Source organism: Phaseolus vulgaris, chromosome 4 (assembly GCF_000499845.2).
Source record: "Phaseolus vulgaris cultivar G19833 chromosome 4, P. vulgaris v2.0, whole genome shotgun sequence".
Classification (NCBI taxonomy): domain Eukaryota; kingdom Viridiplantae; phylum Streptophyta; class Magnoliopsida; order Fabales; family Fabaceae; genus Phaseolus; species Phaseolus vulgaris.
Genome location: NC_023756.2, coordinates 19,606,092 through 19,656,707, shown reverse-complemented (window position 1 = coordinate 19,656,707; position 50,616 = coordinate 19,606,092). Strand labels below are relative to the sequence as shown.

At 32.3% G+C, this 50,616-nt stretch overlaps 1 long non-coding RNA gene across 2 annotated transcripts; it reads right to left on the bottom strand.

Annotated features, from left to right (window-relative positions):
• Positions 1-6,089: 6,089 nt before the first annotated feature.
• LOC137836457 (uncharacterized) lies at positions 6,090-7,491 on the bottom strand. 2 transcript variants are annotated; one of them, XR_011085285.1, is made up of 3 exons: positions 7,161-7,491; positions 6,935-7,009; positions 6,090-6,592 (listed from the first exon to the last, which is right to left on the bottom strand). It is a non-coding gene; the product is annotated as an uncharacterized lncRNA (long non-coding RNA). The 2 variants fall into 2 exon arrangements; XR_011085284.1 differs by having other exon boundaries at positions 6,586-6,680.
• Between the last annotated feature and the right edge of the window lie 43,125 nt (positions 7,492-50,616).

Here is a 50,616-nt window from a genome sequence, read left to right as displayed (position 1 = left end):
TTTCTGGGGTCTATGGTACTTTGATTTTGCTGTTGTCATAGCTCTGATACACCATACAATGTTGTTGTAGTTCTGATATGGTATCACAGGTTTGTTGTTGCAATGGTGCTGCTACACACATTGGTATTCTGGTTTTTCTTAATTCTGTTTTTACCCCTTCTTTTATTCTATTTGTGAAGACAAATAGGGGGAGAATTATATGGTTTGTATGTTGCTATGTATCTGCTACATATCTGCTTTAAAACTGGGTTTATATGATTTAGTTAGTTGTTGCATAACTATGATTTTGCACCTTGTTTTCACACTGATTTTGCTGGTTTTCCTTATGAGAATCACATAGTGAAAAATGGTTATGTGGTGCTAATGATATATGGATATGATTACTATTGATACATGCACAAATTATGTTTTGCAGGTACTAACAAAATCAAACAGAACATCACAAGTACATCACAAGCAAACCAAGGATTTGTCTTCATCAAATAGGGGGAGATTGTCTTCATCACATTACACCTTTGATAAATATCACATAGAGATCTTGTCCCTATAACAAGAATTTCATCAACTTCAACATCAAAGAGGTGTGGATTTTTCGGAAATTGTTTTCTTACTGCTCATCCGAATTCCATTGTTGATCTTCCATGAACTTTACATCTCTACTAACAAGATTTTTTTTCATTTTATGGTTCGAAAATTTTGTAAGCTTTAGAGATGTTACTATATCCAATAAAAAATTTGGTTTCAACATTTTTGTCAAGTTTGTCCCTTTTAACATATGGAACATAAGAAAAATAAACACATAAAAACAAATCTCAATTTTTGTAAATCTGGTATGTACCCAAACCAGCTTTCAAATGGATTATTTTTGTTCAAAACTATAGCTGATCCTGTTCAGAAAAAAATACAATTGTGTTTGCAGCCTCTACCTACAACTTGTTTGACAAATCCTTCTCATGTAACATACACCTTGTTATCCCGCGATGCTTCTATTTTTCCTCTCACTTACACCATTTTTTTGTGGGGGGTATGACAGTGTAAGTTGGTGTTCAATGCTATCTTCTTCACAGTATTTATAAAAAACGTCAATTGCATGTTGCTTTTGCATTGTTAAACCTTATTATTTTCAAACTGCAACCACTTTGATTCTCTACAAATGTTTAATATTTGTAGAAGATACTAGAAACCTTAGTCATGGATATAAAAATATAAATCGAACAATATCTTATATAATCATCAATAAAAGTAGCATAACATTTATTACCAGTTAAAGACAATACTCTTTGAGGTCCCCCAACATTTGTATGAGGAAATGGTCTTTTGTGGTATGAGGAAATGTTTTTCTGACTGACTTACAGAATTGGCAAGCCACACAATCTACCAACTTGTCTTTAATCACCGAGACACCTTTGACCAAGGCATGTTTCGAAATATATAACAGTTGCATTAGACGAAAATGTTCAAGTCTTTTATGTCATAGATCAATTAGATTTAAAGCATATTGGTTAGATCTCATTTTAACTCTGAACACATCTTTACTTTTAGTTGTTTTAGTCAAACACCAGATAAATTCAAATATGACTTTGAAGCCTATTTTCAACAATCTATGCAACAGTAAGGAAATTTTGATCAATGTTAGATACACATAAAACATCAGAGATATAATTCAAACTTGTTAAGCTTTCAATAGCAATGAATCATTTTCCTTTAACTAAGATGAAATAATCATTTCCAATTTTCCCTTTTAAAACTGATGATTTTGTCATGCTCTCTAAATAGCTTTTCATCGTTGGTCAAATGGTTTCTGCAGCCGCTATCTATTAACCATGAGTTATTAGAAGTGTTGGTTGTAGCTAAACATGTTGAAACAAAGAGTTTCTCATCTTCTTGCTCCTTCACAATTACTTTTACCTCTTTTTATTTAGACTTGCAGATTCGCTTTACATGTCCAAAATCACTATAGTTTTTACACTTGACATCTAGCCTCCACCGACATTAAATTATCATTTTGCAATGTGGATAAGGAGAAAAGTTCTCACATTATTGATTTTTTTTAACCTTCTCTCATCTTTTTCTTCGATTTATTGTTCTTTGTTTTTTCTACCTTTATAAACTTGTTCTTTTACATGAAAAACACATTTTATAGTCTCATTTTTCTTTGTTCTCTAGAAGGCATTTACAAATTCTTCCAAGTTGATAGTTAACATATCTTCCACTCAAAAATTGAGATTTTTTACTCATATTTTTCTAGTATAGTAATCATAATTTTTTAACAATATTATTTCATCAGAAAGAATTTAAGAAGTTGAACTTTATTTGTTATACTCATAAGTTTATCAATATAACTTTTAATTATTTTTGTCTTCTTCATGCAATTACATGTCTTTGATTGTTTTAATGACAATATAGATTATAAGTTTATAGTTATTGTAAAAGTAATTTTTGATATATAAAAAAAATACATCTCTTTGTCTTTTTTTTTTTTTTGTCTTCTTCTTTATGATACTTTATTTGAGTTAGATTTTCAAAACGTTTAGGAACCTCGTCATTTTTTTAGTACTACCTTCCAAAAATCCAATGTTAACTTTTAGTTTATTTAAAACTAATTATTTTGTAAAATATAAACTATATTTATACATATTTAAAACTCTGTATTTATATAATACAAATATTTTTAATTTTTTTTTGTTTATATTAAATTATTTTTGTTGATAAAAATGAATAAAAGTATTACAAGTATTTAATTATATGTCACAATTACTTTTATAATTAAAATTTTATTTTATTGACAATTTATAAATAATATACCTTATTAAAAATGGGGAAATATGTAAGATATTATATATTATCGATCAATTATATCTTTAATCAAATAAAGGGTATTTTATTTTTTGTTGATAAAAAATAATTTATTTAGATATAGTTAAACATATTAAACATCTTTCATAATAAAAATAAATAAATAAATAAAAGTGTGGAAAATGTAATTATTCGTAGAATAAAAGGTCTGGGTTTTTTTTAATAACGAATCCCTACAATGTTATAGCTTAATACCAAATTAATTCTTAATAAATTAATTCCTGTCAAATAAATTGATATAGCGAGGCAGGTACTAAACAGAGGTAGGGTGCACAACAAATATAACAGAAAAACATTAAAACATTTTTCTTTTCTTTTATCATATAGCTTCTTCATTTTATCATACAACTAAAACTTTGGTATTATATTTTAAAAATTGAAAAAAAAATGGAACATAAAATAGATAAAATAATTATCTGCAATTTAAATATATCAATCTCATAAAAAAAAAATATTTATAATATATATATATATATATATTTCAAAAATAAATAAGATAGTTAAATCTAATTGTGGGTTGAGATATTAAAGATAACTATCATTGATTCTGAAATGATCAACTCTTGAAATATGTATTAAAAAGATAAAAGTTTGTAAATAAATATGCAATAAGAGTAGAGTGCAAGAAGTAAGATTAGATTTGAGGAATGTAATAAGGAAAATGAAATCTTAATCTTATCTTGATATATTTAATTAATATATTGAATCATACCATAAAGAAATAATAAGTGTGATTATAAGATAAGATTGCATGAACCAATTATGTTTTGTAAGTTGTGTGTGATTTGGGCTATAAAAGTAGTGTAGTCAGATGGTTGGTGTGGTTGTTTTATTGTTCTTGAAGGGAAGAGAAAGAGAGATCAAAAGAGAAAGAGATATAAGAAGAGAAAGAGATATTGGAAGAGAAAGAGAGACAAAAAGAGAAAGCAACATGACATTTTCTTGCGGTTCTGTAATAACGAGATCAGTGTGGTCTTACAATCTTGAATTGGAGTTCGAGTTGATTCGTTCCATCATTGCCTTGTATCCTTTCATCTCTATGGATACAGAGTTCCCCGGCGTCATCTTCAACTTGTTAAATTCTTCTTTGGATACAGAGTATATGACGTCAAACATCTCATCAGATTTTGTCCCAACCTTCATGGCAGTTTAGACAGAGTTTCTGAGTCCCTAGGTTTGGATAATAATGTCAGAAAAAGTCATCATGCAGGCTCCGATAGCTTAGTCACTCTCCATGTTTTTAATAAAATTAAAACTCTCTATTTTCATACACAGCCTGACTTACTAGAACATGCAGGTGTGTTCTATGGCTTAGAGATGCCTTGATTTTTCTTTTTTACCATCTTTCTACTTGTATTCTCTTTCATTACGATAAAATTTTCAGATTCTACAATAATATATATCACTCCATTTTATTCTAGATATCTCTCTTTCTTTTTTTCCCCTTATATATGTTTCTTCTTTAGTAATACTGTTGGAGATCCCACATCGACTAGAGATTAGAGCATTTCATTGTATATAAGTGGGTGCAAACCTCAACCCTATGAGCCGGTTTTATGGGGTTGAGTTAGGCTTAAAGTCCACTTCGTAATATGGTATCAGAGTCATTTTTGAGCCTATCCTAGCGAGTGTTTGTGTTGGGCCTATCGTGCCACCCGCTATCGGACCACCCAAAATATGTAGTCCCACGCACGAGTTGGCAATCTCGGCGTGAGGGGGTGTGTTGGAGATCCCACATCGACTAGAGATTAGAGCATTTCATTGTATATAAGTGGGTGCAAACGTCAACCCTATGAGCCGGTTTTATGGGGTTGGGTTAGGCTTAAAGTCCACTTCGTAATAAATACATTTATGTTGTAATGGAATCAATCAAGAAATGTATTCCCTTTTGAAAACTCATTGTAAATTGAAATGAGTGTTGGGTTTTCTCCGTGTCTTCTAAATACACTCAACCAACCTATGAAATTGATTGCTTTTAGGTGCATGACCATTCAATATATCATCTTTTATTTTTATTTCTCAATTAATTTTCGTTTATTTAAAACTAATTATTTGACTTCAAATAAGCAGTAGAAACGGTGACGAAAATTCTCATTGTGAAATGTTCACAGTGTTAGCCTTTGAATACGCACCTTTCATGGACTATCTTTTTGCTGTGTGTGGCCCTCACATATTACAGATAGTGGAATTTTGAATAAATAATTTTATTTTTTAGAAATATATGACTACATAAAAAAAAATTTACGGTAATTACGGAAGTGAACAAAAAAAATAGATTTTAAAGATATATAGGTTATCTTACCCCGATCCCGCACTTTATTTTATATTTTGTTTCTAATGTTATTTAACAATTATTTTATTGCTTAACTATATATGTGTAGAGTGTACATGTATTTCTTTATTTTATCATATAACTAAAACTTTGGTTATAGATTTTTTTTTTAAATTGATAAAAAGAAATGGGACATAAAATAGATAAAATAATTACAATACAAAAAGTCTTATTTTTAAAGAGAGGTTTGTTAACAAAGGTTTAAAAGACCTCTCCAATAAGAAAAAGTGTACAAAAGAGGTTTTCTAAACCCCAAGTAAGTATAGGTAGTTTTTAGGAAATCCAACAAATTTTATTAATTTCCCACTTCCGCGTTTTTTAACATTGAGTTGGCACCGCATATTGCTTTTAACAATTTTGGAGGCATAGCATTTCACGCATTCTCAAATAGTTCAAGATGTATGTCTAATATTTGGGAATTTTGATGTGAAGTGTAAAAAATTGTTCTAAATTTGTTTACAAATTTTGTAACTGATTTTCACGATCTTTTTATGATGTAACATAAAAATAAATAAATTCAAGCAATCATAACTGTTGATTAATTAGTGAAACTCTCAACTGTTTAAGTTCCGTACATACTTATTGGCTTAATTAGTTCAATTCTTTATTGTTGTCATTATATGTTCCAACTAATCATCCTATCTAATTTTCATGTACTACAATATCAACCACATTTGAATATGGATTCAACACATTTGAATTTTCAACCCATGTCTATATCATTTCATTGTTTTAATCTTTAGACACAAAGTCTGTTTAATAATTTTTCAATTCAAATTAATATTCCAGTTCTCACAATAATATTTAAGAACAAAATAAAACTAGAAAGAAAATTCAACAAATAAAATAAAACTAAAAATATAAGAAAATTAAACAACTAAAAAAAGTAAATAAAACAAACTAAAAGGAAATAATAACTAGAAAGATAACCGTATTTTGTGCTCAATCATCTCTTCCTAGCAACTCATCCATCTGTACTAAAATCCCCATCTACAGTTGTAGATGGTCTTGTTTCATCTGTTGGATATACTCTAGGAAAAGAATACATGTCCCCAGGTTATACATGTTCTGGGGTCATCAAACTCAATTTCACCACACAACACATAACATTAAACAAAAACTAAACAAAAAACACAAAAACAAAACATAGTAATTAAAATACTAGATTGTCTCTCAGCAACCGCTTGTTTAATGTCATATAGCTTGATGCACTTTTTCCTGGGTCCTCCAATCCCATTGATCCATAGATTACCAACGAATCCAACAGAAAGGATCAGGATAAGTTCAATACAACCCAAGCCGTGCATCTCATATGTCACTGTGTGCATGAACTCCCCCATCAGCTTCTCACCACCTGATATCTTAGTCTATGTGACTTAAATCATCAGTGAAGCTCAGAGATCTCTGTTACCACATAGGCATCAATACTTAATACACAGCAAACATCAGTCCATACATTATCCCAAATGTATGAATTCAATTCCATACCATTCTGTCATACAATATCATTCAAAAAGTTATCCACAATATTCAAAAGTTTATTTGACATAAAAAAAATAACACTTTAATACTAAATCATCAAAACCCAATATTTCCACAAATTTAAATAATATATAAACAAACAACCCAATATAAATAAACACACAACATCCCTACAAGAGAAATTGAATATTGGGACCACGTCCCTTCCGCATTCAGATCTTCTATCCTAGGGTGCTATTAAAAATTAAATTTAGCTTCCCTTACCTCAATTGCTTGCTTTCCAAGCAACTTTTAGAATTTTATTCCCCACCGTTTGGATAAACTTCAAGATTTACGGGCCTAATGAAAATTATCCAAACAGAACAAAATTTCAGTATATAATAGAATAAGTTGAGAGGATTAAACTTCTCAACTGACCCCACCAAGATTGATGACTAAATCCTAAGGAAAAACAGAAAACAAAGGATATTTAGAGTAAAAATAAACTTACTCTGTTTGAAAATCTGATCGGGTAGAAATGTTCCTTAACTCGTCATCTACAACGTGGTCTGATCAGATTCTAAAATAGATGAAGATTGGGAGAGAAAATTAAGAGAGAGGGAAAGAAGAGAATATGGAAAGAGAGAAAAATAGAGATAAGGAAGAAAAAGAAGAAGAAAGAAACTGTGCGCAGGGGGAGGGGTTGTGGTTTTTTTTTAAACGCTGTTACAGTTGGTTTGTTCTAAAAATAGATCGCTCTAAGAAAAATAAAATATATTCAAAACAATGTCTAAAGTTACTTTTATTCTTACAATTTTATTTTATTGGCAATTTATAAATAATATATTTGAATTAAAATTGTAAAATATTTCAGATATTATATATTATTGATCAATAATATCTTTAAGCAAAATCAGGAGAAAAGTTTATTCAGATTAAAAGGCTTGATAACAAATAAATAAATAAAAATAGTTACTTACGTTAGTTTCCTGTCAATTAGAGAATATTTTAATACAAGTGTCACAAATATACATTCTGTTAATCATTTTGATATCATTTTGATATGGTCTCTATTAAAACACATAAATGTTGTTAATTGATGTGATATATATGCATATTTTTTTTTACTAATTCTATAATTTTTATAATATTGTATATAATTAATATGAAATATTGTGGAATTAAAAATATATAGTCAAAATTAAGTTGATAATAAGATGACAGGTTGATAATGATATGATTCTCTAGTACCATATGTAATGTGGATAACAAACTATCTCATTTATGTGTAGGTTTACATTTGTTTCTTTATTTTATTAACCACTTTAATATTATTGAGTTATATTTTAATATAAAAAATTCTTTAATTGGTTAAAGATCGATAATGTATAATATTTTAAATATAAATTTTAGTTTTAGATTTTAAAACTTTTAAAATAGAGAAAAATAATGTAACATAAATAAAAAAATTTATCGACAAATAGCAATAAAATTAAATGGAACCACTTCAAGAATGAACAACCCTTATACAAAATGATGCTCACAAAATACATTTTCGTCTACATATCAACCAAAAGGACTTCTTATTGTCTGTCCCAACTCTATCAATAAGTAACATAAAATAATTATCTGGAATTTAATTCTGTCAGACTTAAGTATTTGCACTTTCAAATCTTAATTTTAATACATCAATTTAGTATTTTTTATACAACTTAACTTTTAGTTTATTTAAAACTAATTATTTTGTAAAATATAAACTATATTTATACATCTTTAAAAATCTGTATTTATATAATACAAATATTTTTAAATTTATACAACTTCAATCATGTAGGTGGCGTTGTGGTGTCGGTCCTATTTCCTGGAGGGGTTGGTGGGGGATTGAGGATCAGCGTTTTTGTGCAGGTTGGTACTGGAGTGGAGCGCTAGGTGTGCCTAGTTCGGTGCAGTCAGCTTTCTTTTTTAGGTCTGGGATTGGTGGTTCAATGCCTTCTGTTCTAGAGCGGTGCAGTGAGCGTGTGGTCACTATAGTTTTGCTTTGATTGCGGGAGCGGTGCCTTCATGAGCGTGGTGGTTGCTGGATTGCAGTGCGTGAGGCGGTTCTTCCAAGCGGTTGCAGATTGTGGTGTGTTGCTTTGTTCCGGGTGCAGTGGATTCTTTTTACTGCAGCTATGTTTGTGGACGTGTGCAGAGACACTTGAGTTTTCAAGCGGCTCAGAGTGTAGAACGTGTTGCTCTTTGTTTTCAATCTTGTTTGGGGAATCTTTGCTATATAGAAAAGTATTCGTTCTCTCTCCTTCGAAGGTTTCGGGGCGGCTAGGTTAGCATGACAAACATTAATAACACCTAATAAAATGATGAGTAGTAAAGTTAAAAAATTAAATTGGAGGAAATAGATTATTGGGTGAGTATGGTACAATGAGTGAGGAATATCAATATTGTTGGTAAAGAAAAAGGATGAGGAATCTAGATTATGTGTAGATTTTCGAAAGATAAATGAGATTGTTGAGTGATGATGGATCAAGTTGCATGAAACATTGTTGATTAAAAAAAAAGTTGCATGAAACATCAATGTTTTCTAAGTAGATATGAGATTCGGGTATCCAAAACAAGAAAATAGTGAAGTTGTGTATAAAACAACCTATAAATCCAAATGATCGATAAGAGTGAGTAACAATGTCGTTACAAGGCTATCATGGAAACGAAAAGTTATGTGGATTTAATAGTTATTAAGGGAGTAAGATTTCAAGTTTATGTGTCATCTGAGGAAGGAAAAATTGGTTGAACTAGCATGAACAAGAAGACAATTCAAGTGTCAAATGTAATGGTTAAAGACTCAAATTAATGAAGTGTTAACAACTAAGTGGTTTGAGAATTTCATTATGGGAGTAAATGGGGAATTATGAGGTTTAGGATAAGTTGTTTGTATTTGTAAACAAGAAGTTAGAGAATATAGTCTAGTATAAAAGTTATAAAAATGATTTAATGTACATCAAGCATAACTAATATAATATTTGAAGAAGTTTTTTTGTATGGTTGAACATGAAGAAAAAATGTCTCCATATGTCTTTGTTTGTCTGACTTATAAAAGACTGAAGTGGAGTATCAAAGACCTAAGATAATGTTACAATCATTGGACATGACTAAGTAGAAATAGAGTTATGTTGTTTATGTGTGGTTCCTTTTCCACAAACAATGAGAGTACATAATTGAATTTGGATTGTGGTAGACTGAGGAATGAAATATGCAAAATTCCTTTTGGAGAAGATGGATGGAGCTCGAAAAGATTATTAATTTTAGTGGAAGTATTATCTTGAAAAAAAAAATGTTGTCGCATATGATTAAAGTCACAAGGAGACGAAAGTATCAACACTTAAGTTTACATGTTTGGAGTACAACAATAATGACTCCATCATCTTTGCCAAGTTTATTTTATGCCTTTGATTTAGTTAATGATAAGCAATCACTATTTTTTTTTTACCAATGACCTACTTCCGAAATTGGTAGTTAAAATAGTGTTATCTACATTTTTCCTATAAAAAAAATTCGTGAGTAAATTTGACATAGATAACATTACTTACGGACAAAAATCTTAATAATAATAATAATAATTATTATTATATTTATAATAATATTTGTAATAATATTAATAATTATATTTATAATATTAATAATATTATTATTAATATTCGCAATTATCTACATATTTAAATTCGTGCATAGTTACCTACGGATAAATATATGGATAATATCTATAGGTAAAAGGTTGTACGTAATATCAGTAGGTAACAATTTCTCATCCTAATCCGTCAAAATTACGTATGAATTTTACTTTCAATTTTTTTCCACCAAACTACTTCACTTTTATGTCTAGAAAAATCCATAAATAACTCAATTTTATATACTAATAATAATTCGTAGGTAAGTTCAAATTTATATACAAATTAAAATTCGTAGGTGTTGGAAAATTTTCTTAGTAAATTTGTTTATGTTATTTTAGTTTGGCCCATTAATATGTCTTGTGTTCACTTTCCCATACTAAATAAGAAATATTGTTTTTCTAGATGTTACCATAAGGTTTGTTTGTTGAACAAGATGTTTTGATGTCTCCAAATCCAAGTGGAAAGCTTGAAGACCTTGCTGTTGTTGTGTGTATGTGTGTCTAGTTGTTTAAAACTTGTTAATTCACTCCTTAAGATGATCCAAGTTCATTTGAATCTTTAACCTTTTGAAAATATGGGTTTTATATGTTGAAATTTCAAAACAACAAGTTGTTTTGCTCTTAGAGGTTTTTGAAAAAGGTTGAAAGTTGTTTGACTTGGTTGACCTTGGTGTCAAACCAAATCAATCGATTGTTTCGACAAAACAACCGATTGTTTTTCTGAAAACCTTAACAGAATTTTCTTAAGTGGTTTTAATATGTTCTAAATGATCCTAACTACCTTGACTCCTTTATTAAATGTTTTTGACCACTTGGTTGGTCTATATAAAGGTGGTTTTACGCTCTTAATCTGGAAGTAAGGAAAAGAGTTTATCAAAAACATTTTTTTCCAAGATTTGAAAGAGCTTTGGATCATTATTAAGTGTGTGGAATAGGATTGGGTTGTATTATAAACTTTAAGCTTTGTAATACCCATGTGTATTCTATTCTCTTCTTCCTTTATTACTGTATTTATGTATTTGTATTGCCAAGGAGTGTTGTGTGTTCTTGAGGTGTTCAAGATCAACACTCTTGGTGTGGTTTGCCAAAGGTAGTGTGTTTCTTGAGGGGTTTAAGGTCACTACTTTGGTGTGTGGTGTTTGTAATCTGGTTTTGATTGCATGGTGGATTACCCAGTGGTTTCTGGGGACTGGATGTAGCTCTTTGTGTAAGAGTGAACCAGTATAAATTTGTTTGTGTGATTCTCTCTTTCCCTGATCTCACATATATCTACTTTAAGTTGTTTTTATTAACTGTTGATAAAATCGGTTGAATCGCAAAAAAATCGGTTGATTTTATGGAAATCAACTAAAACCACTTTGTGTCTTGCTTTCCTTAGTTTCTTTCTCTGTGATTCTTCATTGGCTTTCATTATACCTTCAAAGTTTTCGAAAATCTTTTATAAACAATTTACCCCCCTCTTGTTTAAGGTTATATATTCTAACAATTGGCATCAAGAGCTTGGTTCTTAAAAGATATTCAAGTTTGATCCTAAAAACCTTTTTCTTATGGCTAAAAAATTACCTTTTGGGGAGGGTTCCTCAATAAACAAGTCACCTTTATTTTGTGGTTTGAAATATCAATTTTGGAAGGTTAGAATGAAAATCTTTGTTGAATCACTAGATAGAGGAATTTGGGATGCAATAGAAAAAAGTTCTTTTATTCCTATGTTTGAAAAAAGATACTGTTTTCTTTGAAAAACCTTGGTCCCAATGGACTGAGAGCGAAAGTAAAAGAGCAAAGCTTGATTGCATTGCAAAAAATATTATCACCTTTACCTTAAATTCTAATGAGTTTTTCAGGGTCTCAAAATGTGGATCTGCTAAAGAGATGTGAGATACACTTGAAGTAACTCATGAGAGAACCAATGAAATAAAGAGAGCAAGGAGAAGAAGTCAAGCAAGAAGGAAAAGAAAATAAAATAAAAAAAGAAGCCAATCTATGTTTGATGGCCAAGGAAGAAGATGATGCAAGTAGTGTAAGTTCTTGTACTTCTTTACATGCTGAAAATTATAGTAAACTTTTTCAAGCTTTTAAGGAAACATACGAGGAAGCTAATCGATTGGCAATCTTGAACAACCGGTTAAAAGGGTTGAATAACTAGCTTGAAAACAGAGTCAAGGCACTAGAAGAAGAGTTGGAGAATTCAATAACTGATTTTGAAAATCTAGGAATGCTTTACAAGAACTCTTCTTGCAAGTGTGACTCACTTGTTTGTGAAAATTGTGAATCTCTTGAAAAGAAGGTTCACTACCTTGTGAAAACTGTGGATAGACTTTCAAAGGGTAAATCTAACTTTGAGACTGCTTGCCATCTCAAAATTTTGCTTTTGGAAAAACAAGTTTAGGTTTTAATCCACATAGCAAGAAAACTGAGTTTTCAAAGGGTAAATCCAACTTTGAGACTGTCTTGGCATCTCAAAATTGTATTTTTGGAAAAGTAGGCTTATGTTTTAATCCACATAGTAAGAAAACTGAGTTTTCAAAGTCTTTTCAAAACAACCAGAAAAGCAACCGATTGAAAAATCGAAACAACCGGTTGTTACATGTTTTTATTGCATGAAGAGAGGTCACTCAGTTAGATTCTGCAATATTAGGAATTTTTCTATTCCTAAAGGTATTTTGAAATGGGTTCCTCAGGTTTCTGAGGTTCCTACTAACATCATTGGACCCAAATTCATAAGGGGACGAAATCTTGCTTCTTAATTTTTACTTGTAGGTATCCTTTGTTAGAATTTATGGCCTTAAACGAGAGGGGGGTGAATTGTTTAAGAAAGATTTTAGTAAACTTTTAAGCTTAGAATGAAAAATACTTCAAGAAAACCTTGATTAAGAATTCAGTATTTCAAAACATAAAGCAAAAGCACAATACTGGAAAAACAATCGGTTGTTTTACCGAAACAATCGGTTGTTTATACCAGTTATTAATTGACAAAACTGAATTTAAAGAGATAGGGATAGAGAAATTGTACACAGTTGTTTATACTGGTTCACTCCAAATCCAGAGCTACATCCAGTCTTCTCAGAACCCTGAGGAAATCCACTAAGCAATCACCACTTGATCACTTACACCACAACCAAAAGAATGACCTTGAACACCTCAAAAACACACAACCAATCTCAGCAAACACAGAAACGAAATTGTTCAACAGAGTACAAGGATTACACTTGTTACAGAAGATAATCTGAAATCAATACAAGCAGAATCCTATTCCAACACTTTGATCAATCACAAACTCTTAGCAATCTCAGCACTTTGAAAAAAACTCTTTGGAAAAACTCTGTCAAAGATTCTTAATTGTCAAATTTGTTTTTCTGAATTTATTCAAAGATGTAGTTTGTTATCAAATCTTAACAAACTCTTAAATTGCATTAAAAGATTGGTCAAAGCATTTAATGACTGGAGCGTAAGCAGTTAAAACATTTAAAGCTCAGTCAAAGAGAAAACAGTTTTTCTGTTATGGTCCCAAAACAAACAATCGGTTGTTTCCTCGAATCAATCGATTGTTTTGGTACTTTAACCGTTCAACCATTCAAAACAGTTTTCAATCTTTTTCTCAAAACACCTAAGTATAAACAATCGGTTGTTTCGACAAAACAATCAGTTTTTTTAACTTAGTTTGAAAACATTTTACTTTCACAAAGATTGAGAATGCTAATGCTTTAGATTTAATCACAGGATGGATTACAACATATAAACTACCCCAGAACAAAGCTTAAACCAGCACAGCAACATCAAGCATAGCAGAGGCTTCAACATCCTTCAAAGGATTTGGATTCTTCAAAACATGAACACCACTTGGTTCAACAATCTTCCCCTATTTGATGAAGACAAATCCCTGGTGCTTGTGTTTGATCTGATTAAATCTGAAGCAGTTCCTGCAGAAAAAGCATTTATACTATCCAAAGCTTCTTACAGCAGCAAGTCAGTTTATTACTCTTTTAAAGCATGAAACATAATAAACAATCAGTTGTTTACACGAAACAATCGGTTTTTTCTATCAGCAGCAGCAGAAAATACTTTCATATAAGAGATTTTAACATTTTATGCAGTATCAGACAAAGATATACAAGAACCAATTAATTCTCCCCCTATTTGTGTTCACAAATAGACTTTAGCATGTACCAAAAACAGATTTAAGAGAGATTATTAAGATCAAGAATACCTAACTCATTTCTTAAGAAGAAAAACCTCTCTTTTTGTAAAGGCTTTGTGAAAATGTCAGCTAACTGCAGTTTGGTCTCCACAAACTTCACTTGACAGTTCCCATTTTGTACATGATCCCTGATGAAATGATGTCTTATCTCAATATGTTTGGTCCTTGAGTGCTGAATCTGATTTTTGGTGAGATTGATGGCACTTGTGTTATCACACATCAAGGGAACCTTGCTGATTTGTAAACCAAAATCTGCAAGTTGTTGCTTGAGCTATAGAATCTGTGCACAACAGCTACCAGTAGCTATATATTCAGCCTCAGCAGTAGAGAGAGCAACACATGCTTGCTTCTTGCTATGCCATGAGATTAGACTTGAGCCAAGAAGGTGACAAGTGTCACTTGTGCTCTTTCTATCTAGCTTACAATCTGCAAAGTCAGAATCTCAATAACCAATTAAATGTATGGGAGAGTGAGAAGGATACCATAATCCTACAAATGATGTTCCTTTGAGATATTTCAGAATTCTTTTTGCAGCGTTGAAGTGTGACTCTTTAGGATTTGCTTGATATCTTGCACATAGACACACCGCAAACATAATGTCCGACCTACTAGCTGTTAGATATAGCAAAGATCCAATCAAACCTCTGTATTTTGTTTGATCTACACTCTTTCCAGCAGCATCAGCATCCATGTAACAGCTTGATGGCATTGGAGTGCTTGCTTCTTTGCAATTCTCCATTTCAAATTTCTTGAGAATCTCCTTGCAATACTTTGATTGACTTAAGAAGATCCCATCCTTCGTTTGCTTAACCTGCAATCCAAGAAAGAAAGATAGTTCTCCCATCATAGACATTTCAAACTCACCTTTCATTGCAGCCACAAATTCTTCACACAATCTATCTTGTGTAGCACCAAAGATGATATCATCAACATAGATTTGCACAAGAATTATTTCTGCATTTGACTTCTTGATGAAGAGAGTCTTGTTTACCATTCCTCTTTCATAACCATGAGATAGCAGAAAGTTGCTAAGCCTCTCATACCACTGCCTTGGAGCTTGTTTCAGTCCATACACAGCTTTCTTCAACTTGAAGACATGGTTAGGATACTTGTGATCTTCAAAGCCCGGTGGTTGATCTACATAGACTTCCTCATTGATGTAGCCATTCAAGAAGGCACTCTTTACATCCATTTGGAAGAGTTTAAAACCACTCATACATGCAAAGGCCAGCAGCAGCCTCACAGCCTCCAATCTAGCAACAGGAGCAAAGGTTTCACCATAGTCTATGCCCTCTTCTTGATTGTAGCCTTTGGCAACTAGCGTTGCTTTGTTCCTTGTGATCACACCATCCTCATCTAGCTTGTTCCTGAAAACCCATTTCGAACCAATAATATTCATTTCATTAGTTTTAGGGACAAGAAACCATACCTCATTCCTTTCAAACTGATTTAGCTCTTCATGCATAGCTTCAACCCACTTCTCATCCTTGAGAGCTTCCTCAATTGACTTTGGTTCAATTTGAGAGACAAAAGTTGTGTGCCTGCAGAAGTTTGAGATGGAGCTTCGTGTGGAGACACCTTCCTTTATCTACCCTATGATGTTATCCACTGACAGATCTCTAGGAATCCTCCACTCTTTGGGCAGCTCACTCTGTTGCAGAATTTCAATCGGTTGTTTCTGCGAATCAACCGGTTGTTTTTCTGCACAGATTTCCAGCTTCTCCAAACTGATGCTCTGTTCATCTTCCTCAGCACTGGTCTTTGGGATCTGACTGATTCTGCGATCTACCTCATCAAAGACAACGTGAACTGATTCTTCTACAGTCATCAACCTCTTGTTGTAGACTCTATATGCATGAGTTGTAAGAGAATAACCAATGAATATACCAAGGTCCGCTTTCTCATCAAACTTTCCCAAGCTTTCCTTTCCATTGTTGAGAACGAAACAGCTGCAGCCAAAGACTTTGAGGTGACTGATGTTGGGCTTCCTTCCATTGAAAAGTTCATATGGAGTTTTCTTCAAAATGGGCCTTATAAGCACCCTATTCATCACATAACAAGAGGTGCTCACTGCATCTGCCCAAAAATACTTAGGAAATGATGATTCCCTAAGCATTGTTCTTGCAAGCTCTTCAAGAGACATGTTCTTCCTCTCTACAACTCCATTTTGCTGTGGTGTTCTTGGAGCAGAGAAATTGTGCAGAATTCCCAACTTCTCATAGAATTTGCCAAACTTCTCATTCTGAAATTCTCCTCCATGATCACTCCTTATGGAACCTATGTTGCTGCTCTTTGTGTTTTGTAGTCTTCTTGCTAGCTTTTTGAATGCAGCAAAGGCATCACTCTCTTTGGTGTTGGGTAGACAGATTTCACATGTGTTTGACTTGAACATCACTTGATATCTCTTGTCACAAAGTTGGCTAATGCTCAGCAGATTATGCTTTAGGCCTTCAACAAAGAGCACATCATGGATTACCAAGATGTTCTCATCTCCTATGGATCATCTCCCAAGAATTCTTCCTTTGTTGTTGTCTCCATAGGTGACATGACCCTCTTGCTTAAAGGATATTCTCAGGAATTTTGATTTGTCCCCTGTCATATGCTTGGAGCATCCACTGTCCAAATACCATAATTGCTTGCTCTCCTCCAAGATTTCCTACAAAAGAGATTTTCAAGTACAAAGATTTGGTCCCCTTATGAATGTGGATCCATCTGGTTTATACTTATCAATTAAAGCTTTATTTCCCTTAGGAATCCACTTCATAAGCCCTTTAGGAACAACATGTTTTCTGATTTTACAGAACCTCACAGAATGGCCTCTTTTCATGCAATAGAAGCATGTAACAATCGGTTGTTTCGATGGTCCAATCGATTGTTTTTCTGGCATTTTCGAAAATGATTTTGAAAATCTATCTTGTTTGTTTTGTGGATTAAAACCCAATCCAGATTTTCCAAAAACACAATTTTGAGATGCTCGCACACTCTCAAAGTTGGATTGGCCTTTAGAAAACTTATCCACTATTTTAACAAGATAGTGGACCTTCTTTTCAAGATTTTCGCAATTTTCACAAACTAGAGTATCACACTTGCAAGATGAGTTTTTGTAAATGATTTCCAGATTTTCAAAATCCATTTTTGAATGTTCTAAATCCTCTTCCAGTGTCTTTACTCTGTTTTCTAGTCAACTGTTCTTTTCTTTTAACCGATTGTTCAAGAGAGCCAATCGGTTGGCTTCTTCATGCGTTTCTTGAAAGGCTTGAAGAAATTGACCATAATTTTCAGAGTTTGAAGAGTTTGATGAACTTACACTACTTGAGTCATCCTCCTTTCTGGCCATGAAGCAAAGATTGAGGCTTTTCTTATTTTGCCTTCTCTTCCTTCTTGCTTGACTTTTTGTCATTGCTTCCTTTGGTTCATGAGCAGCCTTGAGTGTCTCCCACATTTCCTTAGCAGTTTTGCACTTTGATATCCTAAAATTAGTATCTAGTGCATAAGCTATAATGTTTTGAGCAGAACGATCAAGCTGGGCCATCTTACATTCATCATTTGTCCATTTGGACAAAGGTTTTGCAATGAAAGAATTATCCTTTTTGAACTTTGGAATGTAAGGACCATTCTCAATTGAATCCCAAATTCCTTGAACAATAGATTCAATAAAGATTTTCATTCTTGCTTCCCAAAACTTATAATTCAATCCACAGAATAAAGGTGGTTTGTAGATTGAAGCACCTTCCTCAAAAGATAGTTTTCCAACCATAAAAAAGATTTTTGATCAACTTGAATAACTTTCAAGAACCAAGCTCTTGATGCCAATTGTTAGAATTTATGGCCTTAAACGAGAGGGCGGCGAAATGTTTAAGAAAGATTTTAGTAAACTTTTAAGCTTAGAATGAAAAATACTTCAAGAAAACCTTGATTAAGAATTCAGTTTTTCAAAACATAAAGCAAAAGCACAATACTGGAAAAAAAATTGGTTGTTTTACCAAAACAATTGGTTGTTTATACCAGTTATTAATTGACAAAACTGAATTTAAAGAGATAGGGATAGAGAAATTGTACACAGTTCTTTATACTGGTTCACTCCAAATCCAGAGCTACATCCAGTCTTCTCAGAACCCTGAGGAAATCCACTAAGCAATCACCACTTGATCACTTACACCACAACCAAGAGAATGACCTTGAACACCTCAAGAAACACACTCTCCTTGGCCAACACTAAGATTGCTGATCTTGAACACCTTAAGAACACACAGCCAATCTCAGCAAACACAGAAATGAAATTGTTCAACAGAGTACAAGGATTACACTTGTTACAGAAGATAATCTGAAATCAATACAAGCAGAATCCTATTCCAACACTTTGATCAATCACAAACTCTTAGCAATCTCAGCACTTTGAAAAAAACTCTTTGGAAAAACTTTGTCAAAGATTCTTAATTGTCAAATTTGTTTTTCTGAATTTATTCAAAGATGTAGTTTGTTATCAAATCTTAACAAACTCTTAAATTGCATTAAAAGATTGGTCAAAGCATTTAATGACTGGAGCGTAAGCAGTTAAAACATTTAAAGCTCAGTCAAAGAGAAAACAGTTTTTCTGTTATGGTCCCAAAACAAACAATCGGTTGTTTCCTCGAATCAATCGGTTGTTTTGGTACTTTAACAGTTCAACCATTCAAAACAGTTTTCAATCTTTTTCTCAAAACACCTAAGTATAAACAATCGGTTGTTTCGACAAAACAATCAGTTGTTTTAACTTAGTTTGAAAACATTTTACTTTCACAAAGATTAAGAATGCTAATGCTTTAGATTTAATCACATGATGGATTACAACATATAAACTACCCCAGAACAAAGCTTAAACCAGCACAGCAACATCAAGCATAGCAGAGGCTTCAACATCCTTCAAAGGATTTGGATTCTTCAAAACATGAACACCACTTGGTTCAACATCCTTGGCAGCCAAGAATCATTTTTGGACTTGAAGAATGACTGCTAAATTGAAGAATATCAAGAGCAAAGACAATCTTTGTACCTACACTTTTCAATTGTATATGTCTTGCAGGGTTCTTTGAATGTCAAGAGGCATCCTTGGCACATGCATAGTGTTGATCAAAAGAAACTTCAAAGAGAGTATGTGTGATTTTTTTCTCAATTTATGTAAGTATGCCTTGTGAACATATGAACATCTCAAAGTCTTCTTTTTGGGCGAATCTATTGGGGTTCTCTGTGCAAAGGTATGAACAAATTGCATACTGCATATTCATCAATTTAAAAGGTAATTTTTGGTTATGAAAAATGTTCTTTTTGCTGTCACAGTAAAACAACCGATTGTTTTTTCGAAACAACCGATTGTTTTTCCTCTGACACCTTTGTATAATGCTGCCAGGTTTGCTTATGCATGATTAAACCATTTCTCTTTTTCAAATCTTGCTTTTGGACAAATATACATTGAATGTGCCTCAGAATCTGATAATAAAAGATTATATCCATTTAGAAAGCTCTATGTCATGTTCTATTCTTGAAATGTCAACATTGTTTGTACTGCTGGACTACTGTATTATCATTCTGATTTCTACTTTGTACAACTCTTCTCATTGTCTATTTGTGAGAACAAATAGGTGATGGAGATCAAGATCAAGAAGAAAAAGAAGCCGAAGATGAAGATGCTCAAGAGGATATTCGCTCATCATCCTTTCCTCAAAGGATTACAAGGACCAAATTTAAAGAATTAGGAAGTAATGGTCAAATGTTTTCTCTTTTTGTAGTTTCTTTTGTATAAATTGAACAATGTTTAAATATATACTTTTTAGAAGGTGCTAAGAGGGAAACCTACAGATACCTCTTATGTAAAGCATCTTTAGATATTAGTTTTAGAACATTCCAATAGTTAACCCTTCATACCTCACTAATAGGTGCTAGAAGTGGGAGAAGTGTAAGGGACTTTTGGAATAGCTTCTTGTGTAAGCTTCTTGACCGGTCCTTCTCCTATATAAGGAGGGCTTGGGTCCTTCTAAATACAGAATTTGATATTGAAACTACCGAAAGTCTCCCAATTCGGTGATTATGTGAGTGAGATTTGTCTTCTCCTCTTCTAGTCTTATCTTGAGTGCATCTTGGAACCTCAAGTGGCGGCATCTACACTCATCTTGAAGCCTTCATCCTTCAAGTGGCGTGTTCACCTCCAAGAACTCCAACCACATAAGTTCTCTTCTCTTTTTCCATCTCTTTCATCCATTTCCATGTCCATCTAAACTCTAGAAACATGTCTTAGGCTTTTCTTGCACTTTTGTTCGGTTCTTTTGGTTCTTATCTTGTTTTGTTCGGTTTATCTCTTTCCTTTACTATTTTAATCGGTTCAATTCCTTTCTTTCATGCTTTTGTTCGGTTCTTTTGATTCCTAGGTAGTTTTAATCGGTTCTTTTGCTTTCTTATGCATTTCAATCGGTTCATTTGGCAAGAAATGGGTTTCTACATGAGTTTTGGTTTGGTGGCTCAAGTTTTGGTGAGTTCTTGAATGAAAGAACATTGATCCAATTCTAGAAAAGTGCCTATTCATATTCCAACTCAAGTTGATTCCATATAATGTCTATGAAACATCTCTATCTTATTATTGGAATCATATCAATAGGGGAAGAAATCTATGCTTGATTTGGTTGTGTAAATAGCTTTAAAACTTTGCATTATGTTGTTGTTTTTTTGCGCTTGAAAGCACTTGAACACTTCACTTTTTCTGGTTTTTCTACAAATGTTGTATATGCAGAAAACCAGTTTGTGTGTGTCTTGTTATCTTGCTGCTATACTTGCTTTGTATATGCATCAATTCTGTGTTGCAAAACCTTTCAAGTACATATGCTATGATGAAGAATAATCAAAGTGATGTTTATAGTTCAAGAACATACACCTTACTCAAATTCTTGACAAGTCAAAATTCATGACCTATGTAAAGTAAGTTGTATATGTTCATCCTATACTTTTGGCTTCATAAGACCAAATGAAATTCTAATCATGCTTGAGGTAATGCAAAGGTATGAATGTATTTCATTATGCATTTCCCATCACTTTGAAAGATGAATTGCTTTGAAAAATAACATTTTCTTGCTGTCTCTGAAAAACAACCGATTGTTTTCATGAAACAATCGATTGTTTTACCTCTGGCACATTTGAATAAAGATGTTATGATTTCTTATGCATGATTAGAGCTGTTTCTTTTCTTTCATAACCCATCATGAGTCAAATATGCATTCTTTGTGCCTCTGAATTAGATCATAAAGAGATATATTCTTTGTTTTCCTTGAAATTCAAAGCTTTTTATGAATGGCAACCACATTGGTGGTCATGGGGTTGCTCTTAACAAAAGAAAGAATATTTCTACCAAATCCACCTCTTGAGCAATCATTTGACCTACTTGAACTGTTGGATGAAGAAAAGATAGGGGAGAAACTGTCGTCTCCTTGCTGAAATTTCTGGGGTCTATGGTACTTTGATTCTGCTGCTGTTATAGCTTTGATACACCATAGAATGTTGCTGCAATTCTGATATGGTATCACAGGTTTGTTGCTGCAATGGTGCTGCTACACACATTGGTATTCTAGTTTTTCTTAATTCTGTTTTTACCCCTTCTTCTATTCTATTTGTGAAGACAAATAGGGGGAGAATTATATGGTTTGTATGTTGTTATGTATCTGCTACATATTTGCTACATATCTGCTTTAAAACTGGGTTTATATGATTTAGTTAGCTGCTGCATAACTCTTATTTTGCACCTTGTTTTCACACTGATTTTGCTAGTTTTCCTTATGAGAATCACCTAGTGAAAATTGGTTTTGTGGTGCTAATGATATATGGATATGATTATTGATGGTACATGCACAAATTACGTTTTGCAGGTACTAACAAATTCAAACAGAACATCACAAGCACATCACAAGAAAACCAAGGATTTGTCTTCATCACATAGGGGGAGATTGTTGAACAAGATGTTTTGATGTCTCCAATGTTGAATCAAGTGTGTTCAAGCTTTGAAGAATCCAAACCCTTTGAAGGTTGATGAAAGGCTGGATGTGCTTGGTGTTACTGAGTTGTCATTAGTTAGGATCTGGGGTAGATTTTATGTGTATATCCACTCTTGATTGAATCCAAAGCATAAGCATTCTCAAACCTTTTAATTGAAAAGCGTTTTTCAAACTAAGTGAAAAACAACCTGTTGTTTTGTCGAAACAACCGATTGTTTTATACTTACGTGTTTTTAGAAAGGTTGAAAACTGTTTTTGATGGTTGACTTGCTGTCAAACCAAAACAACCGATTGATTTGTGGAAACAACCGATTGTTTGTTTTGGGACCATAACAGAAAACTGTTTTGTGCTTTGACTGAGCTTTAAATGATTTTCTAATTGTTTACGCTCCAATTTTAAATGCTTTGACCAATATTTAATTGCAATAAATAGTTTGTTAAGATTATGCAACAAACAACTTTGCTTTAATAATAGAAAAACCGTTTTGAGTTTTTCACTGAATAAGCTTTTGAAAAGTTGAGAATGGCTTAGAGATTGCATTGATAAAAGAGTGTGAGATAGGATTTTCATCTTGTATTGATTTCAGATCTTTTCTGTGACAAGTGTAATCCTTTGTACTTTGAAAGAAACTTTGTGTGTATAGTTGAGAAGTGTTGTGTGTTCTTGAGGGGATCAAGATCAACATTCTTAATGGTGTTGTGTTGGACCAAAGGAAGTGTGTGTCTTGAGGGGATCAAGGTCACTTCTTTGGTTGTGTTGTAAGTAATCTAGGGTTGATTGCTTAGTGGATTCCCCAGTGGTTTCTGGCAAGACTGGATGTAGCTCTGTGTTAAGAGTGAACCAGTATAAATCTCTGTGTGCATTCTCTATATCCTTAATCTCTTTAAATTCAGTTTTTATATTTGTGAACTGGTATAAACAACCAATTGTTTTTCTGGTGTTGTGCTTATTTGCTTTGTGTTTTGGCAAACTCAATTCTAATTCAAGTGTTTCTCGAAGTAATTTCATTCTAGGCTTAAAGTTTGCGAAAACCCTCTTTAAACCATTCACCCCCCTCTAGTTTATAGCCTTACATTCTAACATCCAAATCCAAATGAAAAGCTTGAAGACCTTGCTGCTGTTGTGTGTGTGTCTAGTTGTTTGAAACTTGTTAATTCACTGCTTAAGATTATCCAAGTTCATTTGAATCTTTAACCTTTTGAAAATATGGGTTTTATAAAAAGCTGTTGAAATTTCAACAGGTTGAAATTTTGAAACAACAGGTTGTTTTGCTCTTAGAGGTTTTTGAAAAAGGTTGAAAGTTGTTTGACTTGGTTGACTTTGGTGTCAAACCAAATCAATCGATTGTTTCGACAAAACAACTGATTGTTTTTCTGAAAACCTTAACAAAATTCTATTAAGTGGTTTTAATATGTTTTAAATGATCTGAACTACCTTGGCTCCTTTATTAAATGTTTTTGACCACTTGGTTGGTCTATATAAAGGTGGTTTTACGGTCCTAATCTAGAAGTAAGAAAAAGACTTTATCAAAAATGTTGAACCAAGTGGTGTTCAATGTTTTGAAGAATCCAAATCCTTTGAAGGATGTTGAAGCCTCTGCTTTGCTTGATGTTGCTATGCTGGTTTAAGCTTTGTTCTGGGGTAGTTTATATGTTGTAATCCACCTTTGATTAAATCTCAAGCAATTAGCATCTCAATCTTTATGAAAGTAAAATGTTTTTCAAACTAAGTTAAAACAACCGATTGTTTTGTCGAAACAACCGATTGTTTATACTTAGGTGTTTTGAGAAAGATTGAAAACTGTTTTTGAATGGTTGAAACTGTTAAGTACCAAAACAACCGATTGATTCGAGGAAACAACCGATTGTTTGTTTTGGAATCATAACAGAAAAACTGTTTTGTGTTTGACTGATCTTTAAATGCTTTAACTGTATACGCTCCAGTCATTAAATGCTTTGACCAATCTTTTAATGCAATTTAAGAGTTTGTTAAGATTTGATAACAAACTACATCTTTGAATATATTAAGAAAAACAAATTTGAGAATTAAGTATCTTTTGACAAAGTTTTTCTAAAGAGTTTTTCAAAGAGCTAAGATTGCTAAGAGTTTATGATTGATCAAGGTGCTGGAATAGGATTCTACTTGTATTGATTTCAGATATTCATCTGTAACAAGTGTAATCTTTGTACTCTGTTGAACAATTTGTTTCTGTGCTTGCTAAGATTGGTTGTGTGTTCTTGAGGTGTTCAAGATCAGCAATCTTAGTGTTGGCCAAGGAGAGTGTGTTTCTTGAGGTGTTCAAGGTCATTCTCTTGGTTGTTGTGTAAGTGATCAAGGTGTGGTTGCTTAGTGGATAACCTCAGGGTTTCTGAGCAGACTGGATGTAGCTCTGGTTTGGAGTGAACCAGTATAAACAACTGTGTACAATCTCTCTATCTCTAACTCTAACAAAAACAGTTTTTCCAAGATTTGAAAGAGCTTTGGATCATTATTAAGTGTGTGGAATAGGATTAGGTTGTATTTTGAACTTTAAGCTTTGTAATACCCAGGTGTATTCTATTCTTTTCTTCCTTGATTACTGTATTTCTGTATTTGTGTTGCGAAGGAGTAATGTGTGTTTTTGAGGTGTTCAAGATCAACACTCTTGGTGTGGTTTGCCAAAGGTAGTGTGTTTCTTTAGGGGTTCAAGGTCACTACATTGGTGTATGGTGTTTGTAATCTGGTTTTGATTGCATAGTGGATTACTCGGTGGTTTCTGGGGACTGGATGTAGCTCTTGGTGTAAGAGTGAACCAGTATAAATCTTTTTGTGTGATTCTCTCTTTCCCTGATCTCACATATATCTGTTTTAAGTTGTTTTTATTAACTGCTGATAAAAACAATGTTAGAATTGATGGCTTAAACAAGAGGGGGGTGAATTGTTTATAAAAGGTTTTCACAGTTACTTTACTTTAGAATGAATCTTTAACAATCACTCATATAAGCATTTCAGAAAGTCAATCAAATAGTCTAACAGAAACAAATATAAGAATTTCAATTGGTTAAAATATGATTTAATCGATTGTTTATAGCAACGAAAAATATCAATTAGTCAGAGAGTTGAGAGGGAGAGAGAGATTTTCACACAAGGTTTATACTGGTTCACTCAATCTCTGAGCTACATCCAGTCCTCAGTCAAAACACTGAGTATTCCACTATGTAACCAAACACAAATTAAAAACACCCACAAAGAGGTGATCTTGAAACCACAAGACCTACTCACCCTCTTTGCACACAACACACACCTTAAGCCAGAATCACACTAACTTTACAAGATTTTACAAACATGTTTACATAATGTAATATGAACAATTACAAGAAATTAAGAAATAGTAGAAAACACTTGGAATAACAGTAAATAAGAAGCCCTATGATCAGTTCTTGAATCACAGCAAAGCTCTAAAGCAAGCTTGCTAAACTTTGGACAACTCCTTTAAATAAACATATTGTAATCTCTCTTTTTAATCTCAAATCAGAGTGTAAAACTTCTATATTTCTCATTGTTGAAACATTTGAAAGAAGGCTATATTTATAACCTTTGAAAAGCTATTGTTTAAGGCATATTTGAACAATTGAATCAGTTTAAACAGGTTTTCAAAATACTGTTATGATAACTCACTTTTAATCGGTTGAAACCACGATATAACCGGTTGAATGGTTTCAGCAGTTACACAACTTATTCAAAAAATAGTTTCAAAACTCCTTTGCCAGCTAAGTGTCAAACAATAGATTGTCTCGAAACTTTAATCGGTTTTTTTTCCCTTTGCATGGAAAAAACACTTAGTTCTTTAAAACAGATTGAAACAAGCTTTCTGTAGGAATCAAGACTGATCTTACAAAGATTCTAAACCTATAACTAAACCAAAACCTAAAAAGCAACACAACTTCAGGTTCCATGAGAATTTGATACATCAAAGTTTCCCATTTTCAACAAACAACCGGTTGAATCACAAACGGTTGATTTTCTAGAAATAAAATAAAACAGCTTTGTGCTTTGCTTTCCTTAGTTTCTTTCTCTGTGATTCTTCATTGGCTTTCATTATACCTTTAAAGTTTTTGAAAATATTTTATAAACAATTCAGCCCCCTCTTGTTTAAGGCCATATATTCTAACATTGTTGACTTCCTTATTGGCTTTATAATTTCTTTGAAGTTTTTTCCTAATTTTTTTACTAGCAGAATTACCAAAATTAGCATGAAAAAAATTAAGATCCTTGAGACCATTTACTCATTTGGTTCTTATATAATTAATGAATTGTTGCAAGGGAAAGTCTTTTTTTCTCGTGGGCTTAGATGGTTTCAAAACTCATTCTAGGTTGTTGTCTTATGTTATTAAATGTATATGTGATTTCATTGGCAACCATTAAGGATAAAACATGATCATGCATTATGTGGATCTTGAGTCTGATACGGGGCATCTAAGATAAGCTGAAAGGCACTTAAAACATCAGAAAATACAAGCATAGTCTAAGCTAACTTTGCACTTTCATAAATATCTATATGTTTATTCTATGTTTTAAAAAATATCCACTGCCTTTCGTTTGACCAAAGAGATTCGTTCAAGATAAAAGTACAAGTGTACATCAAGATCTCTTGGAGTACGAGCTAAAGCTACTTTCTTCACCAATCTCTTAAAACAAAAAACTTTTCAATTCTTACCTAGCTATTTGTCTTAACAATGTACATTTCTACACTGAATTTGTGCAAAAGGTCATGCTACCTAGTGAGATGAACATTGTTAGTGAGGAATGATATTGAGAAAGAAGAAGAGCATTTAATGCAATGTTCATATTCAAGCTTCACATATATAGAAAAGACATCATAAGAACTAAAACTGTTCAACATATAGAAATAATCTCTTAACAATTATCTTCTTTCAAAATCTATATATATATAAATCCTACCATTAAGAATATAAAAAGTAGAGTTGTTGTTACACTATGATAAATTGTAGAGAACTCTTCAAAGCTTTCAAGAAGAAAAAGGAGAAGAGAGAAATCCTTGTGCTTAGAGCAAAGGTTGAACTAGGCTAAAATGCTACCCAAATGTTAAGCAATCCTTGAAGCTTCAGAAAAAGATCCCAAAGATGAGAGGAGAGAATTTTCCATATCCATGGATTAAAAGAAGTCACTAGAAAAACATTAGGATTGTTCATTCATCCACCTAGGAGACGTAAATTTTGTATTCATCGGAAGATGTAAGACCTCCTTAGAGTGCAATATGATCTAAACTAATATAGAAAGCTCAAACATTGAAAGACATAAATATTATCAACCAATTAGACTCAATGATCAGATGATCATTCAAATATTCAACCTCATTATGTTAGCTACGGGTGGCTAAAAGGCAAAGAATACTCGTTAAGCAAGGAGTGAGTTGAGTAAAGAATATTCAAGAGATTCAAAATGAGTGATTAGGAAACTAAAGAATACTCCTTGACAGGATCGACTAAGAGTGAATGCTAAATGAAAGAATATATAGTTAGCCAGGAGTGGCTACAAGCCCAAACAAAACTCTAAGTCAGGAGTGACTTATGTCAAGAATATTCAAAGAGTTCACTAAGTACAAGCCCAAAGAATACTCTAGCATACTTTAGAGTAGTAGTCTACCTAGTTGAACTTGACTTCTTGGTCAATAACTGGATGTAGTCTCTTGAGATAAACGAACTAGTATAAATTATTGTATACATTATCTCTTTCTTTTATCTTCTTTACAATTTTTTTCCAATTTCCTAAGTTATATATGAATTCACTAAAGAATTGTATTCAATGAGCAAGGCTAAACCACACACGCTAAAAACAACAGCGACAAATTTCAGAAAAAAAAAAAAACATTACGCTAATGAAGCCCAAGAGAAACATGCTATAAAGTAAAAATATACAATACAACTATTATTTTAAACATGTATATTTAGAGCTTCTTTATTTTATTTTTCCACTTGCAGTAATAAACTTTGACGCTATCAACTGATAAATATAATTAAGGGGTCACAACCATACTCGTCTATGAGGCAACAACGACACAGAACTGCAAGACATCCTACAATAAATCCAACTTGTCTTCTAATTGGTGGAGAAACATAATACACAGACCTTGATAGTACCCTTGTCCTTGATGAGAGTAGGGATATGCATACTTGGGGTCACTCATTACTAGAAAAAAATATAGAGCTTTATGACTCAAGACGCATAGTTACGCTATATGGATTATAAGTTTAGTAATAAATTGTTTGCTAATAAAACTATTATTTGAATTATCCACATCAGGCGATGATTGTGAATTTTTTTTAGAAATAATTAAAAATAGAATTCAATATTTCCTTCTTATGTTTTGCCTGTTGTAACAAATTGATATAAAGTCTAATATGTTTGTTGAACAAAGTAATAGTTTTTTATGTTTTAAAACTCTATACAAAAATGTTTTCCTTTATGCTCTGAATTCTTGATTATATTTTTTACTAATATTGCATTGTTATCATATGATAAAGTTATATCCTTTGATTATATTTTTTACTAATATTGCATTGTTATCATATGATAAAGTTATATCTATTAAAGAAAGAGTGGACTTTAAGCCTAACTCAACCCCATAAAACCGGCTCATAAGGTTGAGGTCTGCACCCATTTATATATTATGAAATGTCCTTATCTCTAATCGATGTGGGATCTCCAACACACCCCCGCACGCCGAGAGTGATAGATAGAAGCTCGTGCGTGGGACTATATATTTTGGGTGGTCCGATAGCGGGTGGCCTGATAAGCCCAACAAATACTCGCTAGGATAGGCTCGAAATGGCTCTGATACCATATTAAAAAAGAGTGGACTTTAAGCCTAACTCAACCCCATAAAACCGGCTCATAGGGATGAGGTCTGCACCCATTTATATATTATGAAATGTCCTTATCTCTAGTCGATGTGGGATCTCCAACACACCCCCCTCACGCCGAGAGTGATAGATAGAAGCTCGTGCGTGGGACTATATATTTTTGGGTGGTCCGATAGCGGCCCGATAGCGGGTGGCACGATAGGCCCAACACAAACACTTGCTATTTATCGGACCACCCAAAATATATAGTCCCACGCACAAGTTGGCAGTCTCGGCGTGAGGGGGTGTGTTGGAGATCCCACATCGACTAGAGATTAGAACATTTCATAATATATAAATGGGTGCAAACCTCACCCCATTGAGCCGGTTTTATGGGGTTGAGTTAGGCTTAAAGTCCACTTCGTAACATGGTATCAGAGCCATTTCGAGCCTATCCCAGCGAGTGTTTCTGTTGGGCCTATCGTGCCACCCGCTATCGGGCCGCTATCGGACCACCCAAAATATATAGTCCCACGCACGAGTTGGCAGTCTCGGCGTGAGGGGGTGTGTTGGAGATCCCACATCGACTAGAGATTAGAGCCTTTCATTGTATATATGTGGGTGCAATCCTCATCCCTATGAGCCGGTTTTATGGGGTTGAGTTAGGCTTAAAGTCCACTTTGTAACAATATCCTTTTGATATAATCTACTTGGGTATAATTTAGTTTAGATTCAACAATTTGACTACCATCAAACCTTAAAATGTGATTTTTTCTCTATTCCCATTGTTAAAAATTTGATAATTATTTTACGACAAGTGTACCAAGTCAGAAGTAATAAATTGTTTCTAAGAATGAGTATCAAACCCATGAGGAAATATTTTAAAATCTCCAGTATAACATTCACTAAATATAAAAGGATGTGTAAAAGTTTGTTTAAAGGTTGTTTGTATCATGAATTTGTAAGAAATTAAATAAAACAAAGTAAATGATATGAATGATTCAATTAGGAAAATTGGGATTGAGGTTAATCCTTCTCACTCGTCTGTATTCTTAATGAATAAAAAAGCATATAATGTTTCATCTTGATTGACATTGATGCACATATAAAAATCATTTATATTGATTCCTCGCATACAAAATTATTAAGAATGTCTCCTAAATATCGATTCCTCGCATATTTATAAAAAAAAAAATTAGCATTACGAACAAATGTTATAAAACAAATAGCATTTCAAATTTATTCCTAGCATTGAAATATGTTAAGCATTATCATTTAGGTCATATGCTTAGAAGTACTTTCTAGTCAAATCTAAGTATCAAAATCATGAATAAAGATTCAAACTTTAAGAATAAAATGACAATACCAATCATCAATGAATAAAAAAATATTATAAATAAATATCACCTCAATACATAAGAGTTTGAACATATTACTCCCATTCCCAAAGGGAAGATTTAGCCACTCATATTGGCCATTACAAGGATGGAAAACATGCAAAGAAGATCCAAGGTGTTTCTCTTTGACAATTGCCTTCTCTAGGGTTTTCTATCTCTAAATATCCTCCCTATGATGTCTAGGGTTATGCCTCACACATTCTATTTAACCTAATTGAGCTTGGGTTAAGTGACATCTCGCACAAGCGAAATATTGCTTGCTTAAGTGAGTTTCACGAGATAAAGCCCAACTTCACTGGAGTGAACTCAATTAAGAGAGCCCTAAGCGAGTCTTGGGCGAGTTTTCAATGTTCCAACTATGTCTTTCACTTGTACATTCTCCCTTAACCCTTTTATCTCCATTTCCCCTTAGATTCTTGAAATTTAGCACAAACTAGAGAATAAGTCGTTCTTATTCATCTCATAATCCAAAAATATGTAAAAAAGTTCAAATTCCTAAATTAGAGGATGAATTATAGCTTTATCAACAATTAAAGTCCATAAGTACCTATATTTTTAAACCTAAAACATATAATACTTCTGTTAATTTTTCTCCTAAACTTGTTTCTGTCAAATAGGTAATTTCATCACCCTAATGGTTCCAAGTTATGAAGGATGAATTCTCATCTTTGATCAACAACAAAACATGGTCTCTGAAAACTCTTCCACCTAATGCAACATTGGTTGGCTTTAAATGGATTTTTAAGAATAAATTGAATTTAGATGGTAGCTTTCAACGTCACAATTCCATTTATTTGCCAAGGGCTTTACTTAGATTGTAGTGTGTGATTGCTCAGAGTCTTACAACACCGTCATCAAGTCTATCACTATAAGGATTGTGCTTGCTCAAGTAGTTCCATATCGATGGCATATACATGAAATAGATGTAAACAATATTTTTCTTAACGGTGACCTACAAGAAGATGTTTACATGCAACAATCGCAAGGTTTTGAATTCCACAACAAGGACCTGATTTGCAAACTACACAAAGTCATTTATAAATTGAAACAAGATCCAATGTCTTGGTTCTAAAAGCTAAGTAACACCTTACAATCTCTAGGTTTCATTCCACCAAGAGTGATATGTCTCTATTTGTTAAGTTTACAAATTCTTATACATTATAAATACTAATTTACATGGATGATATAATCATAACATGATCGTCTCCTTATGCTATTTCATCTCTTATATCAACATTAAGCTCAATTTTTTTCTCTCAAGGACATGGGTCACCTTCGTTACTTTCTTGGCATTGAATTCTCAAGACATAATGTTGGAAACCTTCCTCTCTCTCAAACAAGATACATTAAGGATCTCCTTCAAAGAACAAATATGCTAGATGTTAAGTTGATAAGTATCATTATTTAGTGAAATTTCTTGCAAAAAGTTAGAAATTTATTGATTATAATTGTTGATTAAGTTTTGACTCAACCCTAATTCAAAGAATTAGAATTCAATAATATTTCGGAGTTATGAGATTAATAGAACTATTTAATCCTAATTTTGTGTTATTTTTAAGAATTTAAGGAGAGATGAAACAAAGAGATATATTATGAAAAGAGATGTCACTTATCCCAAGCCCAATTAGGTTAAAAAGGGGCATAAGGTAAAGAGAAAGGGATTGAAAGGAAGCCCTAGGAAGAAATCGTCAAGGAGAAATACTTTAGATCTTCTTCCTTTGCTTTCCATCATCTATTGATGCATGTAATGGCCACCATGAGTGGCTAGTGTTCCTTTCTTTATGATTTTATGTAATATTTTCAAACTCCTATGTATTGAGGTGATATTTATCTATAATTTTTTATTCTTATTTTATATTGGTATTTTCATTTTATGCTTAAAGCTTGAATTTTATTCTTGATTTAGATCTTTGGAATTGACTATGAAGTATTTTTTATGACCTTACCTAAATGAAAATACTTCATATATTATGATATTAGGAATAGATTGTTATATAACAAATGCTTTATAACATCTTTTCTTAATGATAAGAACTTTCGCTAAATAGTTGAGGAATCAATGTTTAAGAGAATATCTTATTAATTTCATATTTAATGAATCAATGTGAATGAATCTATTTGTTGCATTAATATATAATTAGGTTAGAATATTGTATGTGTTTATTTATTCAAAATACAGACAAGTGAGAAGGATTAACTTCAATCCCAATCTTATCAATTGAATTCTTACAATCATTTACTCTGTTTTTATTTAAATTACAAGCTCAAATACCTTGAATTAGACCTTGTAAATATTACAATATTTATTGAATGTTACAAATTAAGATTTTAATAGAACTTTCCCTTTTGGGTTCAATATTCGTCTTTTGAGACAAATTATTACTTCTAACTCGGTATACTTATCGAATCAGGCCAACAAGTTTTTTACGTCGTTGTCGGAAAACCTTTTTTATTTAAGATTTTAAATTTTAACTCACCAAGTATTGGGGATTTTTGTTTTTTTTTTGTTTTTAATTTTTTTTTCTTTATTTATTTTTTTTTTTTTCTTTTTGTTTATTTTTAAAAAATTATTTATTATTTTTTTTTTAAAAAAAAACTTGTTATTTTTTTCTTTATTTTTAATTTTTTTCGTTTATCTTTAAAAATTAGTTTTTTTTTTCTTTATTTTATTTTAAAAATTAGTTGTTTTTTCTTTATTTTGAATTATTAATCATTGCATGAACTAGTCTATGATATATGATATTAAGAGAACAAGTTTCTAGAGATCAACTGCAATTGAATTTCGAAATTGAAAAGACGGTTCGGAGGAATAGGATTAAGAAAAGAAAAGAAAAGAAAAGCAAGGAGAAGTTATTGAAGAATCTTCAACCACGTTTATCCCTTACATTGTACCAATTCAAGAAGAAAGAAATATAATTGAGGAAAGGCATCCGCCACCGCCACCCAGAAGAACACTTAGTGATTATGCTATGCAACAAGGACCACAACACTTTTCCAACATCGCAATACCTTGTACTACTAAAACATTGGAGATGAAACCAACATTCCTCAGTTTGATAAGTACTCACCAATTTACAGGCATGGACCATGAACATTCATATACGCATTTGTCTATATTTTATGAATTGTTGGAACAATGGACTTCCAAGAAGGTGACATTGAATCTGTTTATTTGTGTTTGTTTCCTTTTTCATTGGCAGGTAAAGCAAAAGAATGGCTCAAGTCACATCCAAATTAGAGTCTAACTAGTTGGAAAGATGTAGAGGACAAGTTCTTACAGAGATTTTTTCCACTATCCTATTACATCAGAGCAAAGTCTAAAAATATTTATGTTCAAACAAGGACTAAATGAACCACTTTTTGAAGCTTGGGAGATATTGTAAGTAATGTTGAAAATAAGCCCAAATCACGAATTTGAAGATAGTGTTCAATTAAACATCTTCCACAATGGCCTCAGACCTGATACAAAAATGATTATAGATGCAATAGATGGTGGTATAATGATGGTTGTAGATGTTGATCAAGCAACAAGGATTATTGAGGCATTGGCTTCAACATATTATTAAGCTCAACATGATAGACAAATCATTCAGAAAAAAGGTGCTTGAGCTTAATACTTCATATGCAATTCTAGCTCAAAATAAAATCCTAACATAACAAATTGAAGCGTTGACTGCACAAATCACTAAACTGCCACAACAATTACAAGTTGTGCATTCTTCTCAAAGTCAGAATCAATGTATGAAATATGATTTTTGCGTAGGTGATCATCCAAATGGTCATTGTTCCTATCAGAACAACCCATCTGAAGCATATATGAAAAATCAGGGAAGGCAAGGTGGCTTCTCCGACAATTATCAAAATAATATGTCTTAGGGTTGGAGAAGTAATCAGAATCAAGGTTTAGGGTGGAAATAAAATGTTGGTCCATCTAATAGACAAGGTCACTGTCAATAACAACAACCATTCTATCCTTCGGTTCAGGATAGAACAAGTAAATTGGAGGACACCTTGGAGAAATTTGTGCAAGAATCTTTGTCTAATTAGAAGAGTACTAAAACTTCAATTAGAAACTTGGAGACACAAGTGGGAAAACTTTATAAGCAGTTAGCGAATCAACAGAGTGGTCAATTTTTAGCAAACACCCAGACTAATCCCAAGGAGCATTGCAATTTAATCACCACTAGAAGTGGTAAAGTTGTAGGAAAGGGGATTGGTGATAAATTAGTTGTTGAGGAAGAGAGAAAAGATGAGGAAGAAAAAAGTATGTGTGAGAGAGAAGAGGAGAAGAAGAAAAAAAAAGAGAAAAAGAAAAAAATGGAAAATAAAGAGAGAAGTGCTCCCATAGTGAATGTATCTTATCCTCATGCTCCTTCAAGAAGAGATAAAGAGAGGAAATTTACTAGATTTCAAGAGATTTTTAAGAATTTTCATATTACTATTCCATTTGCAGAGGCTTTAGAGCAAATGCCAACATATGAAAAATTGGTGAAGGAGTTACTAACAAAGGAAAGAAGATTCATATAGGAAGAAACTATAGAGCTGGAGGTAGGTTGCATTATTATTATTCATAAATCCTTGCCCTTAAAATCCAAAGATCTAGGAAGTTTCACTATCCCAGTAACCATAGGTGATTTATCTGTGGAAAAAGGCTTTTCTAGATTTGGGAGTTAGCATCAACTTAATAATTTTGGCTTTAATGAAAATCATAGGTATTTTAGAGGTTAAACCAACCAGGATGGCATTATAATTAGTTGATAGATCAATTAAGTATATGTATGGTGTATTTGAAGATGTCTTTGTTAAGGTGAACAACTTATGTTTCTTGTGGATTTTTTTATAATAGACATAGAAGAATATAAGGAGGTTCCCTTGATACTTGGTTGGTCTTTCATGAAAACTGCTAAGGTTATTATTGATGTTGATGATGGAAAGCTTAAAGTGATGGCTCAAGATGATGAGGTAACTTACAATGTTTTTCAGGTTTTGCAACCTTCCAACAAAATAAAAAATTGTTTAAGAATAGATACATCAAATAAAGCCTTTCCTGGAACCAAAAAGCAGTTGCACACTTCAAAGATGTTAGGGAAAGTTCTTAATAGTTTTATTCCACAGGCAGTTGAAGAGAAGAAAGATTCGGTACCTAAATTCGTGGAAAAGAAACTCACTGCTAATAAGTTATATGCATCATGCATGAAGGAGGAAGACAAGGTTCACCAATGCACAAGTATAATGAAAGATAAGTTTAAACTTGGTCAACCAATTATGTTTAATAGCTCTAAAACTGCTCCCTAGAAGGTTAGAGACAAAATGGTCAAGTTTGTGGGTTGTCAAGGAAATCAGGATAGATGGAAATATTGAAATTGAAAGTCCATACTCCAGAAGAATTAAAGTTCTAACCAAGAAAATGTTGCAACAAAGGACTCATCCACCATGATTGAAACAAGCATCAAACTATATGACGTTAAACAAGTGCTTTCTAGGAGGCAACCCATTGTTTTTTATGATTGGTTATGTTTAATTTTTTTTATTTTTGTTTTATTATGTTTACATTTAGTGTTCCTGCATCAATTTCTTGGTTTAATTCTTGTTTTGAATTGGTTCATCTTATTCCCACGTGGATGACCCCATAATAGTTTAGATCGTATATTGCATGACCTGGGGACATGTATTTTTTTCCTGGGGAGCAGATTCAACAGATGATGCTGGTAGAAATATAGATGAAGAATTTGACACATAGATGGATGAACTCAAAGGATGCTGAAATGAAAATAATTTTACCATTTTTATTTGTCTTATTTTATTATTTTTCTAGTTCTCTTATTTTTCTTATTTTGCTATTTTTTTTTTGTTTTTTTTTTAATTTCTAGGTGTTTAGTTTTTTCTAGTATTTAAATTTTTTTTATGTATTTTGTTGTGTGGTTAATTATAAATTAAACCTTCAGTTTTAAGATTAGAACAATTAGTGATTTCGACAAGGGTGAAAAAATAAATTGTGTTGAATCTATATTCAAATTGAGTTCAGATTTTGTTGTATGAAAATTGAACAGGGTGATTAGTTGGAATAATGAATGGCAAGCAAGTAAGGAATTATACTAATTAAACCAAGTGAGTGTCTGAACCTTAAATAGACTGAGAGTTTCATTGATGAATTGACAGTTGTTGTTGCGTGATTTTTTTCTCTTTGTGTTGCATCATAAAAGAATTTGGAAATGATTAAGGCATTTGAATAAATTAGAATTAGAAAAATCAGAGCCAAATAACTAACCTTTGTTCAAATTAATAACATTTTATTGTGATACCCCTTTGAGCTAAGAAATTTTATTTGCATCCTAAACCCTAAATGTTATATTTTTCTACCTATTGGCATATTTAGGGGAGGAGAACATAGATGCAATTTATATGAGGGAATGATTGGTTTCTATAAATGAAAATAAAAGGATTAAGAGATTTATTTTGGAAGAGTTTGTTTTTGTTATAAATTATTCTAGAATAGTCTATTTCTATCTTCGTATTCGTTAAAAAAAAATAAAAGGATGAAGATGGATGAACTATTAATTAGGGATTGTTGATTTTGGCTTAATCCCAAGTCCCACATCGGTGGGTTCATTGTTTGGGAACGAGGTTTGAGGGTTATAAATTAACATGTCCTTCTTCACTGTTAAATATCCCAATTTGTAATATCTTCTCCCATATTAATAAAAGCAGGCTGTTTCAGCTGTGCTCGGAGATTAGGCTAAATAGGCTGAACTCCGTTAACAATTCTCTGGTGTGTTTTTTCTTCTTTATCTCTTTTATTATTCCGCTCTGTTTATTCAATATTATTTTTCGGGTAGCTCTGTTAGTGTTCTGTTTTAATGGGAAAATTACCTGTTTTTTCCAACAAGTGGTATCAAGAGCCGAAGGTTCACCCTTGGGTTGTTTGAAATTATTTGTAATATTGAATACTATATTTTGAGTTTGTAATGGCAAATAAAGAAGAAGCGAAGGATGTATCCAGAGTGCCGGGCTCCTCGTCATCATGGTCGAGGTTCCCGGTGTTCACTTTGAATTTGGCGGTGGAAATATTTGATGGCAATGGACATTTTGGTATGTGGCAAGGAGAGGTCTTGGACTCTCTTTTTCAGCAGGGTCTTGATATTGCTATTGAAGGAGAGAAACCAGAAGAGGTAGAGGAGAAAGACTGGAGCATCATCAACCGGTTGGCATGTGGAACTATTTGATCCTGCCTGTCCAAAAAGCAGAAGTATGTTATAAAAAACGAGACTTCTGCACACAAACTGTGAAAGGCATTGGAGGACAAGTTTCTGAAGAAGAGTGGTCAGAACAAGCTCCTGATGAAGAAAAGGTTGTTCCGATTTGACTACCAACAAGGTACTACTATGAATGCACACATCACTACGTTTAATCAATTAGTAGTAGACCTGTTGAATTTAGATGTGAAGTTTGAGGATGAGGATTTGGCTTTGATGTTGTTATCATCTCTTCCTGATGAATTTGAACATTTGGAGACTACGCTCCTTCACGGGAAGGAGAATGTGTTGTTAAATGTTGTTTGTTCTGCTTTATATAGTCATGAATTGAGAAAGCAGGATAAGATGAAAACCAAATCAACGACATCAAAAGAAGCATTGGTGGCAAGAGGTCGTCAGCAAAGCCATACAAAGGGGAGAAGAGAGAGGTCTAAGTCTAAAGGTCGAGCCGTTGCCAAAGATGAGTGTGCTTTCTGTCATGAGAAAGGACACTAGAAGAAAGATTGTCCAAAACTGTAGAAGAAAGGGAAGGCTCCGCAAGATGCAAATGTTGCAGAATGCAAAAGTGATGTGGAATCAGATATCTCTTTAATTGTCTCGCTTTCAGCATCATCGTATCCAGATGAGTGGATATTGGATTCAAGTTTTTTTGTACCTATCATATGTGTCCCATTCAGGATTGGTTCTTTGAATTTCAAGAACTCGATGGCGGGGTTGTTTACATGGGTAATGATAATCCATGTAAGACAGCTGGGATAGGTTCAATCAAGCTGCGGAATCATGATGGATCCACCAGAATTTTGCGGGATGTACGGTACGTGCCAAAGTTGAAGAAGAATCTCATCTCATTGGGGGCTTTAGAATCTAAAGGCCTAGTTGTGACGATGCGAGATGGAATTCTTAAAGCAACTTCAGGAGCACTGGTGATGTTGAAAGGCATGAGGAAGAGTAATCTGTATTACTACCAAGGTAATACAGTGGTGGGGACAGTAGCAACAACAACTTCTAGCTCTAAGAAGGATGACGAGGCAACGAAGTTGTGGCATATGAGGTTGGGACATGCTGAAGAGAAATCCTTGCAAATTCTTACCAAGCAGGGATTGTTGAAAGGTACGAAGGCTTGCAAACTTGAATTTTGTGAGCATTGTGTTCTGGGAAAACAACGAAGAGTGAAGTTTGGCACTGCAATTCACAATACCAAGGGTATTCTGGATTATGTGCATTTAGATGTGTGGGGACCTGCCAAGACTCCGTCAATTGGAGGTAGGCATTATTTTGTCACTTTTGTGGATGATTTTTCCAGGAGAGTTTAGGTGTTTACTATGAAGAACAAAAATGATGTGCTTGAAATTTTCCTTAAGTGGAAAGCTTTGAAAACCAGACAGGAAGGAAGATTAAGGTTCTCTGAACAGACAATGGAGAAGAATACAAGAGTGATCCGTTCCTGAAGGTATGCCAAGATTGTGGCATAGTTCGACACTTCACTGTTAGAAAAATACCACAGCAGAATGGGGTGTCGGAGCGTATGAACAAGACACTTGTGGAGAAAGTTCGTTGTATGTTTTCTAATGCTGAGTTAGGCAGAGAGTTTTGGGCTGAGGCTGTGACATACGCTCAACATCTCGTCAATCGTTTGCCATCATCTACTATAGATGGCAAAACCCCGTTAGAGGTATGGTCTGGAAAACCTGCAACTGATTATGATTCTTTGCCTGTTTTTGGTTTTGTTGCATATTATCATGTGATTGAATCAAAGTTGGATCCACGGGCAAAGAAGGCTCTTTTCATGGGCTTTAGTCCTGGAGTGAAGGGATACTGTTTGTGGTGTCTAGAGGCAAAGAAGACGATTATCAGCAGGGATGTTACCTTTGATGAATCTGCCATGTTAAAGAAGGTAAATCCAGAAGGAGCTGACAGTACTCCGCAACAGGTGGAGTGTGCCCAGAAGCAGGTGGAGTTTGAGCAGACAGTGGTGATCCCAACACGAAATACCACAAGTGACTCTCCTATGGCAGAAGAAGAGTCAGATGAGGAAGAGGTTCCTACCCAAGAATCTCAACAACAATCAACACCAATTGCAATTAAAAGACAGAGACGAGATATTCAGAAGCCTGCTCGTTTCGTGGATATCGTTGCCTATGCACTTCCAGTTGTTGATGACATTCCATCCACTTACCCAGAAGCCATTCTGAGTTCGGAAATGGTAATTGGGCAGGTGCGATGGAAGAGAAGATGTAGTCTTTGAAGAAGAACAAGACGTGGAAGCTGGCACAATTACCAAAAGGTAAGAAGGCAATTGGGTGCAAATGGGTATTTGCAAAGAAAGAAGGATTTCCTAATAAAGAAGATGTTCGCTACAAGGCAAGGTTGGTTGCTATAGGCTTTGCTCAGAGGGAGGGAATTGATTATAATGAGGTATTTTCTCCAGTTGTTAAACATTCCTCCATTCGAATTTTGTGGGCCTTGGTAGCACAGTTGAATTTGGAGCTAGCTCAACTTGATGTAAAGACCGTGTTCCTACACGGTGATTTGAAGGAGGAAATCTATATGACTCAACCAGAAGGATACAAGGTTGTTGGTCAAGAAGATTGGATTTGTAAACTTAGCAAATCGTTGTACGAACTGAAACAATCTCCGAGACAGTGGTACAAATGATTTGATAAGTTCATGAAGGATCAGAAGTACAAGAGAAGCAAATATGATCACTGTGTGTATTTGCGCAGACTTGAAGATGGTTCCTACATTTACTTACTCTTATATGTTGATGATATGCTGATTGCAACAAAGAGCCAAGTTGAGATTGACAGGTTAAAGGCTCAGTTGAGTAAAGAGTTCGAGATGAAGGATTTGGGGGAAGCCAAGAAGATTCTCGGCATGGAGATAAACAGGGACAGAGAGAGGGGAAAACTTTGGCTGTCACAGAAGCAGTATTTGCAGAAGGTACTACAACGTTTTGGCATACACAAAGATACAAAACCTGTAAGTACCCCACTTGCTCCTCATTTGAAATTGAGTAGTCGTTTATCTCCGACGACTGATAAAGAACGAGAATACATGGCGAAAGTCCCATATGCAAATGCAGTTGGAAGCTTGATGTATGCAATGGTGTGTACGAGACCAGATATTTCACAGGCTATGAGTGTTGTTAGTAGGTACATGCATGATCCGGGCAAGGGTCATTGGCAAGCTGTGAGATGGATTCTACGATACCTCCAAACTACCTTAGATGTTGGATTGGCATTTGAGCAAGATGAATCACTTGGTCAATGCATAGTTAGATATTGTGATTCTGATTATGCAGGTGATTTGGATAAGCGACGGTCTACAATTGGCTATTTGTTCACTTTAGCAAAAGCGCCAGTTAGTTGGAAGTCTACCTTGCAGTCTACGGTGGCTTTGTCTACGACAGAGGCAGAGTATATGGCGATTACAGAGGTTGTGAAGGAAGCAATTTGGCTTCATGGGTTGCTTAAAGACTTAGGAGTTGATCAGAAACAACTTGAGTTATATTCTGACAGTCAGAGTGCTATTCATTTAGCAAAGAATCAAGTCTTTCATGCACGGACGAAGCACATTGATGTTCGCTATCACTTTGTGCGTGAGATTCTCGAAGAAGAGGAGATTGTTCTCCAGAACATTCACACTACGGAGAATCTTGTAGATATGCTCACCAAGGTGGTTACAAGGGCCAAGTTTGAACATTGTTTAGACTTGGTTAGTATCTTGCACATTTGAAGTTGGCGCCTGGAGGCGCAAATTTGAAGCACTGCAAAGTTTGTTTTTGTTATGTTTTGAGAAGATTTGTATTAGGTGGGACTTGAAATTAAGCCAAGGTGGAGATTTGTTGATTTTGGCTTAATCCCAAGTCCCACATCGGTGGGTTCATTGTTTGGGAAGGAGGTTTGAGGGTTATAAATTAACATCTTCTCCTTCACTGTTAAATATCCCAATTTGTAATATCTTCTCCCATAATAATAAAAGCAGACTGCTTCAGCTGTGCTTGGAGATTAGGCTAAATTGGCCGAACTCCGTTAACAATTTTCTGGTGTGTTTTTTCTTTTTTATCTCTTTTATTATTCTGCTATGTTTATTCAATATTATTTGTCGGGTAGCTCTGTTAGTGTTTTGTTTTAGTGGGAAAATTACCCGTTTTTCCCAACATGGATTACATAACATAAATTGTATTTGAATTGTAGGTATGTTCTTCATCTTTTAAGTATGCATTTTGTTATCTGAAAAACCAATATTTTTTTGAAATCCAACATCATTACAACCTTGCAGAAGACCTTAAGATCTATTTTTCTGATGTGATTGTGATATGAAGAAAAAATGAAAGGCAGCTATGATTTGTTAAGTTTAGTGAAAATTGAGAGAAAACACTTACCTATGAGAATATGAGAAGAGATTCCTTACTAAAATTGTCATTTCATTGTTATAGTTGTTTATCCTGGAAATTGATTGCATTTATATGTTGCTACATTTGGAGTTGGAAGCATCATAGGTTTTTAATGTAATCTATTGTTCAGTGAATGAAGTTGTTTTGATAATTCAACCATGGTCTTGTTTTTCTAGATTTATTTCCTTTGCTTGAGGAAAAACAAGATTCTAGGTTGGGGAGTTGAAAAGTGTAATTATTTAGTGAAATTTCATGCAAAAAGGTAGACATTTATTGATTTTAATTGTTGATTAAGCTATGACTCAACCCTAATTTGAAATATTAGAATTCAATAATATATTTTGGAGTTATGAGATTAATAGAACTATTTAATCCCAATATTTTGTTACTTTTAGAAATTTAAGGAGAGATAAGGAAAAGAGATATATTATGAATATAGAAGTCACTTAGTCCAAACCCAATTAGGTTAAAAATAGGTGTAAGGCGGAGAGAAAAGGGACTGAAAGGAAGTCTTTGGATGCAGCCATCAAGGAAAAATTCTATGGATCTTCTTCTTTTGCTTTCCATCATCTTTTGATGCATGTAATGGCCACCATGAGTGACTAGTCTTCCTTTCTTTGGGACTGAATGTGATACAGCCCGACTCGACAAGCAGATGACCAAGGAAACAACAAACACTTCACAACTAGGTTAGTCATCTCAACATACAAGATCAGACCCTACCAGGCCTTAGAAAATGTTCAGTAGAAGAAGAACCAAACATGAACCAGAATATCAGTTGTTCTTTCTTCTAGTCTTTTCACAAGACAAGTTTATGTAAAATAAATTGGTTCACTTTAGGGGTGCCAAATAGAAGAATAAACTAGATTAGAGTGTACTTGGTATAATATTGGGCTTGTGCCAAACCCACAAAAAAACCTAGCTTTCAGAAACAATTTCCAAAACCGCCCCTTAACTTAGTTTCTAGAAGATGTAGGCTAGCTTGGGAGGCACTCCACTTTGACCTACGTTCTAGAAGGTTTCTCACAAATGACGCCCCTACCTCTCTATCTCGCTCTCAAAGTCACTGTCTCTTATATAAATGGCTCCTTGCCTCATGTATTTCACACATTGAATTTTGAAAGTAAAGAAACTTTGTCAAAGTGTTTAGTGAGATGAGTCTCCTATTATCCAAGGGTTTTATCTTGAGTGCTCTACATTTCAAGTGGCGGCTCTACACCACTCATCTTGGAGTATCCCATCCTTCAAGTGGTGTGACAACCGCTCTTCTTCATAAGCTTTCTTCATCTCTTCAGCTTTTTCCTTCCTTTTTCTTTGCACCACTTTTCTCCATTCCCTGTGTTATTGTGTTTTCTTTTTCTTATGTGCTTTTCATTTCTGCCCATCATCATCTAAAACACCATATAATTATGTTTTCTATTTGTCCTCTATAAGTGAACCTTCACATTTACTTAACCACTTCGTTAAGTTCGTGTCTAGTGGAAATCTTCTTTAGGTTTCTCACCATATTCTGCTAATTCAAAACTCATAAACAAAGTGTCAACATAAAATGTGCAATCTTAAAATCAACTCACATCAGAATGTAATCTTTTCAAACTCATATGTATTGTGGTGATATTTATCTTTAATGTTCTATTCTTATTTGGTATTGGTATTTTCATTTTATGCTTAAATGTTGAATCTTTGGAATTGATTGCGAAGTATTTCTGATGATCTAACCCAAAAGAAAATACTTTATATATTATGATACTAGGAATACATTGTGATATAACAAATGTTTTATAAAAAAAATTCTCAATGATAAGAACATTTGTTAAATAGTTAAGGAATAAATTTTTAGGAGAAGATCTTAATAATTTCATATTTGAAGAACTAATGTGAATATCTCTTTGTTGCATCAATATCAAATTAGGTCATAATATTGTATGTGTTTATTTATCTAAAATAGAGACGAGTGAGAAGGATTAACTTCAATCTCAATCTTATCAATTGAATTCTTATAATCATTTACTCTATTTTTATTTAAATTAGAAGCAAATTTTATTCAAACAATGCTCATATACCTTGAATTAGACCTTTGTACATATTTCAATATTTAGTGAATGTTACCAATTAAGATTTTAATAGAATATTTTCTATTGGGTTCGATATCCGTCTTTTGGACAAATTATTACTACTGACCTGGTACACTTCCGAATTATGTCAACATAAGCCTCAACCTATACCTACGGTATCGTCTACTCATATTCAACAAAACCATTTTGCTATTGTTTAAGACCCAAAGCTATATCGCTCAGTTGTCGGTGCATTACAATACATTCTCAACACTCGTCATAAACTCTCATATGCAGTTAATAGGGTATGTTAGTTCATGCATGACCCTCAAAAAGAGCATCGGAAGGTTGCCAAACGAATTTTACACTATCTTGTTGGTACCACCAATCATGGTCTCCTTATACATTGCAGTACCAACACTTCCATTATTGACTTCAGAGATGTTGATTGGTCCTGTGACATTGATAATAGAATATCTACTACAAGGTATTGTGTTTTTTTCTTGGCAACAATATTACATCTTGGATATCTCATAAATAGAAGACGATTTCCAAGTGCATCACGAAGACTGAATATCGTAGCATTGTTGCACTCTTTGCTGAAATTATATGGGTTCACTCTCTTCTTTAAGAACTTCACATCAAAACTTCCATTCCTAAGCTTTACACAAAACACTTTGGCATAGATGTGCATTTTGTTCGAAATTACATTTAGCAAAATCGGGTTCAATTGATTCACTTACCAACAAAATATCAAATTGAAAATTTGTTAACTGAGCCCATCACTGGGTCTGCCTTTCATTTATTTTGGGATAAACTTATGGTTGCTCAATCCAACCATAAGTTGGGGATAATAGAAGTGTCAAATAGTTCCCGCTGTTGTATATATATCATGTCTTCGTTCTGCTTTAGTGTGAATATACATTTTCTTTTCTTCTACTAATGCATCTTTTTCATTCTCACTACAAGAAAATCATTAAATAGAAACTAATTTTAAAGATAAAAAATAATTAGTTACTTATATCTTATATATTGATTAAATTAGATACTAATACTAAAACACTTATTGATATCTAAATTAGTTTCTATTATTAATAAAAAAATTAAATTGGTATCTAGTTAGCTACAAGGTTTTAGCTACCAACTTTAGAATCTAAATTAATTGTTACCTAAATTCTTGTTAGCTAATTAGATATCAATTTAAAAATTATTTTATATACCAATAATTTTTTTATGTTCTAAAATAATATATAATTTAGTTAATATAATAACTAATTATTATTTTTCTTTAAAATTAATTTTTATTTAATAATTTGTTTTAATGTGTCTTTCTATATATTTATCTATCGGTTATTAGTGGAGGCTTTACTTTCCAAAAACTTGTGTGTAATTAAGGCCTCGAGACCTTAGTGAAATTATAAGATAAATATTATCCTGACTTAGTAAAGGTCTTTAGGGAAGTTTTGGTCACAAAGTTGAAAGGCAGTGAAATTATTATTGATGATTACATCTAGATTAACATTGTTGAATTCAAATTAGAGGGTCATTTTGTTCCTTCGAGTATAGAAGATTTCAATAAAAAAATTGTATACTTTAAGAAATCATCCTTTTGTTCAAGAAACAAATTTCTAAGTATTTTAAAACTGGAAATATGAAGATGGAAGAAAGGCTTTTTCCCTTTGTCATTGCTTGAATTTTTTAGTTTTCTTTGTTTTAGTTTTAAAATATTATACTTACTGAAAACGTCAATAAATCATTTTTAAAATAATACATTTATTGTTATTTTTCATATTTGGCAGAGAACTTTAAACTTAAATTGAAGTTTTTGGGACAAATGAATTATTATTCAAGTCCACTTTATAACTTAAAAAAAGAAAAACAAGTGGAAGAAAAAATAAATAATTCCAAAACGGAAATATCATTAAGAAGTCGATAATATATTCAATCAATATATTTTATTAAACTTAACTTATTCAATCAATATATAGTGACTAGGTGTATTTGAAAATATAGAGTAATTAACTTGGAAAGAGTTAATGTTGAATAATTAAATTTAATTAAATAAGTGTAAGTTTAACAGTTGTTATAAATTATTATTTTAAAATTTTAAACTTTAAAAAATGTAAATGCTTTATTTAAAGTTTGAATTGTTAGCATTAAATAATTAAACTCAAATTTAAAATTATTATAAATTTTAAACATTTAAAAAAGGTATAAATGTTTCTAAAAAGTGAAAATGGAATGGGATCATATTACTAATTATAAATTTATTAATTTTCATTATTTAAAAATAAAAATGTATGCTTAAAAATTCAAAATTATAACAAATATATAAATGATTATTTGTATTTTTCTATTGTTATAACAATTTTTTCATAGTAATCGTATGAATTATAATAATTTAATAATTTTAGTGTTTCCAATTTTTTTTAATTCACTTTTATAATAATTTAATATATTTTTATATCTATATTTTTTTAAATATATTTGATGAGCATAATTTTAATCACACTTTAAACCTTTAATTATATGTTGTTGAAGTGTAATCATGAATAAGTTCACTATTTCAATTGGAATTCATCTAATTTGGTTTATTTTGGTTTTAACTATTATTTCTACACGTATTTAGTCGTAGTAGGCGGTCTAATACTTCTCATAGTATACTATACGATCTAATAAAAGCATCTGCTATACGGTATAAACGAAATGTGTATAACTCTGAATAGGTTAACTATTATTTTTGTTAGTATTGTGTTTTAGTCGCAGTACATTGTCTAATACTTCTCAGAGTACACTATACAGTCTAATAAAAGCATCTTCTAGACGGTCTAAAGGAAGTGTCTACCACTGTAAATGGGCTAAATCACGCGAAAGTACAAGTTGTTTCCTTGAATCAAAATAGAAAATAAAATGAGTTAAAGAATTAGAGAATAAAAATCTACAATATCTCTAAAACAAAATTGAAACCAAATCTTTTGCAAATATACGAATAAACAGGATTCGCGATAAACTCAAAACAAAATATGAGAATTCTAAAAAGTTGAAAACTGAGAAGTTTGAAAAACAGAGCATTAGAGTTTCCTTAGTTTTCTTTAATTCCTTTGTTGTAATTCTTTTGTTTACCTTCGATAAACTCCTTTGGGTTGATTCTCTTGTAATTTCTCAATGAATTATGAGATTTTGTGCAATTAAAGTTTTGTTCTGCAAAATCTTATTTTGTTAAATGTCTGATCTTTTTCTGAGTTTAATTATTGTGTTTTGGGAATTATTTTTGAACCTATGTTGATAATTCAATCTTGTCTCTAATTAAACTCTTGTTTAGTTTTTTTAAGAATCTCTTGAGTACTTGATTCAAGTGGTAAAAGATTAAAAACCTTATGAGTAGACGCATGAAGACGATTAAGGTAATCAATAAATTAGTGGACATATGTTTCATTATTGAGATTCGGTTATTTTTGTTGTCACATGTTTGGTTAATTAATTTATGTTTAGATGATAAATGAATGATATATTTATCAACTGATGAAGAATTCATTGTTGGAAAAGCTTGAAAATCAACGTGCTTTCTTTACTGTTTTTTATCGTCTACTTTACTTTTCTTCACAATAATTTAAAACCCTCATTCTGACTTTATTATTATTGTTAATCTTAATGTTTACAGATAGGTTCTGAACATTGTTTGACTGATTTTACTATTAAGTTTTTTTGGAAGACAACTTGTGATCATTTGGCCTTGTGTATATCATCATTTGTTTAGTGTTAAACGATCTAGCACTACATTAAACGGTTTTCACTTAAATCATTTTAATTTAAAAGTTAAACAAAAAATCATCAATATTTAAAATTGATTTACATATTAACTTGAATTTTAATTATTTTTAAATAAAATAGACTCATAATTTATTGATATAATAAAATTTATTTAATTGTTAATTATTTAAATATAAAAAAAATACTAAATATTATTATTGAATTAATTTAAAATATATTAAACACTTAAATGGATGGAATATATTTTTTTTAAATAAAGATTGATATTTTCACAAAAGAAAATCATGAAATAGAAACCAATTTTAGAGACAAAAAATAATTAGTTGCTACAGTGACTAAATGAGAGACCATTTTAGGGACTAAATAAATTTTTGGTTTCTAAATTAGTTTCTATTATTGTTAAATGGTTTCTAAATTGATATCTAATTAGCAACTAAGATTTTTGCTACCAAATTTATACTATTTCACAATAATAGAAACTAATTTAGAAAACCAATTTTATTTTTTTTAGTTTCTAAAATGGTCTCTAATTTAGTTACTATTGCAACTAATTATTTTGATGATCTCTAAATATTGATTTCTATTTGATGATTTTGTTGTAGTGTTTATCCATTTATGAACTTAATTTGAATATGAGAACATTGTCGAGTATACATTTTAATTATATTTTATGTAGAAGGATTTTTTGTTTAGAAGTAAAGTAGATAATTACTTGCAAATATGTATATATATGATTATAATAACATTACATATTATTATTAAATTGAAAACTTAATATGAAAATCAGTTTCAAATATATTTAAATTAAAAATGTTAAAAACTTAATGGGATGAAGTTTTGTTTTTCTAGTGAACATCTTTAAAATAGTTTATCAATTTATAGTTCACGTGGATTTGTGGTAATTAATGTAACGTGTCATTAATTAATATATATATATATATAGAGAGAGGGTATAATGGTATATTATTATATATAATAAATTATAAGATAATCTTTCTATCTTAAAATATTTGTAGTAGTATGCTGATAAATAATTTATCTCAATTTTTTTTTATGTTAGGATGATTATTTATATTTTTTTTATAGAAAGTCTTGCAATAAGGATTTTTTTTAACCTTTTACTGTTAGAAGTCTTATTTATATAATTACATCATGAAACATTAAATATATATTTTACTTAATAAGTTTTGTATTTAATATTTCAACCCTCACAATATCATTTTCAATATAAAGGACAATATACACATAAGGGTAACATATCTATAAAGGTCACACCATGAAGAACAACATATGACATAAATTAGGAACGAAAATGGAATGCGGTGCAAATTTCACTTTTTCATCATCATCCTTTCCTCCACCTCATTATTATTTTAAATATTAATTAAATAATTTTTATGAAAAAATCACAACAGATGAAGAATAATGATATACATTATTAAGGATAATGTCAAATACATTTTCTTTTCTCTAATGTTATATATAAAGAAATAAATTATAATTGCATAAATCTCAAATAAGAGTATCAAATAATAATTGGATAAAGGTAAAATTATATAAACGAGTAAAAATGATGAAATGCGTACCCTAAAAATAGGTTATGAAACTAAGAACAAAAGAAAAATCAGTATAAGTTTTTTCAAGTTACCTAATAAGCTAAAGATATTTTAGTAATTTAAAATAACGACATGTATAAGAACGGGGATGAGATGGATATAGGGATGGGGCATATATGTATATACTCATTTTCGTTCTCATATCCAATTAAAAAAATCAGGTATTACTCATACTCGTACTTAGTCAATATGGAGATTTCCTGTCAAGATCGAGACGAATTCAGAAAATACTCAAATACTCGTGGAAATAGGTTTATTTTTCATTCCTAATACATTTTTTCCATACAACATACAACAAAATGTATATCTTACAAATGAATTCATCTTATTATCATCAATAAGCATACCATATCACAACACATCAATCACATATATAAATATATATCATCACATGTTCATCATCATCATAGTTTGATAATCTTGAGTAAGTTTATCTTATTTGAGTGGTCTTACTCTAAATTGAGGAAGACTTTTCCACTTGAGTGGCCTCCTACAGCTTAAGTGATACATTAATTTCTCCTCTCTTTCTCTCTATGGGTAATTCGGCCAAGTGTATTTAATCAAGATAAACATGACTTATTTTCTATTTCATTTATCTTTTTTTGTCTTGCTAAAAGATTGTAGAGAGAAAAGTCATGGAATCCAATAACCAGGCCAAGATGGATTGATCCTGGCAATCATAGAAAATATATTTTGGATTAACAAAAGGAGAAGAATCATCATCAGCAGAGAAGAGGCTCGGTGGGATACATGAGCCATCCAAGAAGTG